This window comes from Hippocampus bargibanti, linkage group LG18 (genome assembly GCF_051943395.1).
Source record: "Hippocampus bargibanti isolate YZ-2025 linkage group LG18, ASM5194339v1, whole genome shotgun sequence".
In the NCBI taxonomy this organism is placed as follows: Eukaryota; Metazoa; Chordata; class Actinopteri; order Syngnathiformes; family Syngnathidae; genus Hippocampus; species Hippocampus bargibanti.
In genome coordinates this window covers 2,430,177-2,502,265 of record NC_142751.1, presented here as the reverse complement: position 1 = coordinate 2,502,265, position 72,089 = coordinate 2,430,177, and the positions used below count along the sequence as shown (strand labels likewise).

Below are 72,089 nucleotides of genomic sequence, written 5' to 3'. Positions count from 1 at the left end.
CAGAGGACACCGGAGAGGTCCGTCAGGTGAACGAGTTGATTTGGATGAATTGTGCGCGATCAGAGAGATAGGAGTGAAACCAGCGGAGTGGGTGGGTGATGCCTAGGGTGGAAAGTCTGTCGAGAAGGATAGGGTGGGAAATGGTGTCAAAAGCTGAGGTCAGGTCGAGAAGGATGAGGATGGAGAGTGAACCGGCATCGGCTGCCATAAAAAGATCATTCGTGATTTTTATGAGAGCCGATTCAGTACTGTGGCGGGGGCGGAAACCAGACTGGAATTGTTCGTAGAGGTTATTGTGAGTGAGGTGTGAGTGAAGCTGGGACACAACTGTCTTTTCAAGAATTTTGGCGATGAATGGAAGGTGGGAAATTGGACGTAAGTTATTGAAATCGTTTGGGTCTGAGTCAGGTTTTTTCAAGATTGGAGTGACAGCTGCGGTTTTGAGTGGGATAGGAACAATTCCAGTTGATAATGAGGAGTGAATAATGGTAGAAATAAATGGGAGAAGAGAGGGTAGGCAGGACTTGATAAGGATAGTGGGGAGGGGGTCGAGTTGACAGGAGGAGTTCTTGGATTTGGTGATAATGTCTGAGATTATAGAGGGATGGGGGAGTGCAAAAGTGGAAAAAAGTTTTGGAAGGAGTAGAAAGGCTGGGGGAAGGGGGGCGGACAGAGGACCCGAGGTGCTGATGGATTTTGTTGATCTTTTCGCTAAAAAACATCAGCAGAGTGTTGCATGTCTCAGAGGAATAAAAGTGTGAGGGGAGAGAGATAGGAGATTGTGTGATTTTGTGATAGAGGGAAAAGAGGGCCCGTGAGTTACCAGAATTTGAATCAATGAGTCCAGAGTAATATAGCGATTTTGCGCGTGAGATAGAGTCCTTATAAAGGGTAAGGTGAGTTGCATACATGTCCCTGTGGATAGTGAGCCCGGACTTCCTGTAAAGTCTTTCAAGTTGGCGAGTCTTTGTCTTGATGGAGCGGAGATGGGGGGTGAACCAGGGTGCAGGTCGGGTAAATTGAACAGACCGGGACTTTACAGGAGCAACGGCGTTGAGGGTGTTCGTGAGGTCCGCGTTGTACCGGGAGACAAGTTCATCAGGAGAAGAGTTGTGGTCCAGAGTCAGGGTGGCAATCATCTCAGCAAGGGTGGCAACGTTGATGTCCTTGATGTTGCGATATGTGATGGCACGGGGTGGTTTGGGGAGAGAGAGAGTGATGGAAACATTGAATGAAACCAGGAAACGGTCTGTTATAGGGATTTCATCAGCTGTGCAATTCTTAGGGGTAAGGCCAGACATGCAGATGAGGTCCAGGGTGTGGTCTTTTATGTGGGTGGGAAAATCCGAGAATTGGTGCAGACCAAAGCTGTCGAGTGAGGAGGTGAAGTCTTTAGTGAGGGGAAGAGTGGAATTGTCCATGTGGATGTTGAAGTCCCCGAGAATAATTACATTAGGTGACAGGGTGGAGAGGTGTGTGAGGACCTCAGAGAATTCTTTTAGAAAGTCACAATGTGGTTTTGGTGCACGGTATACAGTGGCTATGATGGTGGGTGAGGGTCCAGAAATTTTACACGCAAGGCATTCAAAAGATTGGGTTTCCTGGATAGAAACTTGAAGGATTCTCCAGTTCTTGCGGTAAAGTATCGCAAGTCCACCTCCGCGGCCTGAGAGGCGGGGCTTAGCAATGTAAACAAAGCCTGGTGGAGTTGCGCCATTGAGCTCGGAGAAGTCTCCCGCCGTTTGCCAAGTCTCAGTTATACAAAAAAAGTCAAGCTTACGGTCAATTAGAATGTCTTGGATAAGACACCCCTTTCCCGTAAGCGAGCGGACGTTGAGAAGGCCGAAGTTGACGCTGGTGGCGTCCCCACGACGAGGCGCATTAACCGACCTAGCCAGGCCGGCTAACATACGGTGGTCGATCGTGCGGCTACTCCCTCTGCGCGGCTGGCGGACGGATGACCATAGGGAGGTGATATCCTTGGAGCCATCGAGGTGATATATATATATATATATATATATATGTATATATATATATATATATATATATATATATATATAATATATAATATATATATATATATATATATATATATATATATATATATATATATATATATATATATATATATATATATATATATATATATATATATATATATATATATATATATATATATCCCCGCAATGGGGAAATTTGCAGTCCACAGCAGCAATTGAAAAGGGATGGGGTTGGGGTGGGGATGAAAGGATAGAAAACAAGATATTCTAAGCCTAACAAAATAAGAACGTCAACTGTATACTGTGCAAATATAAATGTGCAAAACCGTTCCATAAAAACTATACGTAGTGCAAGAATAAGAAATGCATTTTGATATATTGCATCAACCCATATTTACAAGTGTCCAGTTTTGTTTTTTGTTTTTTTCACATGTGATCATTGAGAGTCGCAAAGCCTGACAGCAGTCGGTAGGAACGAGCGGCGGTACCTTTCCTTCTTGCAGCGCGGGTGTAACAGTCTCTGGCTGAAGGAGCTACCCAGTGCTGTCAGGGTGGGCAGGAGGGGGTGGGAGGGGCTGTCCATCATAGCCTTTAGTTTAGCTAGTGTCCGTCTGTTGCCCACCTCCTCCAGAGAGTCCAGCGAGAAGCCCAGGACAGAACTTGCCCTCTTGACAAGGCGCTCCAGTCTTTTCCTATTATATATATATATATATATATATATATATATATATATATGATCTATCAACCCAAACTACGACTAGATAGGGACTAAATAAATAAATAAATAAATCAATAAAGAACAAAAATAAATAAATAAGAAGATGAAACTAAATGTAATGGTGATAGTAATAATAATAATAATAATAATAATAATAATAATAATAATAATAATAATAATAATAGTAATGTTATTTTGTTTTTGTACTTCTTTCCTTTTCTCTTCCTTTCATAACGTTGTTGCTGTGAAATGTAAACTTCTCCACTGTGAAACGAATAAAGGTACATCCAATCCAATAGTTATAATAGTAATGATAGTCATAATAGTAATAATAGTAATTACAGTAAAGTCTCGTTATATCGATATCGGTTATATCGATAGTACCGCTTATTACGATACTATTTTCATTTCCCTTGCACATTTCTAGTCTTTTTATGTATAATTAGTACTGTTTAGTACGATACCCGGTTATTACGATAATACGGTTATTACGGTGCTCCTTTTCATCCCCCGCCGGCCATTTTTGTTGTTTATATCGATATATCCGTCGCGCCATTGGTCAACTTGGTCACGTGTCTTGTTACGTGAGCCGCCATCGGTCGCGCCATTGGTCGACTTGGTCACATGAGCCGCCATCGGTCGCGCTATTGGTCGACTTGGCCGTGTGACTTTGTCACGTGACACGCCATCGGTCGCGCCATTGGTCAACTTGGTCACATGTCTTGGTTACGTGTCACGCCATCAGTCGCGCCATTGGTCGACTTGGTCAGGTGACTTGGTTACGTGCCCAGCACCCGTGTAGCAGAGCCATTTTCATTTTCAGACGCTAGCTCGTGTGTAGCAGACGAGATTGAAGTGTTTGTGTTAAAAGGTAAAAATGGGAAGCAGAAGAAGATTGATGACTTTTTTAAATTGTATACATAATACAGTAAGATGTAAGCGTTGCAGTTTCCCTGTTGTGTTATGTACATGCCCACTGTACTGTATATGAATGCAATCGTTTTTTGCAACAATGTTTCTTGTTTTGTCTGCTGAAGCGCGATGATTTTGAAAATTATTAACATTCCATACTGTGTATTAAAGGACAGCCGATGTCACTTTTTATTCAAATGCAAATAAAAATGACTTCACGCCAAGACGTCTTGCATTGCTTGTGAATCCAAACAATGGCTTCAGATTCGGATAATATGCTTTCTTGTTACACATCCAGTTATGAATATGTTTCAAATACACTGTAGTTCTGAAGATTAAAGCATACATGTTTACAATCATTAAAGAATTATATGTGCCATTTTGAGGCAACATTGGGGGAACATCTCACCCAAAAAAAGGGAGCTAATGGCCAGCTCCGTTTCTTATATGGCGCTTGGCTGCCCTCTTTTGGCGGCTTTTGTTTAATGCAGTTTGGCACAGGATCGGATATATCGATCGATAGTCCCGGTTATATCGATATTTTTTCGGACTCCCTTGAATATCGATATAACGAGACTTTACTGTATAATACATAAAAAATACAAAAATAGGACTCAAACAAATTTCATATTTCCTATTTCGAAGTGGAACTTTGAAAATCCATATTGAGTAGAGAGGAGATTGTTAAAAGCGCTTCGTCCTCCGCTGCATTAAATCCCACGTGGCTCTGCCAGTCTTCTTGGCTTTCTCTAAATGTCCGTGTGTCAGGCTTTGTGTGTGGAAATATTACATTATCATGACCAGAATGGCAGTGATACAAGAAAGAGACATTTCAATACACCCTCAATTTACTGGAGAAATAAAAATGAAGCAATAACACACGTCGATTAAAATTGGAGCGACGCAGTGCCTTGACATCGCCGCGCTCGCCGTCTGCGTTAATGAAATAGGAGGTCAAACTGCAGTCAATGAAGATTTTCTTTATCGCCCTTCTGTGCCATAATAAAGGCAAATCTCAAGGCTAACGTTCATGCAGCGTCTTTAATTTAACTAGCGGGGACATCCATGTCACTTGTATCAACACATTGTTACCTATGAAATATGGATGATCAAATTATTTCTGAAGTTTGAGCGCAGTGATTCACTCACAAGAGAATCTGAATCGAAATGAGAAAGCCTTTAATAGTCCTGCAATTGGGAAATTTGCAAACCACAGCAACAAAATTGAGGGGGGGGGGGGGTCCAAAGATAAAACAAAGTATTCTATGCACAAAAGAAAATGTCAGGGGTGGGGGCTAGGATAGAACTTCATGAAGATAAAATGACGGAATAAAAGACAGAAGGACATCTTATGTATTTCTGGATCTTTGCTAGCAGACATTTTTGTTTTCGCCATCTTGTTTTTTCTGCATATGTGCGACCCGTATGACATTTACAGTGATACCTCAGCTTACAAACTTAATTGGTTCCCAGAAAGTGTGTGTAAGGCGAAAAGTGTGTCTTCCAAAAATTAATTTCCCATAGGAAACCATTAAAAATGAGAATAATCCATTTTCAGGTCCCCATCAAACATAATTTTCTACTAAATAAGCCTGACAACTACACAAAATACACCGTATTTTATGGATAAGAGATGTGCTATTGTATTGTAATTAAATAAATAAACTGTACTATATAATAAAGTCGTTTACCTTTTGTGATGGTCGTTGATGTAGTTGTCTCTTGAGGATATGCGAGTGACATTGCCGTGATTTCTCAGTGATAATATCTTCACTAACAGGAGCTCCTTTTCCTTCATCCAAATCAATAGAAGTTTTTCAACCTCTTCTATAGCGTGAGACCATTGCTTAGACAAACACAGAAACACCCTTAGCCACACTTAGCAATGGTCGATTTAGTATACTGGTACTGGGACACTAAGTCACACAAAAGCACACCTCGTTCATGTTTTTCGATGATGTCCTTCTTCCGCTCGAACGTCATTTTCTTTTTTTGTCCTCTTCAGTTTAACTCTAGCCCAGACATGGGAAAACTACGGCCCTCGGGTCACATTTTACCCATTCGGCCAACGAATCAATTTGCCGATCCTAGAATGCGGCTATGAATATTCCCCCACCCCTTTGGGCAGAGAAGGAAGGAGGAGGACTGGGCTGCCCGCTCTCTCTGGGCAGCCCACCCCTTCTCCCCCCGTCCCTTTGTTACAGTGAAGCTCACACCTATGGAAGACAAAATGACATACACAAAAGACACACGGACAGATGGATAGATTTGGATGTATAATTCCCAAAGAACTAAGGTCCTTTTGTTAATAAGACAATTAAGGATATATATATATATATTTTTAAAAAAAATCCTCGTCTCACCCCCCCTGGGTGGTGTCTGTCCCCCATTTTAGCTCGGGTCCTCTACCAGAGGCCAGGAATCTTGAGGGTTCTGCGCAGTATCCATGCTGTTCCCGGCACTGCGCTTTTCTGGACCGAGATATCCGATGTTGTTCCCGGGATCTGTTGCAACCACTCGTCGAGTTTGGGGGTCACTGCCCCAAGTGCTCCGACCACCACAGGCACGACTGTCACCTTTACCTTCCAGGCTCTCTCCAGCTCCTCTCTGAGCCCTTGGTATTTCTCCATTTTCTCATGTTCCTTCTTTCTGATGTTTCCATCACTCGGGACCGCTACATCCACGACAACGGCTTTCCTTTCCCCTTTATCTATGACCACGGTATCTGGTTGGTTGGCCATTACCATCTGTCTGTATCTGGAAGTCCCACAGGATCTTTGTTCGGTCATTCTCTACTATCTTGGGAGGTGTTACCCATTTTGACCTTGGGGTTTCCAGTCCATACTCCGCACAGATGTTTCGGTAGACTATGCCAGCCACGTGGTTATGGCGCTCCATGTAGGCTTTCCCTGCCAGCATCTTACACCCTGCAGTTATGTGTTGGATTGTCTCGGGTGCCTCTTTGCACAGCCTACACCTTGGGTCTTGCCTGGTGTGGTATATCCCTGCCTCTATGGCTCTGGTGTTCAGGGCCTGCTCTTGAGCAGCCAGGATAAGTGCCTCTGTGCTGTCCTTTAGGCCAGCCCTCTCTAGCCACTGATAGGACTTCTTGATATCAGCCACTTCTGTTATGGTTCGGTGGTACATCCCGTGTCGGGGCTTTTCCTCCCATGATTGTCCCTTTTCGAGCACCTCATCCTCTGCTCCCCATTGTCTGAGACATTCTCTGAGTACATCATCTGTTGGAGCCTTCTCTTTGTTGTATTCATGGATTTGGTCGTAGTTGCTTTCCTTGTTGCTAGTTCGAGGTTGCCATTGGCCTGTGGTATACTGAGGTACTTGTAGCTGTTTTCAATGTCTGCTATCGTTCCTTCAAAGAGTGAGACCCCTTCAGTGTGGACTACCTTGCCCCTCTTAGTCACCATCCGACTACATTTCTCCAGCCCGAATGACATTCCGATATCACTGCTGTAGATCCTGGTTGTGTAGCTCAGGGAGTCTATGTCCCTTTGGCTCTTAGCATACAGATTTATGTCATCCATGTAGAGGAGGTGACTGATCGTAGCTCCATTTCTGAGGCGGGATCCATAGCCTGTCTTGGCGATTATCTGGCTGAGGGGGTTCAGTCCTATGCAGAACAGCAGTGGGGAGAGTGCATCACCTTGGTATATGCCACATTTGATGGACACTTTAGTGTCCATCAAATGCGTTAGTGGCTTGCCATTGGCTTCAAGTGTGGTTTTCCACATCCTCATCGAGTTTGCAACGAAGGCTCTCAGGGTCCTGTTGACCTTATACAACTCCAAGCATTCGGTGATCCATGTGTGTGGCATCGAGTCATATGCTTTCTTGTAATCAATGCAGGCTATGCACAGGTTGGTATGTCGGGACCTGCAGTCTTGTGCGACTGTTCTGTCAAACAGCAGCTGATGTTTGGCACCTCTAGTATCTCTACTAATGCCTTTCTGTGCTTTGCTCATGTATTGATCCACGTGTCCACTTATCTTAGCCGCAATGATGCCTGACCTGAGCTTCCATGTTGTGGAGAGACAGGTTATTGGCCGATAGTTGGAAGGAACTGCACCCTTTGAGGAATCCTTCATGATCAGGATTGTTCGCCCTACGGTTAGCCATCCTGGGTGAGTCCCATCCATCAGCAACTGGTTCATTTGTGCTGCTAGGCGCTCATGAGAAGCTGTGAGTTTCTTTAGCCAGTAGGTGTGGTGCCGTCCAGTTTTTCATACCTGAGACTCTTTCTTGAATATCTGCCGCTGTGATGGTAACTGGGTTCTGTTCAGGGAGGTTGCTGTGCTCCTCTTTCAGAGTCACCAGCCATTGCGCACTGCTGTTATGTGCGACCTCCTTCTCCCATATGCCTTTCCAGTATCTTTCAGTTTCCAGCCTTGGAGAGTCTGCTCTGCTGTTAGAACCCTGCCACTGAGCGTACACTTTCGCAGGTTGTGTTGCGAAAAGCCTGTTTATTCTTCTGGCCTCATTCTCTTTCGTGTACCTCTTTAGGCGACTGAACAAGGCCTGGAGCCTTTGTTTGGCAGTTTCGAGTGCTTCAGGTATGGTTATCTTCATGTACCTCTTGGGTATTGGCCTTTTATTCACACCTCTCTGGGTCTCCGTCAATTGACTCACATCTTTCCGAGCCGCCTTGATCTTAGCCTTCAACCGTCTTTTCCATGGTGGGTAATGGATCTCTTGTAGCCAAGCATCTCTAGGATCACTGAGGCGTATATTCAGTTCAGTTCATTTGTTTCCGTGATCGTTCCGGTCTGGATCGTTCTCAGTGCTGCATTCACAGTTTCCATGAAACTTTCAGGTGGTACTTCACATAGCCGTTGTAATCGGTTTCTTAGCTGCCCAGGTCAGTTGCTGCTTCGCTCAGCATTTCATTCATTGTGGCTGGCTTCCCAATCTCATCATTCATTGGGGCTTGCTTCCCAATCTCTGGTTGAATCTCTTCCTCCGATGTGGCAGCCTGGGGCCCTTCACCTCGGAATTTGTGTTGTACCTCATCAATCTCAAGTTGTGATAGCAATTGCCGTTTGTGGATATTGGAACACTGAGCTACTTGTTGTTTCGTGGTCAACCGGGACTGTGGGTTTCGAAGTAACCATTCAGCCCCCATTCTCCGCGTCTAACCCTTCTGACTAGGGTTGCTTGAGTAGTAGCATTCCAACAGTGCAATGTTATCGCATCTCGTCCATCTCCGCTTTGTTCCAGTAGCCCATTTTTCATCAAGGTGCTCTGGTTCCCCAGCACCCGACGCAGACCTTTTTTGGCCGGGCGACGTCTGAGCCGGCATGTCATTCCATTTATTGTCTCTCATCATTTTATGAGGTCGGCATTATCGTGAAGGGTCTTGCCCAAGGACCCACACTGGATGATGTTTTGTGCTCATTTTTCCCCAAGTGGGATTCGAACCCTTGTCTCCCATATGCCAAACCGTTGCCTTATCCACTGAGTAGATTGTGCAAAGGGGCACCTGAGACAATCCAACACATAACTGCAGGGTGTAAGATGCTGGCAGGGAAAGCCTACATGGAGCGCCATAACCAGGTGGCTGGCATAGTCTACCGAAACATCTGTGCATAGTATGGACTGGAAACCCCATGGTCAAAATGGTCACCTCCCAAGATAGCAGAGAATGACCGAGCAAAGATCCTGTGGGACTTCCAGATACAGACTGACAAGATGGTAATGGCCAACCAACCAGATATCGTGGTCATAGATAAAGGAGAAAGGAAAGCCGTTGTCGTGGATGTAGCGGTCTCGAGTGATGGAAACATCAGAAAGAAGGAACATGAGAAAATGGAGAAATACCAAGGGCTCAGAGAGGAGCTGGAGAGAGCCTGGAAGGTAAAGGTGACAGTCGTGCCTGTGGTGGTCGGAGCACTCGGGGCAGTGTCCCCCAAACTCGACGAGTGGTTGCAACAGATCCCGGGAACAACATCGGATATCTCGGTCCAGAAAAGCGCAGTGCTGGGAACAGCACGGGTACTGCGCAGAACCCTCAAGCTTCCTGGCCTCTGGTAGAGGACCCGAGCTAAAATGGGGGACAGACACCACCCATGGTGGGTGAGAGGAGGATTTTTTTTAATATATATATATATCCTTGTCTTATCAACATAAGGACCTTAGTTCTTTGGGATTATACATCCAAATCTATCCATCTATCCATCTATATATATATATATATATATATATATATATATATATATATATATATATATATATATATATATATATATATATATATATATATATATATATATATATATATATATATATATATATATATATATATATATATATATATATATATATATATATATATATATATATATATATATAATAAAATGTTCTAGGTTGATTTTGCTGGACAGTTTAGAGAATAAGAATATATACAATGGTTACCTGCAATGTTAAAATGGAATTGTATGTAATTGTGAGGATTATTGCTGAATCATGAGATAGGGATGTTTATAATTGTATAAAATGACAAACTCAAAGAGATACTTTATAAAATTATAGGATTATTTTTGTTAGATTGAGCTAAACTTTGTATATCGCTTGATTAAGCCATTTGAAAGACAATGACAATTTTGGGGCCCCCACCAAATTCCACTCTTTTGACCTCTTGTAAATGACAGTTCAATTGGAAGATTTACATGAAATAGTCAGGGAAATCAGGCAAAATGACAGGAACATTTATCTCGAATTGGTTGAAATTGGCGAGGTAAATGTAACTAGATTCGCTGGCGATTAATTACTGAAAAGAGATTAACCAGTTGATATTGTTGGACTTTTCATAAAAGAAAAGTTTCTAGATTCATTAAGATAATGATTTTGACAAGATCATTACACTTGTTTTGACCTGACAATTGTCATCCCCCTGAAGCCAAAACAGATGATTTTATTCATATAGATGATAACAAATTGAATTTGATCGGATTCACCTTTATTAGCTTCTAAGCGGAGAAATTAATTGAAAGAGGACAAGGTTGAATGGCAAAATTTGATGACTAACCTTTTTTCATTATGCTATTATGCAGATGATGTGGACCGCATCACTTAGCAAACAGAGCTGGGATGGTGGTTGAGAAATTGGTCAATTTGCAGGACGAATTGATGAACTGTGAGATGCACAAGCCATTTGCATCCACCCATCCTGTGATTTTCTCGGTGCAGACGCTGCTGAATCACAGTTGTAGCCTCCGAACTGCATTTTGATTCTTGATGTCTTTGGAAACAAAATTTAATCCCTGTTTCAATTGTCATGGGAGATCCGACAAAGGAAAGCCGCAACGGTTGGTGTAATGCTCCTGCACATCTAGAGTTTGGCACACCCAACTGATGATTTGGGATCGATGACAAATATTGATAATAGTTTTGATTTTCAAAAGTCTAGTTTTTGACATTTGTTCAAATGCATGACAATTTTTGTTTTGCACATTTTTTTTGCTGAATTTTTCAGACACATTTTTTTGATGCTAGATATTCAGAATGCTGTTGAAATATTTCTCATTCAACCATCAGGCGAGCGATGAATTGTTACAATTAGGTTTGATCAAACGAAAAATATTCAACGTTGGAGATGCGATGGCGGAAATCCAACATTTATTAAGACAGCCGCAAATGCTAAATTATCTTCTGGCTGCTTTTGCGTACTGTGATGACATTTGTCATTTAAAAAGTAGTTTATAGTTCCGACTAAAAAGGCAGGGTAACCTGTCGAGATTGATTTGATTACAAATTACCATTATTATAAATCGAATGCAGTGCACATTAAAGTACAGTGAGACCTCAACTTACGAACTTAACTGGTTCCCAGACAGAGTGTGTAAGGCGAAAAGTGTGTATCACAAAAAAAATTCCCATAGGAAACCATTAAAATGGGATTAATCTGTTCCCGGGTTTCCATAAAATATACTTTTCAACTAAATAAGCTTTAAAACTACACACAACATACCTTATTCTATGTATAATAAATGTGTTATCGTATTGTAATGAAAGAAATACACTGCATTGTATCATAAAGTCACTTTATTTACATTTGTGATGGTCATTGATGGCTTGATGGAATGGCGTTGGAGGTCGAAGGTCAAAGGGAATTGCTGTTTGGAAAGAGAGGCGCATTACATGAGGACTGTAATTAAATAAATAAACTGTGCTGTAAAATAAAGTTTTATTTACCTTTTTGATGGCCGTTGATGGCTTAAGGAAGGACAGTCACTTTCCATAAGGACTGTTGGTAACTTAACTCTGGTGCTGCTCATGTGCTTCCGCCGAAGATCACTCCGTCAGCCGCGGTGGTTGTGTATTATGAAAATAGTGCTTATTATAAGGTTTACTTTTCAGAAATTTGACGTTTGTAAGACAAAAAGTTTGTAAGATAAGGTGTTTGTAAGTTGAGGTCTCACTGTAATTGACTGCTTTGCACATTAAAGGAATTTCTTGCCGTTCAGGTTGGTAAGAATGAAATTGACGGATAAGTTGAGTGGGTGCCGGTGTCAGTCAGAGATTCAGGCGGAATCAGATATTATATTGTATAGGGCATGTCAAAATTTTACCGCCAAAATTTTGGAACAGTGATTGACAAATGGTTTTGTACAAATTGATAATCTGTGCAATGTCAAAGATGGATCGTGTTTTCCACGCAAACACGTTCCCAGTTGGCAAATGAGACTTTTCATGTCTCAACAGGGGAGAGTGACGATAGCTCAGATCCCCATTACCAAAATGTTCACTTTTGGTAATGAGTGATGTTGGCTGCAACGTCATTCCCCAAGAAAGTTGTGCCCTCCAGAAATGCAGACTCACTAACCACTAACATGTACTAACCAACTAACATCTAAGAATGATTTACTGCCATTTCTGTGATATCACTGTGCATTGCATTGCCTAAACGATCAGACAGACTGATAGGGAAAGAAACACTCAGAAAGTGTGATGTGTAGAATGAAACCACCATGTCGACATTTGACCTGGCAAAAGTCTTCTTTTGTTCTCCACAGGATGGAGCTGCGGTCTGAAGAGAATGACGTGGACAACGCCAACCTGGGATGGACTGGTTGCGGAGCTGCTAGCCGTCTTAGCAGCCACAAACTTCACCTGGATTCGCGAGGACATCGTTCGTCAAGAAGATTCCCGATGCACGTCACTGGAGCCGACAGATCATACCCTTTTTCCCAATCACCAGCTCATCCGTATCACACCCTGGGGCATGCTTGCGACAAATGCTCCAAACAATTTCGTTCCTCCTCCTCGTCCTGGTGATCACCATTCAGGATGCCATGAAGATTTGACTGTTGTAGCGAATGACATGACTTTAATTTGAGATTGTTTCCATTGTGGTTGTTTTATTTTGTGATTTTCTTTTCTTTTTTTCTTTCTTCTTTTTGTTCGCCTCCACCGATGTAAGATATGTTCGACAGTGGGGACATGTTGGGATAATTCGCTATACGAACATCTTTAAACATCGCTTTCTAATCTTTGTTTACATTTTGGACTTCCTGATACGTCATACGAACTATTTTTCGGGATACACACTGAGCTGCCACAATGAGTGATGTGTCGTTCACGAACGAGCCCGTTCTCCTAACAAGAAAATGGTGGGCAATGTTTTTGTCCTCTATTCCCCGCCCCCAGTTTTCGGTTAAAGCCACGTGATTGGTCAAGAACTTTGTGGGAAAATTGGGGGAATGGGGTTACAGACAGGGAGTTAGGCTGTTCTCCAAAAGACAAAATGGCGTCTTCGGTTAAAGCCACGTGATTGATGAAGAACCTAGCAGTGGGGGGGGGGGGGGGTTAAACATTAAAGAGACAGACGGACAGAAAGTCAAAGTCAAAGTCAAAGTCAGCTTTATTGTCAAATATGCTAATATGCATGACATACAGCACAGATGAAATTAATGTCCTCTCGAACCCAGCATGCAAGGCACTAATAGTTAGTAGGCTAACGTGGCTAAAAAAAGACATACAATTGACAAGACTATACATGTAATTTCTGAATGTAAATTAAGGTAGTGTCGTATGTAAAGTGAGGAAGTGACATATATAAAGTGACGTAATGTAGCGATGCAAAAACAAACAAGAAGAAAGGGTTGAAGTGGTTGAAAGAGAGTGAGAGAAAACACACACACACACGAAAGGGTGTGACAGAGTTTTAAACCAAAAAACAAAAGTGAAAAATGAAAGAAAAAACATAAAAAAAGGTTAGAAAATGAATAGAAAACAGTGAAATTTAGACTCGTTTGAACTTTGACAATTCAAAAGCAGAGTGTAGACTGGAAGGTTAAAATATCTTATCAATCAGGCCCCACAATCGTATGAATCAGGCCGCACAAGTCATCTGTACACTTGATGCAAAAAGCTATCAACCCAGCTAAACAGATCACAATTGATGAAGAACTAGATATAATGACACCAGGAAAGCATCTACAACGGATCATTCCTCAAGATGGTGAAAGACAAGTTGTGTCCATAATTTGTAAAATGGTTTCAAATAACTTCTACTGAGCGTATTTGAATAAGATTCCACCGCATATAGCTATATTTTACGTTTTAAGACTCGCTCTGAATATTCAGGAAGTCTTGTTTTTGAGTTGGTGACGAGTCCGTACGTGACGTCATGAAAGGCCCGCGCCCTGACCGTAAAAAAGACACATTGTAGCATCCTTCCATCACGTCAATGTATTTTGCTGTACATGTTTGGTCTGAGAACCATGTTGCACCCAAAAGCCGCCAGAAGAGGGAGTCCAAGCTCCATATAAGGAATTTATCAGCCTGTGGAAGCGGAGGTGGCCACTGGAGGTCGCCATTTTGTGCCTCTTTTCTAGTGAGCCATTGTTGCCCAAATGTTGCCTCAAAATGGCATGGAATAATTTATTTAATCAATTGCAAACATGAATGCTTTTCTCTTAAGAAGTATTTGAATCATATTCATAACTGGATGTGTAACAAGAAAGCATATTCTCTGAATCTGAAGCCATTGTTTGGATTATCCAGCAATGCAAGACGTCTTAGCGTGACGTCACAAAGTGGGGACGGGACTTTCTGAAAATGCCCAATTTGCAGCTCAATTTTTTGCAGATTTTGGACACTAAGTAATTTTTATTGGTGTTTTGCATTTGACTAAAAATATCATACTGCGTGTATTGGGTATTTTAGATGCTATCAAACGTTTTTCTGATGTCAGTTAAAAAACAAAAAAGTGACGTCGGTTGTCCTTTAATGCTGAGGAAACCGGACACTCCATTCCATCAAGCCATTAATGACCATCACAAAGGTAAATAAAATGACTTTATTGTACCGTACAGTTTATTTTTTTAATCGTAATGCTATAGCACATTTATTATACAGTGAGACCTCAACTTACAAACTTAATTGGTTCCCAGACACAGTGTGTAAGGCGAAAAGTGTGTATCTCAAAAAAAAAAATCCATAGGAAACCATTAAAATGGGAATAATCCGTTCCCGGGTTTCCATCAAATATACTTTTCAATTAAATAAGCCTTAAAACTACACACAACCTACCTTATCCTATCTATAATAAATGTGCTATCGTATTGTAATGAAAGAAATACACTGCACTGTATAATAATGCCACTTTATTTACATTTGTGATGGTCATTGATGGCTCTTATTTGTTGCTTTCTGAGTTGTAAGGTCTTACGAAACTGAGGCATCACATTATCATTCATCATGTTGATGATTCTTATAGCCTTTTCTGAATGGAACTGTTCAATAAAAGCCTATTCAACACATCAACTGTTGAATGGCCGGCTTCGACATGTCCTCTTGAAGGCAAATCAAATTCTCTGTGTTGATGACCCGCGTCACCTGCCTGGGGAGATCTGACAACGAACCTACTTACAAATAAAGAGAACCATCAAACTCTTTATTGGCGAGCCAGCCAGGAGGATTTTTTTCCCTCCTCCTCAGCCCAATCAACTCTCCAAATGGAAACACCCAGATTTCCCAGCCGTCCGTGAACCCGGCATCTTCACAGCAAGACCCCTCAAGCCGAGCTCCCGATGGGCCGCCACCACCCGTGGGCGCCCCGACCCCACCGTGAAACCTGCCGCACCCTGATGGCCAACATCGTCCAATTCGCCTGGCGACTCTGCAACTAGCTGCATCGTATATGTCCACGATCGGACCTCGTCGGACATCGCTTATGTCCACGATCGGACTTCGGGAAGAAGCTTCATGGCCGACACGGCCGCCGACGTCAGCGTATTTCCTCAGCGTCCTGCAGAGCGCCATGGCAGCGCGATCATCGCCGATGACCGGCCTGTCCGTGCCCGGCAGCATGACCAACCTCACGTTTCTTCGTCCTCACAATCCCTCATCGATCGACTCAAACTGGCAGTCGTAGAGCACTCTTTGCTGTGCTCCCGTACAACGACTTCAGGCACTATGAAACTTCCTCGGCAACCACCCCACCGACGCCTGCCATGCCCGGTGACCGTCATCTTGCCTGGCCTCACCATGTCGCAGAATGACTTTTGTTTTTATTTATTTTTCCTTCATCGCTTTCACCGACTTCGGATCCATGAGGGGAGCCCTGTGGCGTCACACGTGTGTATGATTTTGAAGTGTGCCTTTCAACCCTTGCATGTCTTTCAATTCCTTGATCTCCTTGATGTGCGTCTCACCCTGACGCATAGCACACGCTTGAAAATGGTATAAAAGGAGCTGTCGCGGGACAGAGAGATTGGGCAGAATCATCTCAGACTCATCTCGGACTCACAGCCTCAAAGAGACTTGCAAAGACCCGCACAGGCACGCCCGGCTCACGCCGGGCGTCGGCGTGAGGACATCACGGCACGACTTGCTCGACTCCACGCCGCGATCAAGCTCTGCGCGTCTCCTGCCTGGGAGATCTGACAACGAACCTACTTACAAATAAAGAGAACCGTCAAACTCTTTAACCTCATTATGGTCAGCAACAAGCTCCTCGATTTCATCTGCATTCACTTCGAGTCCCGTAGGTGCTGGCAGAGATTTTATGACAACAAAAGGTGCGAGTCCGATGATTCCATGGACGCGGAATAAAACTGGACAAAAGAAGGCGGGCGGGGCGAATAAAATGGCACACTCGCGTCTAACAATCACCTTGTGCAAAACAAACTTTTGGAGCACAAGCAAACTTTTGAAGCACAGGACATAGCGATGGACTTTCGTCGTAATCATGTCACTGGTGAGGTGACAGTGACTCGTTGAACTGAAATGAAATTGAAGTGTCGCGAGCGGCAGCCACGCCCGAGCTGTCAACTCGCACGTGGCCATTTAGCATGACTATTGACACGCTGTTCCGGTGTGTGTGAAAACACTAGCTCTGATTGGCTTACCATGACACATGACTCTACCCTTTAGCCCAGGGGTGGGCAAACTTATTGACTCGCGGGCCGCATTGGGTTCTAAAATTTGACAGAGGGGCCGGGCCAGGAGCATTTGGAGGGAGTGTTTGGGCCGGAAATACTCGGAACAAGTTATGTCCATAATTTATAAAATCACTTCAAATGATTTCGACTGAGCGTATTTTACAAAGATTCCACAGCATATAGCTATAGTTTACGTTTTAAAACTTGCGCTGAATATTCATGAAGTCTTGTTTTCGAGTTGATGACGATCCCCATGTAACGTCACGTTTGGACCGCCCCTGACCGAGAAAGCGACACACAATGCATTTTGGGTACTTTGTTTGGTCTGAAAACTTCGTGTTGATGGTGAAATTAGAAGGAAAACACATAAATAACGCCATGGTGAATCGTTATGTGTTGCAGCAAGACAACTATTTGATATTCGCTGACACAAATTCCCAGCGGACAAATCAGCCCATTTCCAACGGAGCTTGGGCGCAATCTTCTGCATTTTCTGGGTGCTACATTGCTGTCATTGACGGCTCGAATTGATATGGGAGGACTCCTTGAATCAATTGCAAACATTTATGCTTTCCTCTTCAGAACTATTTGAATGATATTCATAACTGGATGAGTAACAAGAAAACATCTTCTCCGAATCTGAAGCCATTGTTTTGATTCTTGAGCAAGGCAAGTCATCTTGGCGTGACGTCACGAACAGGGGGGTGGGACCTTCTGAAACTGACCATTTCCGGATTCATTTTGAAGTCATTTTTATTGGTGTTTTTCATTTAACTAAAAATATCAGCCTGCCTGATTTGGGTATTTTAGATGCTATAAAACGTATTTCTGATATCAGTGGGAAACAAACAGCACAGTAAGAACACTACAACCCAATTTATTAACTGTCTTTCAAATGTGAAAAATATCCCTGATCAGTTAATAAATTTGTCTCAAGGAATATGGCGTTTACATACTATTTCGCAGATACTTGGAGGAGGAAATGGAAATAGATTAAAATAACATATGCACTGTGATTTATCAAGATTGCGTCTGTTTTTAATAAGTTTCCATCGAAGGGGCAAAGTTAAAGAAATCAATATTTATTGAAAAATGGAATCACTTAAAACATTCAAAACATATTATTACACAACGAAATATTCAAGCTCAATAATACCTACTTGTGTTAAATTCCGCCAAATCATAGATGGTTTGTCCTGACCGCGCGCTCAACAAACTCCTCACTGACGCCCTCGCCTTCACGCGCAAACAATACACGTGTACCGTCGCCGAGCACACAAACATCAACTACCTGCAGTTGAAATTTGCATACTCGGCACGGCAGCCAATCAGAAGCCTGCTTCTTTCTTCCGGACTTTCGCAAGCGTTATAAAGTCGTGCAATTGCATGTCATTTAGATGCACAGAACCTCAGCCAGGAAAGAAATATTCAAAAGAAGCTAACAACATATGTGACGCTACAAAACGTAAATTTACATTAAACCGTGACTGTAAAGTGTACGTGAGACTTATGAAAGGGGCTTAGTGGCCGGCTGGAGCGCGGTTCGGTTGTGTGCTACCGCCGAAGATCACATTTGCCAGATCCGAAGGTCGTGTGCTTGATGGACCGGCCGTGGTGGGTGTGTATTATGAAAATAGTGCGTATTACACGGCTTAATTTTCATGAATTTGACGTTCGTATGATGAAAAGTTCATATTATAAGGCGTTCGTAAGTTGAGGTATCACTGTACATAAAATAAGGTATATTTTGTGTAGTTTTAAGGCTTAGAAAATTAGAAAGAAGAAAATTATGTTTTATGGGAACCTGGGAATGGATTATTCGCATTTAAATGGTTTCCTATGGGAAATTAATTTTTGGGATATACACTTTTCGCCTTACACACTCTGTCTGGGAACCAATTAAGTTTGTAAGCCAAGGTCCCACTGTATATGGGGGAAAATTGAAAATGCACCATTCATTAGGGGTGTGCCTTATACTTTGGTGCTCCGTATACTGTATTTGGGGAAAACATTTGAAAACACACCATTTATTGAGGGTGCGCCTTATAGTCCGGTGCGACTTATACACCGGAAAATCAACCGAGATTCAGTAGCATACACGATGTCGACAAGATAACTAATTTTGTTGTTATTGTCTTGCATAAAATGACAATTGTCATGAATACAGTCCACTAGTTTGTTTGTTTTTTACTTACAAGTACAGCAGCGTAATATTGCATTCACACGCATTAACCCGAACAGACTAAACCCTTTTTGTCAGTTCCGTGTCAGCATGAATCTTTGTTATCCGACTTCAAAACGAAATTCACGTCCCGAGCTCCCAGCACAATATACTGTGGTCTCTCAGTGTTAGCTGCTAGCATCGGTTGAAAGCAAACTCTGACAGTTGGGGACGAGGAGGAAAAAAAATGTAAAAATGAGGCCAAAGATGCTTTGTAACATGTCCCTTTGTAGCTTCAGCCACTACTCTGCCACCAACAAAGTCAATGAGTGTGGTTGCAGATAACCCAAGTCCCACGGTTAGACTTCCCAATAGTGGCCCACCAGCGTCAGGGAGTGCAGACAGAAACTAAATAAAACATGAATGCTTTTAAATAACTAATGCAACAGTGTTTTATTCATATTTGTCAAACTGAACACAATGCATGTGTATGTGTAAAATCAGGGGTGGACCGTGGATTTCATCGCGAGGCCTTCAGTAATAATAATAATATAATACATATCATGTTAAGCACCTTTCAAAGCTCTCAAGGACCCTTTACAGTCACAGACAAGCATAGGTACTATAATAAATAAAATGTAATCACAAATAGAATACAATTAATATAATACAATTATAAATAGAAACAAGAGAAAGAGCTACACAGAAAATGCTATTTTAAATAGGTGGCTTTTGAGATGGGATTTGAAGGTGGGAAGAAAATGGATTTATGAATGTTGGGATGAAGTGAGTTCTAGAGTTTGGGGGCAGAGCAGCTGAAAGCTCTGTCCCCATCGTTCTGAGACAGTCAGGGGAGTTACACAGAGGTGGAGGGAGGAAGAGGATTTGAGGGTACGAGAGGGAATGTTGAATAGAGCCTTGGAGGCTAAATGACTCGGAAACTACTCCTCTGGTGCCATCACATGGTCGATTGCTGTGGGAGAGTGAGATGCTGGCTGGTCAAAATTGCCATACGCGTTGCCACACTGCTAGTGCGTTGCGGTGCCAGGCATAGAATTAACATTTTAAAAATAGGGTCCTGAGGTCGGTGTCGTAAGTATCAGTGGTCGTAAGTTGATCGGTCGTAAATCGGATGTTATCTGGATATGCAACCAAGGGCATTTCTTCTCCTCCTTCAACCATTGTGGCTTGACAAAACTGCTATTAAATCAACACAAAAATGTATGTGTAAAATAAATAAAGAACTTTCAGTGACTGAAACTAATTTATGTCAAAAAATGGCAAAACAGAAAGTCCTAAGCGACAATTGGACTGATTCAAGCATCTCGGGAGAAGCGTTTGGGCGGCGCCATCCTCCCAACATATGGCAAACAGCTTCATGGCGGAAGCTGCCAAAAATGGGGATTACCATAACAGTGCTTCTGGCACTTCGAGTGGATTAGCTCATAATGTAATATTATCGCTTGGAAAATGCTGTACATGCTTCTGTTTGTGATCAACATGTGGCTCTGTAGGGCCTCGCCTTTAGCTGCACACCTGTCGGCCATTGCGCATTAGCTGTCTGTTTTAAAAAAAACAACCACTCAAGGTCAGATCATTGTTTGTTACTTCTGCCGTTTCTTTTTCTATTAGTTTTTTTGCTTACTCACCATTTTCACTTGTTACCTTTGACTCTTTGTTTTTGGGACTTTTGTTTATTTTGGATTTAATTTCCTCTTTATTTTATGAAGGCTATTTGTCAACCTCACTCTGCTCCTCCTTCCTGCCTGCTTTTTCTTTGGTCTTCCACCACCACACATTGTGATATAATCATATTTTTTATACACATTAGAAGGAAGATAATAAAAAAAGCAGGACAACCGAAGTGACATACGGTATTTGCTGGTGTATAAGCTGCACAGGCCACTACTGTAGAACCTTGCCATGTAGTGTGCCTAATATTATTAATATTATTAATAATATTTGGAAAAACTTTGTATATTTATATACAGTGAGACCTCAACTTACGAACTTAATTGGTTCCCAGACAGAGTGTGTAAGGCGAAAAGTGTGTATCTTAAAAAAAAAAAAAAAATCCCATAGGAAACAATTAAAATGGGAATAATCTGTTCCCGGGTTTCCATAAAATATACTTTTCAACTAAATAAGCCTTAAGATTACACACAACATACCTTATTCTATCTATCATAAATGTGCTATTGTATTGTAATGAAAGAAATACACTGCATTGTATGATAAAGTCACTTTATTTACATTTGTGATGGTCATTTATGGCTTGATGGAATGGCGTTGGAGGTCGAAGGTCAAAGGGAATTGCTGTTTGGGTGCATTACATGACGACTGTAATTAAAGAAATAAACTGTGCTGTAAAATAAAGTTTTATTTACCTTTTTGATGGTCGTTGATGGCTTATGGAAGGAGAGTCACCTTCCATAAGGACTGTTGGTAACTTAACCTCTGGTGCTGTTCGGTCGTGTGCTACCGCCGAATATCACTCTGCCAGCCGTGGTGGGTGTGTATTATGAAAATGGTGCTTATTATAAGGTTTAATTTTCATAAATTTGACGTTTGTAAGACAACAAGTTTGTAAGTTGAGGTGTTTGTAAGTTGAGGTCTCACTGTATACATATTTGGAAAACGTTTTTCATTCATTAAATGTGCGCCTTATGAAAAGTTGGAAAATACACCATTCATTGGGATTGTGCCTTACACTGCGGTGCGCCTTATACACCGGAAAATACGGTATGTTGCTTAACTTGTTTTATAACTTCAGCAAATGTATTTTATTATGCATACCTGGCTCAAGTAAATCAAAAGAAAACTATCCAATCACCTCAATTAAAAGTCTGAATTTCTTGGGTTGGTCTTTGGGTCATGTTAATATCAAATTAGCATATCTCTTGAATTGCAACAGCGTGACTGTTTTCACCTTAAGGATTTGGGAAGGATTTTGTAACTTGTCAATACTTCTCTGACCTACACCAATTTAAGGCGTATACTGGCTCAAGACCGGCTGTGTAGAATATTTTGGCGTTCGCGATATGTTGGGCTAAAGAGAGAAAAAAAGGTGCCTGCTTACAGGAAGGCACAAATGGGGATCGTGAAGAAACAAAACAACATGAGTGTATCTACGGTTGCAAATCTTGAAAGTGTTTGAATATTTTAACTTTGATTGTTTTTCATCAAGTGTCAAAGTAGACTATTATTTCGCTCATTATTTCGCACGAGCTTTGAAATGCGGGAGTAGCAGACTCAAAGAGTTGCAGGGAAATATATTTTCTTTATCAGCCATTTTCTTTTTCTTGGGGAATGAAGTATTTGGAATGTTTAGCTGTGCTCGCCGTGCATAATGAACCACAAACGGGGTTTGGACGAGGAAGAATAAAATAGTTTGGAAAATGAATCAGTATGGTGATGCTTGATCATATTGCAAGTGTCGTTTTATAACAACAACAACAATACTACTACTACGACTACTACTACTACTACTACTAATAATAATAATAATAATAATAATAATAATAATAATAATAATAATAATAATAATACATTTGATTGATAAGCGCCTCCCAAGGTCACTTTACAGTCACAAGATAAGTTTTTCTGCGGGTGAGCAGCAGCAGCCACATGAGCGAGCACTCAAGCCGAAAGTAACTCAAATAGATACAAAGCTAGCGCGATAGCTAATAGCTTGTTAGCTTGCTAGCTAGCTAGCTATTATATATATATATATATATATATATATATATATATATATATATATATATATATATATATATATCCTATATATAGATAGATAGATAGATAGATAGATAGATAGATAGATAGATAGATAGATAGATAGATAGATAGATAGATAGATAGATAGATAGATAGATAGCAAATAAAGAGTTTTCCAGGAGACTTTTCAAAATAGGAAACCTCCCTAGTTGCTCCTGATGCTGCATCATCAGTGAGCAAATGAGTTGATGGTACGTCAATATCAGAAGCAAAGTGAAATGGAATTGAAATATCAAAAGTGCAGATCATGACAACTATTCTGAGGGTTTTTTTATACTTAAAGAGCACCCGACATCATTTTTTTGTTTCCTGACATCAGAAAAATGTTTTATAGCATCTAAAATACCCAAAACATGCAGGCTGATATTTTTAGTCAAATGAAAAACGGCAATAAAAATGACTTAAAGTGTCCAAAAACGACTTCAAAATGAAACCGGAAATGGCCAGTTTCAGAAGGTCCCGCCCCTTATCCGTGACGTCACGTCAAGACGTCTTGCCTTGCTCGAGAATCAAAACAATGGCTTCAGATTCGGAGAAGATGCTTTCTTGGTGCTCATCCAGTTATGAATATGATTCAAATACGTAGTTCTGAAGAGGAAAGCTTAAATGTTTGCAATCCATTAAAGGAGTCCTCCCATATCAATTCGAGCCGTCTATGACAGCATGTAGTGTTGTAGTGTAATTCGCTATATGAACATCTTTAAACATCTTTTTGCATCGTGTTGATTTTCTTGGACTTCTTGATACGTCATAGCCTGCCTGCCTTTACATGATGTCACATCCTATTACGTCACATCCAATCTCATGTCATATCCTATCTCCACACCTTATTTAAATGCTCTCCCAGCGCGTCTATCTCTCTCTCCTCTCTGCCTCTCCTCAACCGACCTCACAATGTCCCTGCTGTCTATAAGTTTAAAATAACTTATTCTGTTCCACCCTTGGCTTCCTGATGATTTTACCATCCCACGTCTAGCACGAACAATCACTTTTAACTCATCATGTAGTGTCCCAGAAAATGCAAAAGATGATTTCGCTATCAACCTGAATCAACGCGAAGTTTTCAGACCAACAAAGTACCGCGAAATGCATTGTGAGACGCTTTTTCGATCAGGGGGCGTTCCAAATGTGACGTCACATAGGGGATCGTCATCAACTTGAAAAAAAATACTTCCTGAATATTCACCGTGAGTTTTAAAACGTAAAATATATCTATATGCGGTGGAATCTTTGTTAAATACGCTCAGTAGAAGTCATTTGAAGTGATTTTACACATTATGGACACAACTTGTCCGGAGGTGTCGGTTGTCCTTTAATATGCGCAATGTACAGAACATTGTAAGTGTACTTATTTAGCCATTTAGCCACATTTAGCCACAAAAGAAAAAAAAATACTGGACACTTGTAAATATGGGTTGTTGCAATATATCAAAATGCATTTCTTGATTCTGCACTATGTACAGTTTTTTTTCTTATGGAACGCTTTTGCACATTTACATTTGCACAGTATACAGTTGACATTTTTATTTTGTTATGCTTAGAATATCTTGTTTTCTATCCTTTCACCCCCACCTCAACCCCATCCCTTTTCAATTGCTGCTGTGGACTGCAAATTTCCCCATTGTGGGACGAATAAAGGTATTCTGATTCTGATTCTGATTCTGATTCTGATTGCGGGTCGCAAGGCTAAAGCATCGGAGAATTATTTGACCTGAAACCTTGGCAACATCAAATGAATAATCATAAATAAATCTTCTTATCCTTTGGGCTTTTCCCTTCAAGGGGTCACCACAGCGAATCAGCGTCCTCCATCTTCAGTGGTTTGATTGGCATGTTTGTTTTGGCCAAGCTTTTGCGTCGGATGCCCTTCCTGACACAACCCTCTGTATTTATCCGGGCTTGGGGCCGCCACAAGAAGACACTGGCTTATATCCCCTTGTGGCTTCAGAACAAGCAACTCTATGATAAAAACATAAATGACTAAAATATAAAAACATTTCAAGGGAGTCAGTCATCCTAGGGCTCATTCACCCCCCCCCCACCACATCCCCATTCAAATTGTCACGTTCCGGCGGCGACAGTGGCAGCTGACGAGCGGGAACGTCAGGGAGAGGTGGTGGATCGCTAAGCAGGACAGAGGCGTTGGTGCAGGCAGTTGATTTATTAACAGAAAGCGCGGGTCCGAGATGACGCGGACCTGGTAAAAAGTTTATAGAACAAAAAGATTGACTTAACAACAATGCTAGTGGGTGAGCGGCGGCAATCCACCAGACCACAATAACTAACAAAACAAAAGAGGCACACGAGGGTGCAAAACAGCCTACGACGCGGTGTAGTAAAACAAACGAAGCGACTAACGTACAGAATACAAGTTCCAGGCAAGGCGCGAGGCGAAGTATCTTGCGACGCTGGGTAAGTGCCAGCGTCGGGTTTAAATGTCCAGCAGTCAGTGATGAGGGAATTGACAGCAGGTGGCAGACGGTGGGAGCGGAGGCCCCGCCCCGCTGTCAATTCGCTCATGACAGTAACCCCCCTCAACGGACGCTTCCTGGCGGCCCACTGGGTTTGGACGGGTAAGCCTCGTGGAATGCCCTCAGGAGCGACGGGTCTAGGATCCAGGCTCGAGGGACCCATTGACGAGCCTCCGGTCCATAGCCCTCCCAGTCGACCAGGTGCTGGATGCCCTTTCCCCTGCGCCGCGAGTCCAGGATCTCCCGCACTGCGTAGACCGGTCCTCCGTCCACCATCTGCGTGGGGCAGGTTGGGCAGGGGAGGGGCCAAGGGGCTAGATTCCATCGGTTTGATGAGAGAGACATGGAAAACCGGGTGGGCCTTCATGGAGGCAGGCAGCTGGAGTCGGACCGCGACCGGGTTGATGATGGCCTCCACGGCGAAGGGGCTCACGAATCGCGGCCCCAATTTGGGAGTGGTCCCGGCTAGCCATAGGTCCCTTGTGGACAACCAGACCCACCTGGTAAGCCGGCGCGGGACGGCGTTGGCGATTCTCAACCTTCTGGTTCCGGGCTGCCGTGCGCGATAGGGCTGCCCTGGTCTCCCTCCATACACGATGGGCCCGCCGAAGATGGTGTTGTATCGACGGAACCTCCCCCCCCTCCCCTCCTGTGTGGGAAAAAGCGGCGGCTGGTAGCAATAGGCCGACATAAACGGTGACTGACCTGTGGCTGAGGAGACCAGGGTGTTGTGGGCATATTCCACCCACGGAAGATGGATGGACCAGGCCGAAGGAGGATGGAGGCACACGCAGCGCAGGGCCGCCTCCAGGTCCTGGTTCTTCCTCTCGGTCTGGCCGTTGTGTCACGGTTTGCAAGGTGGTGATGGTGGGTGCGGATCCCAAAAAGCAGGCAGGAGTGAGCAGGAGGTTGTTTGACAAATTGTATTAAAATAAAGGTCAGCAGGAACAAAATGTGACACATCAAAATCATCTGAATGGAAAAAATACAAAGTAGCAAAAGAAGACAAAAGTAAAAGTCCGCCAGGGTTAAACAAACACATACACAATGCATGCAGCAAACAAGCAGCAAACAATGAACCGATATCGGATGGTCGTGCCGGGTGTCCTTTTAAGTGACAGTGATTATAACGACCAGCAAGGCTGCAGGCAGGGCTGACGTCGCTACCCGTTGGTCGCCAATCTGATCGGGACGACCAGCACCTGTGCAGGTGCAGGCGGGGCCGACAGCGCCCCCCCTTTGGTCGCCAACCAGATCATGACAGTACCCCCCCTTCAAGGGGCTGCTTCCAGAAGTCCCAACAGTCTCCCAAAAGGTCCACTCGCCAGGGAACGGTCGGTGGAGAGGGCAACCGCTGCCTCTCCAGCATACGATGGGCGGCGGCCTGATAGGAATGGGACTCTGCCTGGGGTGGACGAAGACGCGACACGGATCGTCGTGGGAGTGAGTGCGATCCTTCTCGCACGTTCACGCGACGGCGCATGGCTCTACGTGGACGTCCAACTGTGAGGCGCAGAATGGCACCCCGTACGGCCGTATGGGACCAGGTCTCGGCCGGACGCCAACGTGAGCGTGAACTGCCCGGCACCGGGGGAACGAGACCAGTCCAGTGCCGCTCCGGGATGCAGCGGTGAGTGGGGTCTCGGACTGACGTTGACGCGGACGTTGCACGGCTCGTCGTGGATGAGACTCAATTCTTCATGCACGACGACAGCGTGGCTGGACGTGGGCGTGCACTGCCTGTCACCCAGTGTCACCCTGGACGGCCACCTGGAAGGAGGTCTCGGCCGGACGTTTACATGGACGTTACGGCTCATCGAGTGACGCAATTCAAACCCGACGAGGCTCGGGCTAACGTGGACGTAGCATTGCCAGGCACAGGGTGGAAATGAGACGGGTCCGATGTACCTGCGGGATCCAATGGTTGGTCGGTTCATTCTGTCACGGTTTGCGAGGTGGTGATGGTGGGTGCGGATCCCAAGAAGCAGGCAGGAGTGAGTAGGAGGTTGTTTGACAAATTGTATTAAATTAAAGGTCAGCAGGAACGCTATGTGGGACCACGGGCGTGGGGGAACAGGTAGGGGGCGGAGCAGTCCTGCCAGGGGCTGATGGGAAGCCTTGCCACAGGCGCACAACGGGCAGGCCTTAACAAAGTCCGCCACAACGTCGCGGAGCCGCGGCCACCAGAATCGCTGGGAGACGAGGTGCTCGGTGCGGCTCACCCCTGGGTGACACATCACCTTGGATGCGTGCCCCCACTGCAGCGCATCCGAGCGCAGCTCGTGGATCCGCGAGAGGGCGTCGGGCTTGGAGTTTTTGGTCCCTGGGCAGTAAGTGAGGGTGAAGGAGAAGCGGGTTAAGAAGAGCGCCCACTGTGCCTGGCGTGCGTTCAGCCACTTGGCGGCTCGGATGACCGCCAACTTTTTGTGGTCGGTAAGCACGGTGAACGGCTATTTCGACCCTTCGAGCCAGTGCCTCCATTCGGTGCTGCAGTGGAGAGAGTGAGGAGCACCATGTTCCTGGGAGTACACATATCCGAAGACCTGTCCTGGAGCCACAACACGGCATCAATGGCCAAGAGATCCCACCAGCACTTGTACTTCCTCCGCAAGCTCAAAAGAGTTGGAGCCCCGACCCACATCACGACCTCCTTCTACTGCGGTACCATCGAGAGCATCCTGACCAGCTGTATCACCGTGTGGTACGGCGCCTGCACCGTGTCCTGCCGTAAGACTCTGCAGCGCATCCTGAGGACAGCTGAGAAGATCATCAGTGTCTCTCTCCCCCCCCTTCAGGACATGTACAACACCCGCCTCACCCGCAGAGACATCAGGATCGCTGGCGATCCCACCCACCCCTCCCACAGCCTCTTCAGCCTGCTGCCATCGGGTAGGAGACTGCAGAGTCTCCAAGCCAAGACCAGCAGGCTCAAGGACAGTTTCTGCCCCTAGGCAGTCCAGAGACTCAACTCCCTCCCAGCCCTGCCCAGCCTGCCACTTCCCACTGCCACACTCACCGAACTCTGAGTACACGCTACATGCTGTACGATCATCCTGAACTCTATGTTTTTGTTCTTTCTCATTTTTTTCTGCAAGACCTCACCTCAACTCTTTCTTATTGTTTGTTTTTGCATTACTACATTACGTCACTTTATATAAGTCACTTCCTCACTTTACATATGTCACTACCTCACTTTACATACGTCATTTCCTCACTTTCCAGGCGACACTACCTCACTTTACATACAGAAATTACATGTATTGTCTGTTGTCAATTGTATGTCTTTTTAGCCCCGTTATAAGTGCTTTGATTGTTTTGCACGCTGGGTCCGAGAGGACATTAATTTCATCTGTGCTGTATGTCATACATATTAGCATATTTGTCATGCATATTAGCATATTTGACAACTTTGACTTTGACTTTGACTAAACGGGGTCTTAGTGGAGGTGTAGTCACGGATGAAGCGGCGGTAGAAATTGGCGAAGCCCAGGAAGCATTGTAGCTGCTTGCGAGAGGTGGGCGTGGGCCATTCTACCACCGCTTATGTCTTGGCGGGGTCAGCCCAGATCTGCCCCCGCTCCATGATGAAGCCCAGAAAGGATAAAGAGGAGGTGTGGAATTCACATTTATCGGCTTTGATGTATAGTCGGTTCTGCAGCAGCCGCTGCATAACCAGCCGGACGTGCTGGCGATGTGCCTCGAGGGATTCTGAAAAAATGAAGATGTCATCCAGATATACAAAACAGAAAATGTACAGAAAATCCCTCACAACGTCATTAATCAGATACTGGAACACAGACCAAATGGCATCACCAAGTACTCGAAGTGTCCCAGGGGCGTCTTAAATGCGGTCTTCCACTCATCACCCTCTTTAACCCGAATGAGATGGTACGCGCTCCGGAGGTCCAGTCTCTTGAATACGGTCGCGGCCTGGAGGGAAGCGAAGGCGGAGTCAATCAATGGTAGCGGGTATTTGTTCTTGATATTTATTTCATTGAGTCCACAATAATCCACGCATGGACGCAGCGATTTTTCTTTTTTGGCGATAAAAAAGAACCCCGCTCTCAAGGGTGACCGCGATGGCCGAATGAGCCCGGCCGCGAGTGAGGAGTCAATGTAGTCCCGGAGATCCTGTTGTTCGGGTTGGGAGACGTTGTAAAGTCGAGAACTGGGGAACGGAGCGTTGGGATGGAGGTCAATGCCGCAATCATAGGGACGGTGCGGTGGTAAGGACAGGGCGCTGTCCTTGCTGAACGCCTGTCGTAGATCGTGGAAACAGGGCGGGACCCCCTCTAAACTATATAATACTAATCAGATACTGGACCCCCTCTAAACTAAAAAAATATCTAAACAACCTCAGGTGGGTAGCTGCGAGATGATGACGACCAGCCCGCGGCCAACCTTAGGCAGTGAGCATAGCAGAGGGGGCGCCGGATTGTGGGTCCCCAGCCAAGGTAACCCGAGCACGATGGGAACCGAGCGTGAAGGCATCACGGTATTCTACGTGGTTGCCCGAGAGTACGAGTCGAAGCGGCGCTGTTTCTTGCTTAACCTCGGCGAGTAACCGACCGTCGAGATCGAGTACGCTCCGACTCGCCCCCAGCTGGATAACCCGACAACCCAACGCAGAAACGACGCGCGGGTCTACGAAACAGCCGTCGGTCCCCGAATCCACAAGGGCCCGAACAGACATGGTCCTGGTGGGTCCGTGGATTACGGCGTCCAACTCAAGTCTCCGCGACGCAAACCCACTCGCGGACCTTAACGGGACCCGTAGTTTGGGAGGACGGGGCGACTTACAGTCACTGGAGGGTTTTCCAGGAAGTCCCGAAAAAAAAGTCAAATAGTCAAAATGTCATAAATATAAATTATAAAATACAGTGATACCTCGGTTTTCAACCAAAATCCTTTCCAGAAACCTTTTCCAAAACCGATTTTTTGGAAAACCGAAAAAGCACTTTTCATTATAATCATTGTAATTTTTTTTTATCTGTTCCTAGTCAAGAAAATAACTTTTAAAGCACCTTTTAACTATTTTACAGCATAAACTGGATAAACTTGGATCAATAGAGCGCACTATTTGTAAAATACTATAAAAACAAACTGTAATAATAATAATAATAATAATAATAATAATAAAAAATAATAAAAATAAATAAATAAATAGAGGCCAAAAGTCAATACAATTCCCTTCACGGTGGTCAAATTTTAGGCTGGTATAAATAATAACCAAGGACGCATGTTTTTGTTTTTTTTAAACTGGAATCTTTTTTCTATTATCACCGTTGCACCCGTGTGCAATCTGATATCTATCGAACGGGAACGCCAAATGTTACAGAATCAAAAATGTATTACTCTTCCATGTGTTACTGTAAGCCACAAGACAAGAAACCCCTCCCCTCCAAAAAATGCATTCCATTTGTCTCCAACGCTGCTGAAGACACGTTAGCGTCTCCTGGGTCACATCCCAGTAGTAGCTGGCTTTCATCTTTGTCTGCCGACACGACCCACATATATTAAAGGGAGTATGGAGGTGAGGGGACACATGTTTTGTTGAGTGTGGGGATTGCATGTGAATGAAAACTGGAGGTGTGGGAGGGGGTCCTCTGTGGGGTAAACGAGAGCTCCCAGGCTTTTCAGACTTGCCTTTATGTGTACAGATGGAGGAGCTTGTAGTCTGTAATGATGTGCCAAAGTATGGTCGCGGAGCCATACGGTCGATGGGAATTATATTCTAGGCATGTGTGTGCTTCATGGACGTAAAGATTTTTTTCAAAATAAACCTTTATCTCATTTACTACCATTCACAAATTATTTTATTAATTTTATTAATTATTATATTCAGGAATTTAAAATAGGACGTAGAGCCCCATTCCCGAATTTGTTCGGGTGTTGTTTTGTCTTGTTTGGGTGCAGATAAAGCACTGGCCATGGCCTCTGGCAATGTTTTTTTCTTTTCCACAAGAGAGGAGGAATTCCCATTTTTCCATGTTTGTGCTTTGTTCCAGCTTCAGATGTTGTTAAAGCACAATACTGTATTAACAAATATGTATGTATTGCTTTGTATTTAGGACAGCCGCCCTCATTTCAAAATCATATAACTCCAGACCCATAATTTAGGAATTAATTAATTAATTAAAAAAAACAATAAAAAAGTAGAACCTGTTGTTTATGTAGTCCTAAAATGTAATTGTCACATCCTCCTTGGCGGCAGGTGCACGCCCCTGCCCTCCCTGCTCTCCGGGCTCACTCACCTGATTCCCATTTCCTTGATTGCCTTCTGGCTATAAAAAGCCACCTGTTCCCGCTCGTTCCTCACCGGTGTATTCTCTCTTGTTACCCTGTCTCCCAGAAATATGCTGGTTTGTCCCGTTCGTCTATTCGGTTGCCTTACCTTCTGTTTTGCCCTGCGTGTCTCAGTAAAAACCTTTCTTGAACTTATTTTCTCCATCATGTATTTTGGATCCAACCCTTCCTATTTTTTCTTCGTCCATTGGGTCCGGTGACCACTCCTCGAGCGGATGTGACAGTAATATTCTGTGGGTCCTGGAATTCAAGTGCCAAAAACCCTGGCACTGGAGTAGACACATTTTTTTGCACGTCGGGCAGTGAATGAGTTAATGATTGATGGATTTTTAACCTGTTCCATATATACGCCGCACTGGATTATAAGGCACATGGTCAGCAAAATTAAGGTTTTTAGGTGTGCCTTATAGTGCGGAATATACAGAATTTTGCTCATTATAAAATGCATGACCCAATCTGATGAGTTCACAATGTGGCAACGTTTAATCAAAGCAGTTAAGATCTCAATTCTACTTACAATTCATTCATTGTAGAATCCGTGAAATTCAAATGTGTCAATATCACAAGTCAGTCTTAGCCAGTACCCAGCAAAGTGAATTTTGTGATCCTTTCATAGCCAGCAAATATCGAGGGACTTTGAAGAGTCCTCAATCAAAGTCAATTAGTGATTGAGTGTGTGTATTCAATGTGGATTTGTATTTGCATGCTTGGTGCGACTCTCCTAGGTGTGGAAAGTTTTGCATGAGCATCTTCATCAGCATGCCTCATTTACCTGTCATTAGCAGAATTAATGACTGCGGGTTCAGAGAGAGAAAAGGCACCTCTTGAAATCAATCTAAGTCATCTGGGGAAACATAGCCAACTGTGCATGTACGAATATACTGTAACGTCCGGGGCTTGTGAGTTGCATGTTTGGGGGCTGGGCTAGTCTGGAGAGATTACGTCACGGACAGAAGGGAGGACCGGAACGAGAAGTCCGCGAGAGAGTGGACTGCGCGTGAGTTGTGGCGTAACAACAACTCCGGTATGATTGTGCTAACTGCAACGTTTGCTTAATAAAAGCCTGACCAGCTGTGCCAACGCCTGTGCGCATCCTTTATCACGCCGAGGGGCATTACAATACAATTGAAATCAGGATGTTCCATAATAAAATAAATAAATAAATAAATAAATAAATAAATAAATAAATAAATACATACATAAATAAAGTAATAAAGTAATAATAAATACATAAAATAATAATCAATAAATAAAGTAATAAATAAACAAAGAAAGTAATAATTAAATAAATAGATAAGAAATAGAATAGAAAGAAAGAAAGAAAGAAAGAAAGAAAGAAAGAAAGAAAGAAAGAAAGAAAGAAAGAAAGAAAGAAAGAAAGAAAGAAAGAAAGAAAGAAAGAAAGAAAGAAAGAAAGAAAGAAAGAAACAAAGAAAGAAAGAAAGAAAGAATAACGTAGTGTGACCGAAAGAACGAGATCCCGGATACAAGCGGCCGAAATGAGCTTTCTCCGTAGGGTGTCCGAGCTCTCCCTTAGAGATAAGGTGAGAAGGTCGGTCATCCGGGAAGAGCACAGAGTCGAGCCTCTTCTCCTCCACATAGAGAGGAGCCAGATGAGGTGACTAGCACATCTGATTAGGATGCCCCCTGGACGCCTCCCTGGTGAGGTGTTCCGAGCATGCCCCACTGGCAGGAGACCCCGGGACGACCCATGACATGCTGGAGAGACTATGTCTCCCTGCTGGCCTGGGAATGCCTCTGGATCCGCCAGGACGAGCTAGAAGAAGTGGCTGGGGAGAGGGAAGTCTGCGCTTCCCTACGGAAGCTGCTGCCCCCGCGACCCGACCCCGGAAAAGCGGCAAAAGATGGATGGATGGATGGATAAATAAAAAAAAAGTAAAAATAAAGTAATAAATAATATAATAATAAATGTAATGTAATAAATAAATAAATACATAATTTCACGACCAAAGGGCGCATCGTGTGAAAAGGCGCAGTCTCATTTATGCGTGCCATTTCTGTATTTAACTTACACATTGAGCGCACCGGCTGATAGGGCGCAAGTTTTATATATACCGGTACATATCCTCTACTGCCATACGTACGTCCGCCACACAACAACACACAGGCATACAAATGTGCGTATTTAAAAAAACAGATCGGGAGCAAAACTGAGTTTGGTAGTGCTTTATTTATTAATTACAAAGTAATAACATTTTGTAATCATCACTCAATAGGGGTCGGCATGGTAAAAAAACAGCACATTACCGGTACCGACTTTTCCGAAAGCTCGAACCACCGTGCCAGCAGTCACATTAGCCCCCAGCAACCACAATCCATTGGCAAACTGTGGCGTAACATCCAGCCCTTTTCGTTTGCCTTAATAATGACGCCTGCTGGAAATCTTTTTAGGCATAGTCTTTCTTTAAAAAAAAATCACAATCAGTGGGAGTATCTCTCCGTTAGCATGGCAGCCAAGTAAAACAGGAAACGAAGCCTTTTTGCCAGCTTTTCAGAATAATTCACCGTCCGTTGCTGTGCTACAGTAGTCCTGGTCCGGATGGGAAAATGGTACAGTTTCATAAAACGCCAGCACCAAGACGGACCTACTTGGAAACATTCAATTTTCATTTCCTCCGCTAGCGTTACTGCTCTGAGTGGGATGGTGACAGTCGAAACTCTTAGCTCGCCGATCCATTGCTTGTATCTTTCCTCCAACTTGCCTTGTGTCCGCGTATTATGTCACGGCTGTCACGTCCACTCAAGGCGTAGTGACAGGACTCGAGGGACGACGGAAGGAGGTAAGTGTAGGATCCGAAATACACGGTAAGACAGATTTCCAACAAAGGGTCTTTAATGAGACACGCACAAAAATAACAAACAGATGGAATGACAAAGATAGCCATAACTGGACAGACCTGGTGGCGAGGTAGTAGCGGGAAACTCCTTAGAATATTCTGACAAAGACAGTAAGGTAGGAGTGGCTTTTATAGCCAGAAGGCACAATCAAGGGGATCGAAAACAGGTGCGCGAGCCGGGTGAGTTAGGAAGGGAGGGGCCGTCTCCAAGGAGCAGCGGAGGAGGAGACAGGAGGGGAGGGGCGCGCGCAGGACGGCGACGACGATGTGACAACGGCGGCTCGATTCCCATGTTCCTCGGCGTAGCCGATAGCCTTCAGTTTAAACTGAGCTTCATAACCATGTCTCTTTGCCATTTTCAGGGTTGTTAAAACAGCAATGTTCTGCATAAAGCACATACCTGTTCGTTTATACACAAACCACACCCGCACATCCCCTCATGTTCTCTACCACGTCCTCCTTATGTTGGTCTCTAATACGTCCGCACTACAGGGCGCACCGCACATTTTGAAATAAATTCTATGGTCGTGAAAATACAATAAATAAATAAAAACATGAATTAACTAGTAAATAAATGCATGTGTGAATAAATAAATAAATAAATAAATAAATAAATAAGCACATCAATAAATGTATAAATAAACGTAATAAATACAGAAAAAAATAAACAAATAACGTAATAAATAAAGATGTGAAAGTTTGTGCCTTCTAGTCCGGTACGCCTTATATATGGAAAAAGTTAGAATATACACCATCCATTCGAGGTGTGCCTTATACTCCACTGTGTCTTATACACTGGAAAATACAAGAATTGTCTGGCAAATGTCACAAATTAGAAAGCGAAGGTCGAAAAGCATAATGGCCGCCACGCACTCTATTCAAAAATAATATTTTGAACTCAGCTATCTCCCTGATACACCGTTCGGAGCAAAATTGAGATGCAATAGTGTCTAGGCATGGCGGCGCCGGACACAGCTATGATAGGTCACAGGGAGGGGTCCTCTGCTCCCCCCAACCTGAGAGTAGGGACCTATCATAGCTGTGTCCGGCGCCGCCATGCCTAGACATTAGGGATATATAAATAGGGCCGATACGACCAGTCAGACTTTAGTTCGCTGACGAAGCCTCATGGATAGGAGGCGAAACGTTCGAAACCTTCAAAATTGTACAGATGACGGCTGAAGAAACCTTCTCATCGATGCCATATCAAAGATCCCCTATTTATGTGTGCCCCCCCCCCCCCCCCTTTAATGCAGTTCGGCGCAGGACGGATATATCGATAGCGCGGTTATATCGACATTTTTTCCGACTCCCGAGAATATCGATATAACGAGACTTTACTGTAGTATTCAACGAAAGAGTTTCTTAAAAACAACAGATTGACATCATATTCTATCCTGTCGTATAAACCTCGCGTCGCCCATTTTGAATGGATTTCGACCGTTTGACTTCCGACTGTTTTGTCGGAACAGAACCCGGTCGCAAGTTGGATGTCACCTGTCACAAAAAAACACTGAATCGACCAGATTTCCATTTCACGTGTGTATGTGTGTGTGTGTGTGTGTGTGTGTGTGTGTGTGTGTGTGTGTGTGTGTGTGTGTGTGTGTGTGTGTGTGTGTGTGTGTGTGTGTGTGTCTATGTGTGTATGTATGTGTGTGTGAATAAGGCATTTAGGTCTGTTTAAGAGTATTTATAGGTGTTTCACAATACTCCCTGATGGGCTCACGATAAAAACAATAAAAATACGATGTGATGTGAAATTAGCACGACATCGTGCTGTGTATGCTTTACTTTGCCAACTCAAAGACCTGCCATCTGTCATCTTCATATTGTCATTTTTCTATTTGTTTTTTTTTTTTAAGACTGAGGGAATGCGTGTGTATGTGTGTGTGTGTGTGTGTGTGTGTGTGTGTGTGTGTGTGTGTGTGTGTGTGTGTGTGTGTGTGTGTGTGTGTGTGTGTGTGTGTGTGTGTGTGTGTGTGTGTGTGTGTGTGTGTGTGTGTGTGTGTGTGTGTGTGTGTGTGTGTGTGTGTGTGTGTGTGTGTGTGTGTGTGTGTGTGTGTGTGTGTGTGTGTGTGTTGTACCATAAAGCATCTGTTTATCCTTGAGTCTATTTCAGATGAAATATTTTCGGTAGCCTAAATCCCTCTCAAAGCTTATTGTTGACCATTGTGACGTGAGGAAAAAAAAGCCCTTAGGCTTAGTCCTCAAGCAAGCGTGCGTTCCCAAACCTTCTCCATTTGATGAAATGTAAAACACAAGCCACACGGCAAGCCTGCAAGCGGGCAGCCAGACAAGCGAGCACCTTGGGATGCCAATGGAAGCACAACAAAAGAGAAAAGAACGCCTCTTATAGCCGCCATTTCTCTCTATTGCATCTCAATCTCGTACCGGACTAGAAGGCACAAACTTTCACATCTTTATTTATTACGTTATTTGTTTATTTATTTCTGTATTTATTTCTGTATTTATTACGTTTATTTATACATTTATGTATGTGCTTATTTATTTATTTAAATGAAAATAGTATCATAATAAGCAGTATTATCAATATAACCAATATCGAAATAAGGAGACTTTACTGTATTATATACTGAAGTGCTACAGTTCATTGATACATTTTATACCTTTTAGTTTAGTTTTTACAATTTATTATAGATTTTTATTTCTGTATACCTGTACCTGTAATGTATACTAAACTGTTTACCGCACAGTTTATTCATAAAAGTTATACTTACCTTTTAGGGTTGCCGAACATGCGTTCTGCTGACCCAAATACACACGGCTTTCTACGCACGCGCGCTGTTGAAAAATCGCTTTCCCTGATAACGGAGAAGCCAGAAGACACGCTCGGACACAGTCGGACACTGAAGGAAAAAAGCAGTTTACTGTACTACAGGAGATGTTGCGGAAACTTTATCTTCACTCTATAACTACTGTATTGAGTGTTGTCATGCAGTTGATTGCTGTGCGACTGTGTGACATGCTGTCTGTCGAAAAATTGTAGAACGCATTGAGGTGCCGGATGTAGAATTAAAAAAAAAAAAAAGGGGTGTGGCGATCGTGGTCGTAAGTACAGGTGGCTGTAAGTCGCGCCGATCGTAATTCGCGCCAGTCGTAAATCGTTATCTCTATTTATTTTTATTTTTTTGCCAACGTGTGCTCAAGGAAATTATCATTTAATTATTTCGCTCGTTGAGTCTGAATAAAGACCTCAGGTTAAGTCGCACATTCTATTAATCAATTCTCCACATCTCCAAACAGCAGGATTATGGACTCGTCAGGTTAGCCAGGCTGCTAACTGATGCTAGCTCTTCCGATATGACGCTGAAAGGAAATAGTTACAGGATCCAAAGTATTACCCAAAAATTCCCATAAAAACGAGAGTCGCCCACCTCTGAGTCGATGATGAGTCTATTAGTGTGGAAAATGAGTATTTTGCATGCGATGGGGATTCTCATTTTATGCTCCTAATTGGCTGAATGACCACCATGACGACAGCAGATGTATAAGGTCACCACTCCACTTTGACTTTCCAACTCCAACTGCCGCTCGTTTAAGTGTGAAATATATTCCGCTCATAGATTATCATTTTAATTAATCTTGCTTACTTGGTCGTGTAATTTAAACATTTGCTGGGTTTGCTCAGGGATAACTGGGAGGGGGGGGGTTCGTCTAAGGATGGCGGGAAGATGGCAAATGGTGGGGAGCAGGAAATAAAATTTTAAAAAGAGAGAAGGTATGCATTTGTTGGGTGTGTGCAGTTGGACAACGGTGCCAAAATGATGTCACCCCCACTTGCATGCACCACAAAACTGTACAAAATACAATACAATACATCCATATTGACTTATATAGCACTTTAACAGTAGCTGAAGCTGTAGCAAAATGCTAACATGGACAAAAGACAGATGCTTCCCCCTCGTGGAAGGGAAAAACATTGCCAGAGGTCTGACCAGCTCTTTATCAGCACCCCTCCACAAGAAACCCTGACAAATTTGGGAATGATGTCCTATGTCATGCTGTTCAATTGCCGAATACATTCTGGAATGGCATTAAATGATTAGATTAGATTAGATTAGATTAGATTAGATTAGATTAGATTAGATTAGATTAGATTAACCTTTATTAGTTTAATATGAAATTTGAAGTTTTCAAAAAATGTTAGGAACCGGCAGTTTTTAAATTAGATTAATTTAGATTAATTTAGATTTAAATGGATAAAATTAGATTAAATTTGATTACATGCATTTAGTTTTGCAAAATTTTTGATACATTTTGCTACCACCAGATGGTGATTCAAATAAATTAAATTAGATTAAATACAAATAAATTAGATTAAACATATTAAATTAAATGTATTTAGATTGGATTAAACAAATGTACATTTAAACAGATTAAATTGGAATTAATTAAATTTGATTAAATAAAATTAAATAATATTAAACATATTAAATTAGATTAAATGTATTTGATTAAATACATTTAGATTTAATTAAACTAATATACATTCAACCAGATTACATTGAGATAAATTAAATTAGATTAAATACACTTAAATTACATTAAACATATTTAATTAGATTTAAACTATTAAAATAGATTAAATTAAATTTATTTAGATTCAATTAAACTGATTTACATTTAACCAGATTAAATTTGATTAAATACAATTAGATCAACATATTAAATTAGATTAGATTAGATTAATTTAGATTCATTAAAATTAATTTAGATTAAACTAAATTAAATTTGATTACATTAAATTAAATGAAACTTTATTAGTCTCACAGTGGAGAAATTCACGATTCACAGCAACAAAATTATGAAATATGGATTCCGGACTGACTTGCCATACATGAATCAATGACTTCGTTCAAGTTGTAACATTTCTCTGGGGAGTTATGAGAAACATGCCAGGCTTACGTAGAAGCACAATTTTATTTTCTTCAAGCATCAAAAAATAGTTGACGCCTTTATTTCTTCACTAATACCTGGCTAGCGTTAGCCAAACGTTCTCTCTTGTGTCTTTATATCGCAAATATAAAAAAAAGGACCAGCTGACCACTGGCCGAGTTCTTGTTGATTCAGCTTTTGCTGCTATTTCGCGTTTGTCACACTGCAGCCAGTAATAACTGTTTGCAAAAGATGGATTGAAGGGGATTGCAGGTGTTGACAGAAATCACCTTCGAGACATACCCGCGGAACAACCAAAGTAAATAACATTCACCTTACATTGCTGATGAATTTCCCGTTTCTTTTTGAATAGCCTACTGATAATTGGCACGTGGACAAAAAAAAAAAAAAAAAAAAAACACGTGGAAATAATATCCCCCTTTGCCAAATAATTAAAAGGAAGAAAACATCAAAGGAAAGTGCAATATGGAGGTATTTTAGACGAAGCAACTGTTTTGTGTCACACCCCTGCTGAGCAGGTAAAAAGAGACGTTGGAAGCTGAGGGAGCGCTAAGAATATTCAGGAAATGACCACACTAATTGCATTTTTTTGGGGGGAGGTGGTGAACTCACAAGGAACCAATCCATTTTAATGCGCTTATCCTCATGAAGGGTTGCGGGGTACGCTGGAGCCTATCTTCGGGAATTATGCGGGTTACACACTGCTGACCAGTCGCAGGAAAAAATATAGGTGAAAAATTATTCACACTCACACCTAAGGGACAATTTTGAATGTTCCATGAAACTGCGAGGCATGTTTTCGGAATGAGGGAGGAAACCCAGACTACCCAGAGAAAACCCATGCTAGCATAATGCACCCTATGTAATTATTGATCGATTATACGCGTTGCCAGGCGTATAATTAAAATTAAAAAAAATAGGGTCTGGAGGTCGTGGTCGGAAGTACGGGTGGACGTAAATCGAGCCGGTCGTGAGTCGGATGTTACCTGTATTCTGTGGATCCGCCAATTTGAGGGACAATGACAAAAACCCGTGCACGATGTGCAAATGTGTCCCATTTCATCTAATGATTTATGGTCGACTTGATATATTTTCAACGTTAAGCTCAGACAGAGTTACAATTATATTTTTTTAATGTGACTGCATAGCTTTTGAAAGGGAATCATGTTTTGGAGTATGAAATTATCGGATGCATACAGGAATCGATCAATAATTACATAGGGTGCATTATTGATGGATCTCAACCCGGGTTTGATCGAACTTGACTCAATCTCGGGTTCGGCGAAGCACAAATCATCCGCTATCGGTCTGCGTTTGCGTGGGTTTTTTTCCCCCGAATTTTCTAACATTCTCATACTAAATCACATTCCCCATCAACTTGGTTGTTGATTTTATTTTGGGTCCACCCAATCCCCCCTCGAACCGTAACTGAGTATTAAAGGCTAAAAGTGGAACCATAAACACGGCATTCGTTTCCAAGTACGACATAACCAACATTTAAAGTTTCTAACGTTTTTTTTTTTTGCTGGCAAAATAAAGCGAGTTTGCAGCTTTAAATCTAATCCAACAAACAAGAATGTGTTTTGGGCCAAATGATGTGTAATGACACACATGTGTTATGTGTGAAAGGGCAAATCGAACCACAGGGAGTGAAACGAGCGGATTTTAGACGCTGTGACCTCTGAACCAAAAAACAAAAAAAAAAAAACAAAAGGCTAGCAACCACATCTAATGAAGGGCTTTGAAAGTGCCGTACCTCCTCTTAACTCCAGAAAATCGCTCATTAAATGAAAAAAAAAAGATCGGTAAGAACTTTTTAAGCCTTTAAATGAAGCTAACTGAACACTTTTTAAAATTATTTTTTATATCAGCTCCCACTTAACTTGACCATGAAGTGACTCTGCAATCGGGACTCTGACACCTTCGCTCAAGGTGAACTTGCTTCATCAGGTTTTCATAGACAAAAGCATGGAAACAGATTAAATATTAAATAATTTGTACATTCGCATTGTCTCTTCTGAAGTTTTTTTTCAGGTTTTGCTTGCTTTTTAAATGATTGATGATGGGAAACCAGAAACGCTTCTTTGCATTATATTTATGTATTTACTTTAAGATTTTTTTTATCAGAATCTGAATCATCTTCATTGCCAAGTATGTAGGACACACGAGGAATCTGTCTCCGGTAGAACACGCTGCACAATATATATATATATATATATACAGTAAAGTCTCGTTATATCGATATTCAAGGAAGTCCGAAAAAATATCGATATAACCGGGACTATCGATATATCCGACCCTGTTTGCATGTAATTTTCTCCGTGCGTGCATAGAAATAGTATCGATATAACCGGGACTATCGATATATCCGATATCGATATAACGAGACTTTACTGTGTATATATATATATATATATATATATATATATATATATATATATAACACACATTGTATAAATCACACCTACAGAACTGAAACATATGTTAGATATTTAAATGAGACGGAGAAATAATAGCTCCGTTATTTTTGGAACCGTTTTTTTTCATTTTTTTCCCTCTCTCGCTTATCATATGGACAGAGTGTGAGCAAACTACTACCCCCCCCCCCCATGAACTGTAATCAGCAAAGTTTTAAACAGTCAAACGACCAGCATGCTGTACTGTACCCCCCCCTCCCCCCCCAAAAAAAAAGCTCTTTTGGCTGCTGTTTTTTTTATGATCTTGCACTCCCCCACCCCACTTTCATTTCTGCCTTCTCATTTCCAACATCCCTTAGCTGTCACTAAACACCTCCCCTTTCGGTCCCCCTTTTTCATATGTGTTTTTAGTATATTTTGTTTTGTTTTGCTTCCTAATCTCTCTGTGGACTTCTGTGCCATGGTAGACTTCACTCTTTTATATTAAAACTTCAGTGGGTGTTCTTTTTAATATAAAAAGTGACTCTTCCGTTGGCATGATGTGACTCAGACTTGAATTATTGATTTTATAGCCTCCAACATGACAATTCATTTGGAATTTTACCACGAGAAAAATCAACCTGTGAAATATCCAATGATTCACATGGAATGTCCCAGTTTAATACAATATGGATTTTATTGTGTCCAAATATCCATTTTAGTTTTCAATCGCGCTTTTGTTGTCGTACTAATCAAGAAACGGAGTTCTTGGAAAAAAAAAAGACAAAAACATTCTGCTGTATAGTCAGACAGTCCCTGCTTCATCATATTTTACCATTTCTACCTCGCTAGCTATCTAATTGCTATCAATTAGCTATCTAGTGTCATGATCTGGTTGACGACCAACGGGGGGCGCTGTCGGCCCCACCTGCACAGGTGCTGGTCGTCCCGATCAGATTGGCGAACAACGGGTAGCGACGTCAGCCCTGCCTGCAGCCTCGCAGGTGCTGGTCGTTTTAATCACTGACACTTACAAGGACACCCGGCACGACCATCCGGTGTCGGTTCATTGTTTGCTGCATGTTTGTTGCATGCTTTGTCTGCAATTGCATGCTGTGCATGTGTTTGTTTAACCTTGGCCGACTTTTACTTTTGATTTTCTTTTGATACTTTGTATTTTTTCTGTTCAGATGATTTTGATGTTTTATATTTTGTTCCTGCTGACCTTTATTTTAATACAATTTGTCAAACAACCTCCTACTCACTCCTGCCTGCTTTTTGGGATCCGGACCCGCCATCACCACTTCGCAAAACGTGACATCTAGATAGTTGTCTATTAATTATCTATTAGTTAGCTAGCTAAAAATGTATTATTATGATTATTATTATTATTATTATTCGTCTGTGTAAGCTCTCAGTCGTACAGGAGTGGTCCATCGATGAGAAGGTTTCTTCAGCCGTCATCTGTACAAAAGTGAAGGTTTCGGACGTTTCGCCTCCTATCCAAGAGGCTTCGTCAGCGAACTGACGAAGCCTCTTGGATAGGAGGCGAAACGTCCGAAACCTTCACTTTTGTACAGATGACGGCTGAAGAAACCTTCTCATCGATATTATTATTATTATTATTATTATTATTATTATTATTATTATTATTAATATTATTATTATTAAAGTTATTCTGGGGGCTAACCACGGGCCGCCACGGGCCGCCCCCGCAGCGGCCCGTGGTTAGCGAGTGGTTAGCACACCGGCCTCACAGTGCACAGTTGAGTGAACCCTGGCTCGTGTTGTTATCTATTAGCTATCTAGCTACCTAGCTATTAGTTACAGTATCTATTAGCTAGGTAGCCAGCTAGCTAGCTATTTGCTATATATTAGCTATATAGCTAGCTAGCTATTAGTGACAGTATGTATTGACTCTCTGTGTCTTTGTGTTGTCATATTATTTGTTCTTGAGTTGTTTTTTTTTAACTTTATGCTACTTCCGTGATGAGTGAACACTGGCTCGTGTGGCTGCCGCTGCTCACCTGCAGTAAAATATTCTGTGACTGTAAAGTGTCCTTGATAGTTATGAAAGGTACTTATAAATTAAATGTATTGTGATTATTATTAAGTACTTAGCTATCTCACACTTTGCGCTTAACCAACAAAGCAGTGCCAATCTACCTGGGCCGATGCCGCTCGGTTGGGAGTCTGAAGTTAAAATAGAGAGCCTTGCTGAGTCGGATGTGTGTTTGATGGAGAAAAAAAAGAAGAAAATCAATTGGTTATTTGTGAGTGAAGGTGCAATCATGTCATTGAGGATGGTGATACGCATTCTCATTTCTGTCACGATTTAACATAACAGACGATTAAAATGTCCTAGTTTTCTATTCGGTGAAGAAAGCCCTTTTTTTGCCGCCCCTCTCATCTTTTTGGGTCACAGTGGGTGTGAAACTTTAAGACGATTCCACAAAGCTCATTCTCTCCTTTACGGTCACACCTTTAAAACCACATAAACCATGCATTTTTTTTTTTTTTTTTTTTGGGGGGGGGGGGGGTTGCCTTTATATGTTGTCCTGCTTATGTGGGTTTCCTCCTACTCGAGCTTCCTTCCACACGTCAAAAACACGCAAGGTGACCTGTCCACAGTGTATCCTGCTTTCCTCCCCAAGTTGCAATGTATGGATGGGATATTAACAGCGGTGGGCCTGCAAGGCCTTATGTGCTGGCCTAAAAATATCAGAATCACAGACTGATGTGAATTATATTTTGTCCATGAATTCTTATGAAATAATTCCAAATGGTCTTTTAGCTTCATATCTCCCTGGGCCCCTTCACAATCAGTTCTGCAGGCCCTGGAGCATAAAAATGAATGTCGGTGAAACTGTTGCTTTCACGAATCAGATTTCGAGTTGGCAACTCAAGGCCAGCTGGAAGGCGCTAGCCAATCATAGTTTGCTAGCGGCTAGCGATAAGAGAATACTGGTCAAAGCTAGCACACTGTATCATTAGCGAGCTGCAATAGGCAATATATATCGTTGTGTTGATTTAATAGTGGTTTTGTCAACCCACAATGGCTGAGGGAGATGAAGAAGAAATGGATTTGATTGCAGATATCAAGAATAGATAGACATTATTAAGGTTGGACAGCTCTGACCCAAGCACAAATAGCAAATAATATTGCAAGTTTATGAGGTTATCATGAATCCACACATTCATAGTAACAATTTGAACAGTTTAATGACATTATTTCTTAAGTGGCTTCAAATGATTTCCTTGCCAATGGCACCCTCTAATGGACGTGTAGTAATATCACACCACACTCGGAGCTGTGGATTAAGAAGTAGCACTACTGAAGGCCTATGAGTGACATTGGATTGGATTGGATTGGATTGGATATGCCTTTATTAGTCTCATAGTGGAGAAATGTACATTTGACAGCAGCAAAGTAATGAAAGGAATGAAAGTAGAAAAACAAAATACATGAGCTGCTGGAAAGGCAGTCACTCTCGCGGCGCCGTCTTGAAGTCAAAAGAACAAAAAAAACTAAATAACAAATAATATGACAGCTTAGAGACAATATGACAAAACAAAGACACAGAGAGACATTCATTCTTCAGTACTTGCTGTACCCTCTTTGTGATGACATGAAGCAGTTCTAGATGAAAGAGGAGAGGATCAAAGCGTCTTTTCACCAGTGGATCAGGGACATCATGGTGGAATGTGCACGTCGACTTCAAGCTAAATGTTGAAAGCAAACACGCAACTGTAGCATCCATTGACGGAAAGAGATTATCTTACATCCCCTGTTCCACATAAATCTGCTTCAATTCCAAGCCGCAACAGTTCCACATACGCATCGGCGCTCTGCGCTGACGCTCCTTTCTTCTTATCGCGGGTTCCTCAAGCCATGCATCCGTCCAGCCGCAGACTGCCAACAGCACTGACCTTCCACTGAACAAAGCGGGGCTGTGAAGATGCTGCCCATTACAGGCGCAAAAAAAAGCACAATGGCCCCTTTGGTGTCCAGCGATGGCAGTCGAATGGCTCCGACATTCCTCCCATTCAAAAACAGTACTGGCATATTCATGCTGCCGAAAAGGCGCAACCGCTCAGCATAGTCTCCTCCTTGATGAATGTCGTGGTCAAAAATGCTGAAAAACAATCTGTATCCGTTCCACACGATGCACAACAACACAAAGTGACAAAAGAAAACACAAAACAAGACAAAAACAACCAAAAAAAGCAAGGCTCATGAGAGCACTTGCTGAGGCTGCCTACTCGGGTGCCATCTTTGGACATGCACTGAATATTCAACTTCAAATTACAGACAATAACCAATCAGACGTGCCACAGATGAAATTGTTCAACTGATCCCCATTCCAAATGTTTCTATTTCCATGATTCTTCATACCTCCCCAAAGCGCCTTTCTGGGATATTTTCCAAATTGGTATCGCTATGATGGCATCTGGCCCGTTTCTCCCTTTTTCCTTCTATCAACCCCTCCCTGCACCCCAGCATCTATTTAATGATGTCATTCTCATTTTCTCATTGTCTCTTTTTCCTGCTACCTCTTCATTTATATTTATTTATTTATTTATTCATCTCATATTTCCTCATCCACTGTACGTGTTGTGATGCTAATCAAACTCTTTCTGGCCATGAATATCTGCCAGCGACTTCGTTGATATGCGGAGGGACGGGCTAACTACAATTGAATAAAAAAAAGAATAAAATATGAATAAAAATAAGAAATACATATACATATACATATACATATACATATACATATACATATACATATACATATACATATACATATGTGACGGGTGTCACAACAGTGACTGTCTTCATCTCCACGATGCTGCCGTATTAATGAAGACGAGACGTGTGGATGTGTCTTTTTATTTCTTTTATTTCTGCAACACAGTATGGCAGAAGGGATGGGTGAAGTCGCATGGGTTTCGTCTTGTGATTAACCTGAATCTCCTCAAGATTGTTCTGGAATGCAAAACATTGTAGATAACAAAACAGAATTAACAACGAGTGATCGTATAGTGGTTATTTACAGAAAAAGAGAATACAACACAAGTTCACTGTTATTTACAAGATGTCCTTGAACGCATCATAGGCGGAGACTCGGCAGAAAACGCGGTGCGCTTGTAATGGCTGGCGCACAGTTCAACCCGCCACGGACACTCACGGGCAAATGAAACACGACACAAAAAAACTAAATATTGTTCAATAAAAACGAAATGAAACAATTGTTACCTGCAACACAGTATGGCAGAAGGGATTGTTGAAGTCGCATGGGTTTCGTCTTGTGATAACTGCGCAATAGAAAAGCACTATGAAGCACATGTGCTCCAAAGTTCCACTCGACAAAACGTGAAGTAAATAATGACACAAAAAGTAATCTGGACTCGAAATGAATAAGGGAACTAATTAGATAACACTAGACAGTATAAAAGGGGAAACAAAATAAGATATTGTCATGAAAATGCGCGTTAATCGAGACCATCAGAAAATTGCGACTCACCCTGAATCTCCTCGAGATTGTTCTAGAAACTATGGGCAGGACATGGTGCCACACTGTGCGCCGTTGCGTCACTTCCTTCATAATTTAATAATCTAAGTGCACAACTCCGTTACACATATACATATACATATACATATACATATACATATACATATACATATACATATACATATACATATACATATACATATACATATACATATACATATACATATACATATACATATCTGGGTTTGGAAGATGACTCGGAACTAGTGATTCCTGCAATGTTTGAACCAATGTCTCAGTTAGCGGTTTATGGCATGGGTCATGGTGGTAGAAAGGCAATGTATCATTCTCTTTGGTGTGTATAGGGATGCTGGTGAAATGCCGTTCCTTCATTTCTTCTTCAAAAGCACCAAACCTTGCCTTCACTACTTCTTTCTCAAACACACGTAACTACTTTCATTACTTCTTCCTCATACACACGCAACTTTGCCTTCATCACTTTGATGTCTCTCAGATTTTCAAGTTTTTTCAGCAGCTGACGTCGAGCTTCAACAGCCTCCTCCATTTCAGTCTCAGCTTCCTTTGCAGCCAGTAAAGCCGCCATTTCGGCCGTCTTAACTGAAATGCTAGTTTGAGACATTTTAATACTTCAGAACATCAAATTAGTTTTATAGATTTATCTACCTTCATTCAAAAACCCACATTCATTATTTTCTCTGTTATTGTGGTGAATTTGTATGTTCTATCCATCCACTTTGTGAGCTACTGGAAACGTCCATCAAAACCTTTAGCTGCTGCAGGATGAGAAGCAACGTCGCACGTTGAAATCTTTCTCTCTCTTACGAGCCACAACACGGCATCAATGGCCAAGAGATCCCACCAGCGCCTGTACTTCCTCCGCAAGCTCAAAAGAGTTGGAGCCCCGACCCCCATCACGACCTCCTTCTACCGCGGTACCATAGAGAGCATCCTGACCAGCTGTATCACCGTGTGGTACGGCGCCTGCACCGTGTCCTGCCGTAAGACTCTGCAGCGCATCGTGAGGACAGCTGAGAAGATCATCGGTGTCTCTCTCCCCCCCCTTCAGGACATCTACAACACCCGCCTCACCCGCAGAGCCATCCGGATCGCTGGCGATCCCACCCACCCCTCCCACAGCCTCTTCAGCCTGCTGCCATCGGGTCGGAGACTGCGGAGTCTCCGAGCCAAGACCAGCAGGCTCAAGGACAGTTTCTGCCACCAGGCAGTCCGGAGACTCAACTCCCTCCCAGCCCTGCCCAGCCTGCCCCTTCCCACTGCCACACTCACCGAACTCTGAGTACACGCTACATGCTGTACGATCACCCTGAACTCTATTTTTTCTTCTTTCTCATTTTTTTCTGCAAGACCTCACTTCAACCCTTTCTTGTTGTTCGTTTTTGCAATTACGACATTAAGTCACTTTATATACGTCACTTCCTCACGTTACATATGTCACTACCGTACTTTACATACGTCACTGCCTCACTTTCCATACGACACTACCTAACTTTACATACAGAAATTACATGTATTGTCTGTTGTCAATTGTATGTCTTTTTTAGCCACGTTATAAGTGCCTTGCATGTCTTGCACGCTGGGTCCGAGAGGACATTAATTTCATCTGTGCTGTATGTCATGCATATTAGCATATTTGACAATAAAGCTGACTTTGACTTTGACGTTGACGAAGGATGATTGCGACGATGAATGCTAAGGCCTGTAGCTTGCTGCGGGTTGAGTGCGGCGATGTTCCAAGTAGCTCGTGGCTAGCTCCGTGAGTGCGGCAAAGCCGATAGCTTGCCATTGGGGTGAGAAGCACCTGTGCGCCGGAGGCTCCAGGATGGATGAGGACGTATTCACTTGTGTGTGCAGGTTTTCACTTTTGTGAGCACGTTTTCAATGTATGAGCACATTTTCAATTTGGTGAGCATGTTTTCACTTTTGTGAGCACGTGACATGATGTTTGCAGATGATGTTGTGATCTGTAGCGAGAACGGGGAACAGGTGGCGGAGAAACTCGAGATGTGGAGATATGCCCTGGAAAGGAGAGGAATAAAGATCAGTCGCAGCAAGACGGAATATATGTGTGTGAATGAGAGGGATCCAAGTGCAAGAGTGATGCCACAGGGAGAAGAGATAAAGATGGTTGAGGTTTTTAAGTACTTGGGGTCAACTGTCGCGAGCAATTTAGAGTGTGGAAAAGAGGTGAAGAAACGTGTCCAGGCAGGCTGGAGCGGCTGGAGAAAAATGTCAGGTGTGATGTGTGATAGAAGGGTTTGGATATAACGAAGGATGATTGCGACGATGAATGCTAAGGCCTGTAGCTTGCTGCGGGTTGAGTGCGGCGATGTTCCAAGTAGCTCGTGGCTAGCTCCGTGACACGTGCGGCAAAGCTACGATAGCTTGCCATTGGGGTGAGAAGCACCTGTGCGCCGGAGGCTCCAGGATGGATGAGGACGTATTCACTTGTGTGTGCAGGTTTTCACTTTTGTGAGCACGTTTTCAATGTATGAGCACATTTTCAATTTGGTGAGCATGTTTTCACTTTTGTGAGCACGTGACATGATGTTTGCAGATGATGTTGTGATCTGTAGCGAGAACGGGGAACAGGTGGCGGAGAAACTCGAGATGTGGAGATATGCCCTGGAAAGGAGAGGAATAAAGATCAGTCGCAGCAAGACGGAATATATGTGTGTGAATGAGAGGGATCCAAGTGCAAGAGTGATGCCACAGGGAGAAGAGATAAAGATGGTTGAGGTTTTTAAGTACTTGGGGTCAACTGTCTAGAGCAATTTAGAGTGTGGAAAAGAGGTGAAGAAACGTGTCCAGGCAGGCTAGAGCGGCTGGAGAAAAATGTCAGGTGTCATGTGTGATAGAAGGGTTTGGATATACAAATACATATACATATACATATACATATACATATACATATACATATACATATACATATACATATACATATACATATACATATACATATACATATACATATACATGTGCATGTGCATGTGCATCTGCATATAAATCTACATATACATCAAAATCTAAATCTAAATCTAAATATTTTTGTTGTTTTTGTCTTGTTATTGTGTTTTCTTTTGTCACTTTGTGTTGTTGTGTGTCGTGTGGAACGGATCCGGATTGTTTTCCAGCATTTTGGCCATGACAATCATCAAGGAGGAGACTGTGCTGGGCGGTTGCGCTTTTCGGCAGCATGAAAATGCCAATAGTGTTTTTGAATCGGAGGAATGTCGGAGCCGTTTGACTGTCATCGCTGGACACCAAAGGGGCCATTGTGCTTTTTTGCGCCTGTAATGGGCAGCATCTTCACAGCCCCGCTTTGTTCAGCGGAAAGGTCGGTGCTGTTGGACAGTCTGCGGTTGGATGGATACATGGCTTGAGGAGCCCGCGATAAGAAGAAAGGAGCGTCAGCGCAGAGCGCCGATGGAACTGTCGCGGCTTGGAATTGAAGCGGATTTATGTGGGACAGGAGATGTGAGACAATGTCTTTTCGTCAATGGATGCTACAGCTTCGTGTTTGCTTTCAACATTTAGCTTGTAGTAGACGTGAAAATTCCACCATGACGTCCCTCATCCACTGCTGAAATGGATGCTTTGATCCTCTCCTCTTCCATCTAGAACTGCTTCATGTCATCACAAAGCGGGTACAGCAAGTCCTGAAGAATGAATGACTCTGTGTCTTTGTGTTGTCATATTATTTGTTGTTTTTGTTTTTCCCAAGAAGGCGGCGCGTGAACACGCAGCGGCTCCCCTATCCCGGCAAATTGCCGTTTTCATGTTCATTAGGTTTGTTAAAGTCAGTATAAGTGCCCTGCATGCTGGGTCCGAAAGGACAGTAATTTCATCTGTGCTGTCTCTCTCTCTTGGCAGTCCATCGAAGTTGAAGATGACGTCGCTTCCATTGCTTTGTGGGGTATTGGACAGTGGTTATCGGCGCTGGCGTCGATGCCACTGTAGGTGACTATGAAGCCCGATTCTAGAGCCACAAATCCTGCCACATTCAGGACATGTGAGGCCAGGACCGGGCTGGCGAGGCGGTACTGAAGCAGCACAGAGGTGTCTTTGCTCATGCCGCACGATCCTCCTCTGGGTGCGTTTGTTTTCAAGTTGTGTCACCCCTTCGTGGCATAAGGAACGCCACAGTGGCCTGTTAGCTGCAGCAGACTCCAGATCGCTGGGCTTGATGTTGCATTTCTTTAGAGTCTGTTTAAGCTGGTCTTTGTATCGCAGCTTAGGACCACCAGGCTTCCTATTCGCTGACAGGAGTTGTCCATAAAGCACCTGCCGAGGCAAGCGGCAGCTAGGCATCCGGATGACATGTCCAACCCACCGGAGTTGCCTCTTTGCCAGTATAGCCTCGAAGGATGTCGGTGTGTGGGACACGATCCTGCCAGGTGATGCAAAGGATTCGTTGGAGGCACCTGATGTGGAATGCATCAAGGCGCCTCACATGGCGTCGATAGATGGTCCAGGCTTCTGCGCCATATAGCAGCATGGACACACACATGCACAATCATCTGCATACTGTAGCTCGTGGATGTCGCTGATCAGGGGGTGTGCCACTGAGGGTGAACGCTCTTGGCCATGACCTCCGTTTTGGTTACATTGATCACGAGACCGAGTGATCGGTCGACGGAGGACATGGTATCAAGTGCATGTTGCATGGCAGCTGGGCTGTGGGCCAAGAGAGCACAATCATCTGCATACTGTAGCTCGTGGATGTCGCTGATCAGGTCTTGGTCTTGGCCTGTAGGCGTCTGATGTTGAACAGGCTACCATCCAGGCGGAATTGGATTTGTACGCCGCCACCTTCCTGGATGGACTTATGGAAGAGGAGCGTAGCTGCCATCAGGAACAGGTTGAATATAGCAGGGGCCAGTACACAGCCCTGCTTCACCCCGACTTCCACAGGGAACGGGGAGGATTGCTGGCCACCAACAAGTACAGTTGCTTGCATGCCGCTGTGGAACTGTTTTAGGATGCCGAGAAATTTGGAGGGAACACCAAATTTCTGCAGTATGGTGCAGAGAATGTTACGGTTAACTGTGTCAAATGCCTTTGTAAGGTCGATGAAGGTGATATAGAGGTCCTTGTTTTGTTCCTTGCATTTCTTCTGAACTTGGCGCGCAGCGAAGATCATGTCCAGGGTGCTTCGATCCTTCCTGAAACCGCATTGTGTCTCTGGGAGGATGTCTTCGGTAATGTGCGATGTAAGACGGAACAGCATTACTTTTGCAACAATCTTGCCAGCAACAGAAAGTAGGGAGATGCCACGGCTGTTGCCACAGACTGACTTGTCCCCCTTCCTTTTATAAATGGTAACAATGTTGCTGTCTTTCCATTCCTGAGGAAGTGTCCCGTTTTGCCAGATGTTGCAGATGAGGTGGTAAAGCTTCCGTGTCAGGAGGTAACCGCCGCTCTTGAAGACCTCAGCTGGAAGTCCATCAGGGCCAGGGCTTTTGTTGTTTTTAAGGCTCCGGATTGCAGAGAGGACCTCTGTGAACTGAGGAGGTTCATCAAGGGAGGGAACTGATGGAAGCTCTGGGAGGGAGTCAAGGACAGATGTGTCTGAAGGGTTTACTTGGTTGAGCAGGGAGTCAAAATGCTCTGCCCAGCGCTCAAGTATTAGCTGTTTGTCCTTCAGTAGTACAGAACCGTCTGCAGATTTAACTGGGACAATGTGTTGTCTTCGTGGGCCGTGCAGAGATTTTACAGCATCATAGAAGGCGTGTGTGTTGATGTTGTCTGCATGCCTCTGGATTTCTTGGGCCTTGCTGAGCCACCACTTGTTCTCCATCATCCTCAGCTGTTTCTGTGTTTCACCACGGATGGCCTTGTAGTGAGAGAGGAGAAGTGGAGAATGAGGTTTGGAGAGAAGTGTGGTATGGGCTTTGCGCTTGGCTTCCAGAAGCTCCTGTATGGCAGCTGAGCTGTTATCGAACCAGTCTTGATGACGTTTCTGAGTGAAGCAGATGGTCTCAGAGGCAGCTTGATGAATTGTTGTCCTCAATTTTTTCCACTTGCTTTCAATATCAAGGTCACCGTTACTGGTGTCCTTGTCCAGGCTGGCAAGTCCCTCTGCCAGCTTGTTGCGGTAGCTGGCTGCACACTCTGGGGTCTCCAGGGCCCTGGTGTTAAGACGCCTTTGGGGTTGCTGTTTCTTGTGAGGAGGTCGAATTCTCAGCTTGAGCCTGGACTTGATCAGTCGATGATCAGTCCAGCATTCAGCCCCATGCATGGCCCGTGTGATGCAGACGCCATTTTGGTCTCGTTGCCTTGTGATGATGTAGTCCAGTAAGTGCCAATGTTTGGACCTGGGGTGCATCCATGATGTGATGTATTTCTTTTTCAGTTGAAAGATGGTGTTAGTTACAATCAACTGTGTTTCTGTACTGTATGTCATGCATAATAGCATATTTGACAATAAAGCTGACTTTGACTTTGAAATATAAATATAAATATAAATATAAATATAAATATAAATATAAATATAAATATAAATATAAATATAGTGGAACCTCGGTTTTCGAATGACCCACAGTTCGAACAAATCGGAGTCCGAACAAAATATTCGAGAAATTCCGGTACGACGCGTGAGTGCGTACGCGAGGGTGGTGTGCTGAGCGGCGTACGGGTGTATTGCTCTCTCTGTGACCAACTGTTGTCGCTTGCGGACGTGCTGCGTTTTGCTCTAGCGTTTAATATAGGTGTACGAAGGGTTTTAGCCCCTAATCATGCCTCCAAAGAAAGTAAGTGGTGCTGCAAATGAAAAAAGAAAAGTAGCGCGTACAACTATTGCATTTAAGAAATAAATAATCGCAAAATATGAAGGAGGTGTGCAAGTGTCTGATCTGGCTAGGGAATACAGCATGGCGAAATCTACGATCAGTATGATATTAAAGAATAAAGAGGCTGTGAAATCTAGTGATGTGGCTATGGGAGTGAGAGCAAGTGTCATTGGATAGATATTTTAATAGAAAAGAACATCCTGTAGCCGAGTCATCCGTAGCTGTCACGTTCCGAGGGAGAGTGACGGCAGCTTAGTGGAATATTTGGGATCCCAAAGCATGCGGCAGAGACGTACTAACCAAGCAGGATGTTTATTCACAAGTAAAAGAAAACACAGCGAGTAAAAAGGCAGGGGGTGATCCGACCCGCTTACTATGCCAAAAAGCAAATGGCACACGAGGGTGCAAAATTACGCAATTGCACCCCTCAGACAGAAGAGCTCCCCGAAGTTTTTATGGAAGGGGACTGCTTCCAAACAATAAATTTCCTTCCTCCGTCCACCTGCGCCTTCTGCTGACCACCACAAAGGTAAAAAATCCTATTCAGAATTCTTTTCTTTACAAACGTACAAGTAGCCTGGGTTACATTTATGTTTATGTTATTTGTGTCTTTGCCATTTTCTTAATATTTTCTGAGATATACATTGCTTTTTATTTGTTGGTGAGCATTTTAATGTGCAATTTCATGCATAAAATACTTTATAAAATACTGTACTACAAAGGTAAACATTCAGGGTGTTGGAACGGATTAAAACGATTTACATTATTATTTGTAATGGGAAAAATGGTTTCGGTGTTCGAACAAATTGCTTTTCGAACAGGGTTCTGGAACGGATTATGGTCGAGAACCGAGGTACCACTCTAACTAACTTTCAACTTACGTAGCTAAGTAACTAACTAGCTAACTAGCTATGTAGGTCGATCTTCTATGGTAGATAAATAAATAAATAAATAAATAAATAAATGGTGAATGACGCCTTTAGATATCGTTGTTGCTTTTTATCATTTGCCCAGTCTTTATTTCTTTCCGAGCCATTCAGCCAGTACTGTGTCCATATGATATAATTTCCACATTTCATCCTATAGAACGCCACATAATTACATCTTTATGTCAGTCCAAAGGGCTTATCGGTCACAATACGCCTTCAAATTGCAAATGGGATTCTATAATGGAGAGCAAACCCAAGCCACAAGGAGCAACCTTGTCAATTTACATTTAAAATTATCCCGAGATTCAATGCGAAGAGCATGTTCTTGCCAGTCTTTTCGGAGTCATCTGTGGCATTGTTACGTCTATTTCTCTCTTTCTCTCAGAGTTATTAAGAAGAGGCCAGCCCTCAATTAAAGGACCACATTTCTTCAATGTTGGCTTTTGGAGCTTTGTCCATGCCGTGCAAATCATAGCGCTGCAGACAAGCATACAGTTGTGGACAGTGAAAGCAATCATCATGATGGAGAGCAACGAATCTGCGCATAAGCAAAGGTCCACGCAAAGTTCAAGGGGACCTTTGGGGTTTGGCTGTCTTGCAGGGCCGCTTTCAACAAGCGCTATAAATCATGCAAATATTCCGCGGTGACATGAGTGGGAGCCATTTTTTTGGGTGCGAGTTCACTTTGCATGCAAGAAGAAATACATCCCCAAACTTTAGAATGGAAGACACCACCGAATGTCAACTCGCATATTCGCACAAACGGGCTGACCGCAAAACATCCAGAAGGCTGTGTGTTGAGGTTAGCCTTGTTTCTTTTTGGGCTAAATCCCCTCCGACAGTGGTCGGCCGTCAGGGCCTGCAAGGCATTCTCTGCTGGCCTATAAAATATCTGAATCACATTATATTTTGTCCATGAATTCTTATGAAATAATTCCAAATGGTCTTTTTGCTTCCTATCTCTCTGGTATCTCTGGCATACTGGTCAGAGCTAGCACACTGTATCTATAGCAAGCTGCATAAGCAAATATATTGTTGTGTTGATTTAATAGCGTTTTTGTCAACCCACAAGGAGAAGAAATTGATTTTGTTGCAGATATACTGTTAAATCTATTTTCAAGACAGACTTTTCAAGAATAGATAGACATCATTGTGGTTGAACAGCTCAGAAGATAGCACAAATAGCTCATAATATTGCAAGTTTATGAGGTTAGTAACAATCCATGACAGTATTTCTTAAGTTTCATCAAATGATTTCCTGGCCAACACCACCCTCTAGTGGGCATGTAGTAATATCACACCACACTTGACACCGCAGCTGTGTAGTGATTCAGAAGTAGCACTACTGAAGGCCTAGGAGTGACATGCACAGGATATTCAATATTATAAACAATAACCAATCAGACGTACCACAGATGAAATGGTATATGCAGGCTGAATCAACTGCTTCCCGTTCCAAATATTTCTATTTCCAAGATTCTTCATATTTCCCCACAGCGCCTTTCTGGGATATATTCCAAATCATGGGAATATGAGGGGCCTCACTTTGACACATTCGCCCAGCAGCCAAGGCCTCACAGTCCCTTGTCACGCTCTTGTGTTTTCGCTGCCATCCATTTTTTTGCATCCGTTATGATGTTGAATTTCATTCGCTATCTTCATCTCCTTTTTTTTCTTCCAGTCTTTTATTTTTTGGTCTTTTTTTGTCCCATAGTGCATTTCAACAGGTGTGATGAGAATGTGCCGCATACTCTTTTCGGCGTCACGATGGTCGATTGTTACTTTGCATCTCGGGTCTCTTTCATTCCTTACCATGGCAGGATATTGAACAGTGCGTATGACTTGCAGAGGAGCAGATATTAATGTGGGATATAAATACAAAAACACACTTTTTAGTCCTTACACGAAAACAATTGGAGGGAGTGGCTTTGATTTTGACAGCTGATAGAATTGTGATGTTTGCTGTAGTTTAGCGCTTAATTGTATGAGCCTGCTTTTTTTTTGTCTTCCTTTTATTTGGAGATGATCACGCCACATAAACGCTCCCAATGCTGTTAAACGGGAATACATCAGACTACATTCTGTTGTTTTCTCTTCAATAATACCTCAATATGGCGATTGGCGAATCTTCCTCACATCACTTTCAGTTTTCATTTTAACAGCCCAATTGGCCTGCATTCACTGCTACACTAATTTTCTTTTTTGGCTGTTTTTGCGGATATCATGTATCTTTGTCATAATAACTGCTCTGAAAAACAGCAATAAAAGTGGTGGACTAAGATTTGTTTGTCTTTTTTTAGGTAGGTTCTATTTGAGTAACTCGGCAGCCTTTTTTCCCCGTGTCTCCTTGTTTTTTTGTGTCTTTGGTCCTTGTAAAGAACATGTCCTTGATACACAATACACAGATGTATTGATCTGGTGAATTTAATATGGATAAGCGTTGCAGCTAGTTGGCTCAGTTATGTAATGGTGCCCGATTTTTGTGTCATATTTCCTTCGATACGATGCAGGAAATGGATTGGATTGCATTAGCCTTTATTAGTCTCGCAGTGGAGAAATTTACATTTTACATCAACAAAGTGATGAAAGGAAGAAGAAAAGAAGAAGTAGAAAATACATATAAAGAGCTGCTGTAAGGCCGCCATTTTGAAGTCAAAACAAAGAAAAAAAACTAAATAACAAATAATATGACAGAACAAAATAGACACAGACAGTCTTCAATATTAAGCACTTTCTGCACCCTGTTCTATGAATAAAAACATCTTTTTCACCAGTGGATTAGGGATTTAGAGGTCAAGTGTGCACGTCAGCTACAAGCTAAATGTTAAAAGCAAACACGAAGCTGTAGCATCCATTGACAAAAAGAGACTGTCTCACATCTCCTGTCCCACGTCAATCCGTTTCAATTCCAAGCCGCGACAGTTCCACATACGCATCAGCTACGTTACGCTGGAGTCCCTCTTCCCATTTAAACTATAGAGGCGTTTCCATATGAATGTTCATCAAAATGCACGTTCTTAACGTTTTCTTATCATCTCTGTTCGGATCAATGGTGAATAATGAGATGGAAATTAATTTTGCTAGCATGGTGTTATCTGAAATATGCTGGCTCTCTCATCCTTATCCAATTACTTCACTTGTGAAATCAGTGTAGCCCTATTTATGAGTCATTATGGCGCCAATTGTAATTGCATATATTTCGAAAAAAAAAGGCCCACGCCAATGGGATTCCCATCGCATTTGCACACTGCATTCCCCTTTGTGTGTAATATCGCGTCAATTATTTACCCATCCACCTCTTTCATCCGTTCATTGTTGGAGGAATTCTAATTGCAAGGGAGAATACTGCAAACAGCAAGCAGAAAACAACATTTTTCCAAATCCAGTTCATTTTTCAGCAGTTTGGCCTCAACGTCAGTCCGAACGACTTCCATCGCAGGAGTTGAAGGTGGAGCGCCGTCGTTTTGATCGTTTAGTCTCTCTAATTTAAAAGACACGGTGGAATATCTGATGTGCTGCCAAAAAGCCCGACAGTGTCACATCAAGTGTTTGTCTCAACGGATAGTGTTTCATTTTATGAGGGAAGCCCATGGCACCGCCGGATTGCTGGCAGACTCGAAGTACTGTGGACGTTTCTGAGACACCCATTTATTTATTTTGTGGTGGTGTTGTTTGTTTCTTTGTTTTTTGTATTTTTTTTTCTATTATAGTTCAGAGAAAGTGATTATAATTCGTATAAATATGAGAACTATTGGTACTTATGTAGCACAACCACTTTCGGACACAAAATGATTGAGCAGATCCGTCATCCGCAGAGTCATCGTAAAGGTTAACGATATTTGGATGGAAAGAGAAGTCGACTTCCTCACACACAATAACACACGATGACAAACATGCCCAAATGCCCCCTAACGATTTTGTTGACCGTTCCGCCAAGACATTCACTGCAACTGTCCAAAGACCAAGATTTGGACGCTCTCGTCCAGTCGTGGTCATTATTTGCTTCTTTGTATTTCCTGTGCTCAAACTTTTTTTTTTTTTGTTGAAACTGTTGTCTTCCATCGTTACTGTTGTGTTCCATCGACCTGAATATTTTCTTTTCTTTTCTTTTCTTTTCTTTTCTTTTCTTTTCTTTTCTTTTCTTTTCTTTTCTTTTCTTTTCTTTTCTTTTCTTTTCTTTTCTTTTCTTTTCATTTCTTTTCTTTTCTTTTCTTTTCTTTTCTTTTTTTTTCTTTTCGCCACAGCGAATCAATGTCCTCCATCTTCAGAGGTTTGATTCGCATGTTTGTTTTGGTCAAGCTTTTCCGCCGGATGCCCTTCCTGACAAAACCCTCTGTATTTATCCGGGCTTGGGACCGGCACAAGAAGACACTGGCTTATCTCCCCTTGTGGCTTCAGAACAAGCAACTTTATGAGCTTAATAAAGATTTACTTGTGTATTTATTTATTTATTTATTTATTTATTTATTTATTCATTTATTTATTTATTTATTTATTTATTTTGACTGCAACTGGTTGCTGGACTTCCTGACAGGGAGACCACAGGCAGTCAGAGTTGGAAACTACACCTTCAGCACCATCACGCTGAACACAGGGGCCCCCCAGGGGTGTGTGCTGAGCCCCCTCCTCTTCACTCTGCTCACACATGACTGCTCACCATCATCACCCAGCTCCACCCTCTTCATAAAGTTTGCGCATGACACAACTGTGGTGGGCCTCATCAACAACGATGAGGAGACAGCCTACAGGGACGAGGTCAGCCGCCTGGCCACGTGGTGCAAGGACAACAATCTCCGTCTGAATGTGGAGAAGACGAAAGAGATTGTTGTGGACTTCAGGAGACTGCGCCCCCAGCATGCTTCACTAACCATTGACGGTGATGCAGTGGAGAGAGTGAGCAGCACCATGTTCCTGGGAGTGCACATATCCGAAGACCTGTCCTGGAGCTACAACACATCATCACTGGCCAAGAAATCCCACCATCGCCTGTACTTCCTCCGCAAGCTCAAAAGAGTTTGAGTCACGACCCCCATCAATATTTCAATGTGCCCTTCTTGATACTTGCACTATGTATAGTTTGCACAGTATACAGTTGACAGTTTTATTTTGTTATGCTCAGAATATCTTGTTTTCTATCCTTTCACCCCCCCCCCCCACCCCATCCCCTTTCAATTGCTGCTGCGGACTGCAAATTTCCCCATTGTGGGACGAATAAAGGTTTTCTGATTCTGATTCTGATCACGACCTCCTTCTACCGCGGTACCATCGAGAGCATCCTGACCAGCTGTATCACTGTGTGGTACGGCGCCTGCATGCACCGTGTTCTGCCGTAAGACTCTGCAGCGCATCGTGAGGACAGCTGAGAAGATCATCGGTGCCCCCCCCCCGCCCCTCTTCAGGACATTTACAACACACGCCTCAGTTTCTGCCACCAGGCAGTCCGGAGACTAAACTCCCTCCCAGCCCTGCCCACCCTGCCCCTTCCCACTGCCACACTCACCGAACTCTGAGGACACGCGACACACTCTCCTATCATCTTGAACTCTATTTTTTGTTCTTTCTATTTTTTTCTGCAATACCTCACTTCAACCACTTCAACCCTTTCTTGTTGTTTGTTTTTGCTTGTCACTTTATATACGTCACTAGCTCACTTTACAGACGTCACTACCTCACTTTACATACGTCATTACTTCACTTTACATATGACACTACCTCACTTTACATTCAGAAATTACATGTATCGTTGTTAATTGTATGTCTTTTTTAGCCACGTTATAAGTGCCTTGCACGCTGGGTCAGAGACGACATTAATTTCATCTGCGCTGTATGTCATGCATATTAATAATTGGATTGGATTGGATTGGATTGGATTGGATTGGATTGGATTTGCCTTTAATAGTCTCGCAGTGGAGAAATTGATAATAATAATAATACATTTCATTTCAAGGCATATTTGACAATAAAACTGACTTTGACTTATTTATTGATGTATTTATTTGTTTGTTCGTTTTTTTTCAGGTTCCAGGTTGTGCTTCATTTGATCAGGTGTGAAAGATAGTGAAAGGAAACCCACGAGAAATGTGCCCCCTACGTTTAGCCGAAATGACTCCAGCAGGTTTTCAAACTGTAGCGGCAGTATCTGAACCGCTAGACTGTAATTGAACAGAACGAACCCGCAATGGTTTAAAATAAGCATCCATTTGCTGAATCCCCCCGTCTTCCATTTTGCAGTTTGAGTTAGACAATTATCCTTCGGTAAGGAACAAAAACATTCAAATGCACCAAATGCCTACGAATTCATCGCCGTGCGTGAAGCAGATTTTCAGATAAAGACCAATGTCGGCCTTTTTTTTTTACATCTCAGCCTCCAGCAATATCAATTCTTAAAAGCTCCAATTTGAGAACGAGAAAAAAAAACGCACCATGCACAGAAAACACCCACATTATGTGTTCACCATATCAGTGCGAGTATACACCGAGTTTCGAGCTCACGAAGGCTTACGGGCCAGATGATGTTCCTCATCCCTGGAATATGACGCCAAAAGGTCCATTCTTGCCATTCTCCTATTGAACGGGGATCTTATCCTATCCAGCTCAAAGATAGGCAATGTGTATTTATGATCCTCCATCTTTCTTTTGCCCAGCCTCAATCTCGGGCCATCTCTCCCCAAGACAATCTGAACGCAAATATGTGCTCTATCTCATTGGATCACACACGTCCTTGTCAGCGCGAGTCGCATCAACAGGCGGGCAAACGGGAAAATAATGCCAGCGTGTTGAAAGCCTTCATGCGCTGCTCCATCTTGATTCGGATGGACAGCAAAAACGGTGGTGTATTTCTTTTGATTTAATTTCGACATGTGCTTTGCTATTAAATAGCAAACAACTCGGGCGCGAAACAAACACAACATTTTTGTTGTTTCAACTCAATGGTGGCATGTGAATGCAGATGAGGGGGATCGAATTGTACATCGAGGCTTCTTCGTTAGTGCTAACTCGTGGCTCGAATTGGGTATGGGCGCCACCAATAAAGGTTTTAAACATGTTACCGTACATGTGTACACATGTTGGCAAGCCAGAGATGTAATGGCCTGTCATGATCACCGCATTTAAATCATCCATCGATCCATCATCCACCCATCCACAGCAGCCCATTTTACCATCCATCTACTCAATTCATCTAATTCATCCATCCATCCATCCATCAATCCATCAATCTAATCCATCCATCCATTTTCCATCCATCAATCCATCCATCTAATCCATCCATTCATCCATCAATCTAATCAATCCACCCATCCATCCATCCATACACACCAACCCATCCATCAGAAACTCCTCCACAAACTTCAACTCGTCCAGAATTCTTCAGCCCAGATCATCACCAGAACCTCATCCTTTCACCACATCAACCCCGTCCTCCAAGAGCTCCACTGGCTCCCAGTCAAATATAGGATCAATTTAAAAATTCTTCAGAATTCATCCCTCAGATCCTCTCCCTCCCTCCGCCTCTTTGTGCCCCCCCCCTTCCCGTCTCAGCACGATGGGTGACACAGCCTTCAGCTGCTCTGCCCCCAAACTTTGGAACTCACTTCCTCCCAACATTCGTAACATCGATTCTCTTCCCGCCTTCAAGTCCTATCTCAAAACCCACATATTTAAATTTACATTTTCTGTGTAGCTCTCTCTCTTGTTTCTATTTATAATTGTATTGTATTTACTGCATTCTATTTGTGATTGTATTTTATTTATTATAGTACCTATGCTTGTCTGTGACGGTGCCCTTGAGAGCTTTGAAAGGCGCTTAAAATGTAATGGCTTATTATTATTATTATTATTATTATTATTATTATTATTATTATTATTATTATTATTATTATTATTATTATTATTATTATTGCATCCATCCATCTAATCCATCCATCCATCTATTCCTTCATCCGTCCATCATTCCATCCATCATTCCATCCATCCATCCACACCAACCCATCCCTCCATCTATCCATCCATGTAATCCATCCATCAATCTAATCCATCCTTCCATCTGTTCATCCATCCATCCATCCATTTTTGATCCACTTATCCTCACAAGGGTCGCTGGAGTCTATCCCAGCTGTCTTCGGGGTACCCAGAGAAAACCCACAGAGGTACGGCGAGAACATGCAATCTTCACTTCAGGAAGTCCTGAGCCGGAATCGAACCGTGCACTTTGCACTGTAAGGCTTACCAGTCGACACCTTAAATCTATCATTATGTACAAAAAACAATCGGGATTGAAAAATTTCCCATAATATGACAAACAATCTCTTATCAAACCCTTTGAGGGACAGCATGTACTCCCATGGACATGTTCTCATGTTTGGAGGTTCCAGCGTGCATGCAAGGGTTGACTATGCATTCCTCATTGTCGAATTCCGCACTGAACCCGTATGAACAATCGAGCCAAAGTCGTTTCTCAGTACAGTCTACTAATGTGAAGGATCCTTTTTAATTTGAAGAATAAACTGATTAGTATGACATTTGGTGAAAAGAAAAGCAGGATTAGACTAGCACTCTTTTCCAATTTGGCTTCTGAATATCAACCTTCTTCATTATCACTCATTGTTTACAACATAGTCACGCTTATCACCGCCAGACAATGCGGCAGAGTAAATTCCAGACGCTTGGCGGTGGCTTAAGGTGAATGACATTTTCAATGCAACACGCAAAGTGTTTATCAGCAAAGAGCAGGTCCAAACTAATCCTTCACCCCTTTTTTCTTACGATTAGCGCAAAGAGATGTTGTGTAAAGGTTACCGTGAAGGTGGTGCTATGGGTATCTTGCAAAAATATCCTCATAGGGGGGTTTCAAACTAATGAATTGGCTCTAAATTGTCCGTTGGTGCGAACGTCAATGTGAAAGTGGTGGTGTTATAAATGGCATTGTGGCAATTTGTGCAACACAAATCACGTTATCTTATTCACGATGTGCAAAAATGTGTCCACTCCAGTGCCAGGATTTTGTCATTGTTACTCAAATTCCAGGACCCACAAACTAAGGAGTTTTACGACTACATAAACATTCAATGAAAAAACCCGAGACTCTTCTTTAATCAGAAAAAAAATAGTTAATTCCTAAATGATATGGTTTTGGAGTTATCTGAGCTTCATATGAGGGCGGCTGTCCAAAATGCAATGCAATACATACATATTGATTTTAATAGTATTTTAAAAACAGCTGAAGTTGTAACAAAGCACTAACATGGACAAAAGGCACATGATGCCTCCTCGTGGAAGTGAAAAAAAATTGCCAGGGGTCTGACCAGCGCTTTATCGGCACCCCTGTGCAAGAAAAAACAAAACCCGAATAAATTCGGGATTTGCGCTCTACGTCACATTTTTCAATTCCCGAATATATTTGGGATTGGCAGTGAATGATTTAATGTCCACATGAAAAATGTCTTATGAATATTTTTCCTTAAAATAAGACAGAAAATAAACTCGACTGGGCCACGAAAGAGCGAATGTATAGCACATTTCCAGAAGTCTTGGTTTTTATTTAATCTTTTTATTCAATATGCAAAACTCCTCCTTTAACTCAAATATTGCAAAAATATGTGTCACCCTTTTGAAAAGTAGATGTACCTGTCACGGGGTATTCCGGTGGAAACACCTTCGACGTGTTGTTTGGCCTCGTTGTTCCTTAAACATATCTTACCTGTACTGCAGCTGAGACAGATCTGCAGCTGAAGGTCAATTTTAAAAGCTTTCCATTACCCAAAAAGGTCAACGCTTCCAGGTGTGAACCGCCGCTGTGGTAAAGACGGCGAAACGCAGCAGAAAACTAAACCATCTGTGTGTGTATCTGTTGTGTGTGTGTGTGCTTGTGTGTGTGTGTGTGCGCGTGTGCGTGCGTGTGTGTGTGTGTGTGGTGTGTGCGTGTGTGTGTGTATTTGTGTGTGTGCTCAGCAAGCTGTTTGCTGCTGCCTCAATTATGCAACAAAACAACAACAACAAAAACATTTTCAAAAAAAAATATACAAATAATCCTGAAGAAGATTCAATAGTATACGTGTTATATTAAAATATCTGGTGAAAAAAAATCTTCCAAATGAAAACGTATTTAAATAAGCCTGAAGACGATTAAATAGTATAGCTGTACATGTAATATTAAAATCTATGTCGAAAACAAATATTCCAAGCAAAAAAAAATGTTATATTGATAAAATACATGGTATATTAAAATATGCACATTTTTTTTAAAACAAGCCAATTAGCTTTGCTGGTTTACCGTGACAATCGTAGCAATCGGTGGCAGCATTGTCATTGGCTACCAGCAGCAGAGATTAACTGGATCTGAGCCAAAATGGTCTTTGCAAGATCGGTTCACAATTTAAAAAAATATGTTTTCCAGTATAAAAGTTGTAATACGCCGTACATTATTTTAAATTATTTTTAAAAAACTGTATAAAATACAGGGAAAACGTATACATTGACAGGTATGAGAGTCCTTTCATGCTAGTAGAAAAAAAACAGTACAGTATATAGTTATTTTGTGTTTTGCATTAAGTTGGGGAGTATTTTAGTTTTTTTACATTCAGAAAAAAATGTTGCATTAAAACTGAAAACTTTGACCATTTAGCTTGTAGTAGACGTGCACATTCCACCATGACGTCCCTGATCCACTGCTGAAAAGGATGATTTGATCCTCTCCCATCTAGAACTGCTTCATGTCACAAAAAGTGTACAGCAAGTGCTGAAGAATGAATGACTCTGCGTCTTTGTGTTGTCATATTATTTGTGATTTTGTTTTTTTGTTTTGTTTTTTTTTTACTTCAAGATGGCGCCGCGAGAGTGGCTGCCCTTCCAGCAGCCCCTGTATTTTGTTTTTCTACTTCTTTCTTTCCTTTCCTCTTCCTTTCAAAACTTTGCTGCTGTGAAATGTAAATTTCTCCATTGCGAGACGAATGCGGATGAAATATACATCCAATCCAATCCAAATATGAAAATTGGAATGGAAAAAAAATGCATTTTGCATATTTGTACATACTATAGGTACATATTCAAAAATGCATTTTTTTCCCATCCGATGGCTGGGGAAGATTACATCTGTGCAGCCCCACCCGCCCTCCCAAGTCACATGGCCGCCTTTGGCATTTTAAAGCACAACCGACACCATTTTTTTTGTTTCCTAACTGACATCAGAAAAACGTTTCATAGCATCTAAAATGCCCAAAACATGCAGGCTAATATGTTTAGTCTAACGCAAAACACCAATAAAAATGACTTAAGGTTGCCCAAAACCGCCACTAATGAGCTTGAAACTTGTTCGTGACGTCATATTAGGAATCTCGGCGAATCCGCGATATTGGCTCACCCACAAACTGCCTTGCTCCAGAATAAAAACAATGGCTTCAGAGAGATCAGATTCGGAGAAGATGCTCTCATATTCATAACTGGATGAGTAACAACTCATCCAGTTATGAATATGATTCAAATAGTTCTGAAGAGAAAACCATAAGTGGTTTACGAGCGATTAAAGAAGACCTTCCGTGTCAATGCGTATGTTCATCCTTGGTCCGCATGGGACGTGTTATGCACTACTGTGGATGCTGGCTAGGGGGTGCACTGTGGACGTCATTTGTATGAAGGCAGAGAAAGAGAGAGCGAGAGGGGGCGGATGAGAGAAGGCGGTGGGTGTGGTGGGTTGAGTGAGGGGGGTGTGGGCTTGTAATGTATTCCTGCCTGTTGGCTGGGCTGGTCACATGGGGGGGGGGGGGCTGTGGGGTAGCAGTCGCTTTATAACCGCCTCAGTTCGCTCAGCCGGCGAGAGCGGTGCAAGACGCAGAGGCAGATGCACGCCTTGCCTCCTTCTTTTGCACCAGCGCTCACACACATGCGACGTAAGGAAGGAGACGGCAACTTTCCTCTATCGGACTGACACTAAACAACCCCCCAACCCCCACCAGCCCCAAGTACCCCCCTGGCCCTTCCATCGGAGGAAAAGGATAAGGAGTGACAGATCAGGAAAAAAACAGACAATAAAGAGGAAGTGCCCAGTGAGTAGCCAATTTGTTATTATTAGTATTATTTGAATGAGTCTTTGGATGTTTATACTCAATCCTCGCCCGCCGCCGTGGTGCTTGTTGATTCAGAATCTGTCATGATATTGAGATTGCATGAATGAAAGCAAGCAAGCATGGCATTCAATCTGTGCAAGCTTTGGCTACAATCTCCATCAATCTGCTGTTCCTGCGCCTGTTGCGGCTAATGTTGTTAATTAGCAGCTTGCCTCAGGAATGAAAGGAATGTCATTGCGCCCAGCCGGACTACCGGACTACCGGACTGGCGTTGCTCCGGACTGCTGTGCCCTCCTGTGTGTACTCGTATGTCTTCCCACTGGCTTGTTTTGATGGTTTTACGCGTTGATGTGGTCGGGTTAGCAATTCCTGACTTTGGAAATGGATCTGCCAATTGATGTGGGTTTCTTCCCTTTATCGCCCTTTTTTGTTGCACTAATCAGAATCAGAATCATCTTTATTGTCAAGTATGTAGAAGACACAAGGAATTTGTCTCCGGTAGAACACGCTGCAACAGTATCATTAAAAATGGAGAAAAATGGAGGCACTATAGAGTTGTATTTGGGTTACTGTTTAGAGAATTAATGGTGACGGGGGAAGAAGCTGTTTAAATGTCTGCTGGATTTGATGCGCATGGATCGCTAGCGCCTGCTTTTGAGGAGAAGCTTGAAAAGGTGATGGGCAGGGTGTGGAGGGTCCAGTAGGATTTTCCGCACCGTTGTTTGGATTCTTGAAGTGTTCAAGTCCTCAAGATGTCCCAGAAGTGGGATTTTGGGTAGGCTAGGAGTCAGTCTGTTCAACTCTGGCTCCTCAGGCTCTCCTTGACAGGCGCTCATCACCCACCCCCCCCCCCCCCCCCCCCCATCTACCCAACCCTCCTATGCTATATCGTCTCACGTTAAACTGGATTCCTCAATCCAGCGCCCTCCTCCCTTTCGCCAGGACAAACACGGCGTCCGGCGTGAAATCTGAAGTTGTATCGCAAGCCGGAGGATTGAAGGAAAAAGGGTTTGAGTGAGGAATGAGGGAGAAAGTAGAAGGGGGGGGGGGGGGGGGGGCATTGAAAAGGCTGTCAATAGCTCGGACAATTAGCCCGGGGAGTGTGTCCTGGGGTGCTATTCTGAGAGGCGCTTTGGCCCCTAGGTCTTGGGCGCTGGGTCATGGGATGCCTTGACCCCTCCAGTCGACAGCTAGGCATGGGAGTCATTATTATAGCCTGATTGATTAGAACTGAGCGGAAATCCTTTTTTCTTTTTCGCTCCTCGGGAGAAAAAGCCAAGCACTTTTTTTTTTGGTGTGTCCTTGTAACTGGTGACGCCGCCGGTTTTGCACCTTAGTGGCTCAGAATGACTTTGGCCTAAGGGTGCAGGTACACGATTGGATTGGATGTACCTTTATTCGTCTCGCAGTGGAGAAATTGACATTTCACAGCAGCAATGTTATAAAAGGAAGAAGAAAGGAAGAAAAGAAAGAAGTAGAAAAACATAATACATGAGCTGCTTGAAAGGCGGCAACTCTCGCGGCACCTTCTTAAAGTCAAAAGAACAAAAAAAAACAAATATGACAACACAAAGACACAGAGTCATTCATTCTTCAGCCCTTGCTGTACCCTCTTTGGGACATGAAGCGGTTCTAGATGAAAGAGGAGAGGATCAAAGCAAACGATTTGATGGGTCCGTGTCAATAATAGGGTGAGAACAATCTCGCTCCCATGTTGCTTTAACTCGTTCACTGCCAAGTATGTTTGACGTGGTGCACCATTCCAGAATGTGTCCAGGTTAATTTTTTTTTCTTGCGGAGGGTGCCGATGGTCAGACCTCCGGCAAGGTTTTTTTTTTTAACTTCCACGAGGGGGCAGCATTTGCCTTTTGTCCATGTTAGCGCTTTGTTCCATCTTCAGCTGTTGTTAAAGCGCTATATAAATCAATACTGTATTTGTGTCTTGGATTGTATTTTGGACAGCCACCCCCATTTCAAGCTTGGATAACTCCAGACCAATATAATTTATGAATTAACTCTTTTTTGTTTCCTGATGAAAGAAGATAGTCTAAGGTTTTTAATGCTGTATTGGATGTTTATGTAGTCGTAAAACTCAATATTCTGTGGGCCCTGAGTGAAAATGACAAAAACCCTGGCACTGGAGTGGACACATTTCTTGCATGTCGTCTTGAGTTAAAAATGGATGTTGTTAGCTGTTGAGGTGTCATGCAGAAGTTGAGGAAAAAAACGATTGGCAGAAAATGTAAAGTTAAACCAAAACTAGTGAAAGGATTAGTTGAGTATCTGCTCTCCCCTCCCACGTTTTTTTTTTTTAATTGTCTCACTATCTCTATCTCTTTTCACTGCTTTAATCTTGGCGGTCCCATCTTTCCCTAACCCTCGCTTCCCACCTTGCTCCTCCTCCTTTTCCTTCTCCAGACTAGGAGTTTAGTGCGGTGTTTAGCCCAGCTCACGGCTGATCAAAGCGCTACGTGTCAGACCAGGCTTAGCCCAGCCACTCCTAATGGAGCACCGTTTTCATGCCTTGTTGGTGGTGGGTCAGGAGGGAGACGTGGGAGTTTGCTGGGAGGCGGTAGGGGGAAATGGGAGAGAAGGGGGTGCAAAAAAAGGGCCAAATCTCGTGCTTGGTATGAGTGAAAGAGGTTCAAATAGGAACAAAGCATGACTAACAAAGCAAACGCTGTGAGGAGAAAGTGGAATACACTATGGATCCTTGCAACAAACTGTAGACACGCCGAAAATAATGCCAAAAGCTATATATATATATATATATATATATATATATATATATATATATATATATATATTATATATATATTTCTATATATATATATATATATATATATATATATGATAGTCCCGGTTATATCGATATTTTTTCGGACTCCCTTGAATATCGATATAACGAGACTTTACTGTATATATATATATATATATGTATATATGTATATATATGGGTGTGTGTGTGTGTATGTGTGTGTGTGTATAAATAAATAAGGAGATAAATGAATAGATGACTAAATAAAGAGAGAAATAGATACTTAAATAAATAAATACATGGATAAATAGAGATGAATGGATACATCGGTAAATGGTTAAATGTATACATTGATGAATTAATAAATGAATAAATAGATCAATAGATGAATTGAAAAATTGATAAATAAAAAGATAAATGAATAAATAGATAAATAAAATAGATACATAAATAAATAAACAAAGAGATACATAAATAAATATAGATTCATAGATAAATGAATAAATAAATAAAGAGAAAAATGGATACATTGATAAATGTATTGTTCTTGTTCTTGTTATTGTTATTGTTATTGTTATTGTTATTGTTATTGTTATTATAAACAGATACATTGATAAATTAATTAATGAAGAAATAGATGAATAGATAAATGGATATATAGGTAACGAGATACATAAATATATAAACAGATAAATAAATAAATATATAAATAAAGAGATGCGTAGATAAATGAATGCATATAAAAATAGATATACAAATAGTTAAATGTATAAATGAGTAAGTGGATAACTTGATAGGTGAACTAATAAATAAATACATACACAAACGAACACAAATAAACAAATAACTGAATAAATAAATACAGAGATAAGTAGATACATAGATAAACAAATAGAGATAAATAGATACAAAAAGAGTTAAATGAGTAAACGAATGAATAAATGAATGAATGAATAGTTGAATAAATAGTTGAAGACATAAATAAATACATATCCACAAATAAATAGATAAATAGGTAAATGAGAGAGTGACTCCGACACAGGTGAAGAGAAGCAACATTAACATTTGATGCTCATGACCAGGACAAGAGATTAAACAATGGATCGGATCGTTAAATCTTACGAATTCCTCATCATTATATTTGCCGATCAATAACAAGTATCACATCCCAAATAAAAGAATGCTGAATACGAACGCTTGCCTCCTCCTGCTGAGCAGATTTACTTACATGTTAACATCCAAATGTCATCAGGTGCTCTCGCCAGGCACAGTACGTCATTAAAAAATATTGATGCAGACTTGTCGTAATTGTAGAAAGTGTTTATTCATGCGCATTTTATTGTCTGTGCCTTTTATTGCAAATGCCACTCATTAGCATACATACAGTAAGTGTCAAGCTTTTCCCCTTTATTAGTCTCTTTTCGGGTCCGTAATTGACACTGACAACAAATTTTAAGGCCCCCCTTCCTTACCTATCCTCTCAGCATGCCCACATGTATTTTGCCACGCTATATGACGGTTTCTCCACAGGAGTGTACAGGGCGGGTGGGGGGTGTTTTTTTTCAGCCCACAGTGATAGTTTATTAGCAATGTCTCCTTTGATGGTTACTCTGCACGCTTGATTATGGCTGAAAGGGAGTGGGCCGGGCCCTGGGGTTCAGAGGAAGTCTGTTTAATGATATGAACAACATCCTTTATAGGGTAGTCATTTCTTGCAAAGGGGGGGGGGGGGGGTGTGGAAGTGGTAAATAGAAAAGGATCGGAAGTGACGGAAAGAGGGTAATAATAATAATAATAATAATAATAATAATACATTTCATATACTATAAGCACATTTCAAAACTCTCAAGGCCACTTTACAGTCATAGAATAAGTTTTTCTGCGGGTGAGGAGCGGTAGCCAGACGCGCCAGCGCAGACCCATATAATTGGACAGCCACCAGCCTCATTTCAAGCTCATATAACTCCAGACCCATATAATTTAGGAATTAACTTTTTATTTCTGACAAAAAAAGAGAGTCTAAATGCTGTATTGAATGTTTTTTCCCGACCTAAAACACAATATTCTGTGGGTCTTGGAATTCG

The 72,089-nt window shown here is 42.4% G+C and overlaps 1 protein-coding gene and 1 pseudogene across 2 annotated transcripts in view; one reads left to right on the top strand and one right to left on the bottom strand.

The window, feature by feature from the left end:
• Nucleotides 1–25,505: 25,505 nt before the first annotated feature.
• LOC148884210 (uncharacterized) lies at nucleotides 25,506–48,033 on the bottom strand (annotated as a pseudogene).
• An 18,972-nt stretch (nucleotides 48,034–67,005) lies between these two features.
• The window catches only part of cntfr (ciliary neurotrophic factor receptor), a 272,300-nt gene continuing 267,216 nt past the window's right edge, over nucleotides 67,006–72,089 (top strand). For both annotated transcript variants that reach the window (XM_089021215.1, XM_089021216.1), the window contains exon 1: nucleotides 67,006–67,226. The gene's annotated coding sequence lies outside the window, so the exon portion shown is untranslated. The remainder of the gene's footprint in view (nucleotides 67,227–72,089) is intronic.